Below are 72,089 nucleotides of genomic sequence, written 5' to 3'. Positions count from 1 at the left end.
AAAATAACCAAAAACATGCTTCTTCTTCCCCCATTCTTTCACTTAGATTTTTAGGTAGTTAATTTTCAAATAAGCAATGAATTTAGCACAAGATAATTTAGGGTAAGAGGTTCCTACGGAATACCGTAGATGCTTAGGGTGCTAGCACCTTCCCTTCGCATAACCAACCCCCGAATCCAAAGTCTCGATGAGGGTTTTTACTCATTTTTTTCCTTCCCACGAATAAAAATCGAGAGTTCAAAGATCGACGATTCAAATCAATTAATGGTTTGATATCCGAAAATCACGAGCACATTCATCATTCCCATTATATTTTTCCTTGTTTCACTAACATTTTGTTCCTTGTGAGACTTCACTCATAGCATTCCACTATTTCCTCCGCTTTCTTTAGCTTAGCATTTATTTTTGCAAGTTTTGATTCATTTGATGTTGTAATTTGTTATCATTGGTTTGTGGCTTGGCAAAGGGGCCATAGAATGTATTTAGGCAATTTTTGTAATATGGACTATGGACACTATGACGCACCGACACGCACACACTCACCTTAGATGTATGCATAGGATTGTATGGTTAGATAAGCGCTTAGGTTTGAACACTTAGATAGAAATCCAACTTTTTTCCAAAAAACATGCAAATAACTTCACTTGAAAACCTTTTTTTGAAAATAAAATGGAGTCAAAACTCCTTATTTTCCCTTTATTTTCTTAAGTAAAACTTTCAATAAACCTTAATCCTCCTTGGACTTTACTTTTGCAAAATGACTAAATCCACCTCACACTTTCCAAATCTTATGCCCTTGAGGCCTCTCATCTCTATTCTTCAAAATCTCTTTTCAAACTTAAAATCAACCAACAAAAACAAAAATCATTTTTGAGCAAGAACTACGAACGGTTTTGATCCCTTAAAAGGGTACGTAGGCAATGAGTCAAAACTCATCCAAGCCGAAATAAAATCAAATCCTACTTCTTCTCACCCCCATTCTTAACTAATCACACCTTCCTTTTTTAAGCAATAAAACTAAAGCGTAGAAATCAACTTAGGAAAGCGGCTCTTATGGAATACCATAATCGTTCCGGGTGCCTAACACCTTCCCGTAGCGAAAACGACCCCCGAACCTAGAACTTTTTAAGGGTTTTTCTCCTTTTACCCTTCCCAAGAAAAAATAGAGATATCCACGGTCAAAAGGTTCAAGTCCAATTAATGGCTTGGCACCCAAAAACCATGATAACAGAAATGGCGACTTCACTGGGGAGATCTTTTTAGCGGGTCGCGCCTAGTTTTCCTTAGTTTATATTTACGCTTTATTTTATTGCTTACATATGTGAATACTTGTTTATTTTCATTTTTTGACGTGTGGGGTGAGAATATCAAAAGTCCTATACCCGGGCTGAGTGAACTTATGTTTAGGTAGAGATATAATCGACAATTCGATCCGGGGGTTGCCTCGTGTATTGGATTATGCGATCAATCTCACATAGCTGAGGCATTTTGAAGGTGATATTGTCGGCGTGTGTTGTCATGCTTAGGCACTTCACTTTCAATTGTTCGACGAAGCTATGAACCGTAGTTACCAAACCCATCCTAGCCTTTTTAGGACGTAGTGCGGTGGCTAAATTGAGTGTTGTCTCAAACTTTAGTCGTCACGCGATACTACACTCAAACTAGACCTTCTCACAAATAATCATGGAACGGGTGTCGTCCTGTACTACCATGATATATGTGAGAGAGGTTGCAGTTTGGGAACTGTGTTAGAACCTTGGTTACTACTATCCAAAGCCTTAGTTCACCGGACGCCGTGTCCATCCGTGGCCCTGTTACTTTGAATCTCAACCCACCTTGTTCTTTGTAACTAAACAAAACAACCATGCATACATGCATTCATGCATAAGTTTTTTTTCACGCATACATCGAAGATTTTTTTAGACAGATCGAAACATTGTAAGACACCGCAGGTGTGAACTTGTATTCATAAGTTTACCATTGTAAAACCTTATTTTGCTTGTTTAACAGTGTTTACAATGTTTCGAATTTGTTTAAAAAGTCCTTCGATGACATTAAAAAGAGTCGTTTTTGCATTTGCATCTGCATATCATGCATCATATGCATCATACATCGGTCACAAAGGCTTCCAATTGCTCACTACTTCCTGGTTCCTCTGCCACAGTTTGAAAAGTGGCTCGTGCTCAGAAGGTCTACGAACCTGATAGAATCGATCGAACCAGAGAATACAGAAGAAGGAAAAAGGCTATGGAAGAAGAGAACACGCAGCTCCGTACCGAGTTAACTTCTCTGAGGGAAGAATTGGCTAAGGTCAATGACACCATGACTGCTCTGCTAGCCGCCCAGGAACAATCATCCACCGGTTCACCAACAACGACAGCAGCAACAAGCTAGACCTACCTTTCCTCTGATATCAATGTTATATGCTGAATTACTCCCGACTCTACTTCTCAAAGGGCACTGCACAACCAGACAGGGCAAGCCTCCACCTGATCCGTCGCCTCCCAAGTTCCGTTCGGACCTCAAGTGTGATTTCCATCAAGGTGCTCTGGGTCATGATGTCGAAGGATGCTACGCGTTGAGGTACATTGTAAAAAAAACTCATAGACCAAGGAAAATTGACCTTTGAGAATAACGTCCCTCATGTCGTCGACAATCCTCTTCCGAATCACGCTGCTGTGAACATGATTGAGGTATATGAGGAAGCTCCCGGACTTGACGTCCGTAATGTTACAACTCCTCTGGTACCACTACACATCAAGTTATGCCAAGCCTCTCTGTTTGACCATGATCATGCCAATTGCCAAGAATGATTCTGTAATCCTTTGGGTTGCTGTGTTGTTCAAAATGACATCCAGAGCTTGATGAACAACAATCATTTGACTGTCAGCGACGTCTGTGTGATTGTGCCAGTCTTTCATGATCCGCCCGTCAAGAGCGTGCCTTCAAAAGAGAATGTTGAGCCTCTAGTGATAAGGCTGCCCGGACCAGTACCTTATACTTCTACAAAGGCTATTCCTTACAAGTACAATGCCACATGAATCTTCTACAGTGCTGAGTTTATCAATGCAATTACTGAAGAGGCGACTGGATGTAGTCCTAGGCCTATGTTTGTTATACCAGGAGGCATTGCGAGAAATTGTGAGGCCATCAACATTCATTCAATCATGCATGTTTCCGAATAATGTGTCTTGTTGCTTAAGTGTTTTGTTTTTCAAAATAACCATCCTCTCGCTCTGCCCGAAGCGAAAGTGATATTTCTGGAAGGGCGTGTTTGTTTCGGCATCGCCGTTATCAACAAAAATCGTCGTTTCTTTCACGACTTTTATTTTTTAGTGATTTTTTTTTTTTTTTTTTTTTTTCTCTCTTGGAAATAATGGTAATACCAGAAAAAACCAAAACATCTTTATTTTTCTTATCAATTTCAAAGAACTGCATAAAAGAAAAAAAAAAAAAACCATTTTCTAAAATCATTCAACCATTCTATGCAGTTTGAACCATAATAAACCCGTTGAACACAGTAATCCTACGGTTCTTCCAAATTTTGAATTCCCTGTGTATGAAGCCGAAGATGAAGAGGATGATGATATACCATCACTCGATTGCTTGAGCAAGAATCAGCCTATTGTATGGAACGATGAATGCCAGGAAGCTTTTGATAGCATCAAGAATTACCTGCTGGAACCACCTATCCTTGTCCCTCCCGTGGAAGGAAGGCCTTTGATTTTGTATTTGTCAGTGTTTGATGAATCTGTGGGATGCGTGCTTGGTCAACGAGATGAGACTGGAAAGAAAGAGCATGCTATCTACTATTTAAGCAAGAAGTTCACCGATTGTGAAACTCGGTATACAATGCTTGAGAAGACTTGTTGTGCTCTAGCTTGGGCTGCCAAACGCCTGCGTCATTATTTGGTGAATCATACAACTTGGCTGATATCCAGAATGGATCCGATAAAGTATATCTTTGAGAAAGCGGCCGTTACTGGGAAGATCGCACGCTGGCAGATGCTTTTGTCTGAATATGATATTGTGTTCAAAACTCAAAAGGCAATCAAAGGCAGCATTCTTGCCGATCACCTTGCTTATCAACCGCTTGATGATTACCAACCAATTGAATTCGATTTCCCTGATGAAGAGATCATGTATTTGAAATCAAAAGACTGCGAAGAACCGTTGATTGATGAAGGTCCAGATCCCAATAGCAAGTGGGGGTTTAGTCTTTGATGGTGCTGTCAATGCTTATGGTAAAGGAATTGGGGCAGTCATTGTATCCCCACAGGGGCATCACATTCCTTTTACCGCCCGAATTCTGTTCGAATGTACAAACAATATGGCTGAGTATGAAGCATGTATCTTCGGGATCGAGGAAGCAATTGACATGAGAATCAAACACCTCGACATCTATGGAGATTCTGCGCTCGTCATCAATCAGATAAAGGGTGAATGGGAGACCCAGCATGCTAAGTTGATTCCTTATCGTGATTATGCGAGACGTTTGCTGACATATTTTACAAAGGTTGAGCTGCACCATATTCCTCGTGATGAGAACCAAATGGCTGATGCTCTTGCTACTCTATCCTCCATGTTTCGAGTAAACCATTGGAATGATGTGCCAATAATCAAAGTGCAACGCCTTGAAAGACCTTCACATGTGTTTGCTATTGGGGATGTGATCGATCAGGCTGGCGAAAATGTGGTTGACTATAAACCCTGGTACTACGACATCAAACAGTTCTTGCTGAGCCGTGAGTATCCGCCGGGTGCTTCCAAACAAGACAAGAAGACCCTGAGAAGATTGGCCAGTAGATTCCTTTTAGATGGAGATATTCTATACAAGAGGAACTATGACATGGTATTGTTAAGATGTGTTGATGAACATGAAGCAGAGCAGTTAATGCGTGATGTACATGACGGTACCTTCGGGACCCATGCTACAGGGCATACTATGTCAAGAAAGTTGCTACGGGCAGGTTACTACTGGATGGCCATGGAGCATGATTGTTACCAGCACGCCAGAAAGTGCCACAAATGTCAAATCTATGCTGATAAGATTCATGTGCCTCCGCACGCCCTCAATGTTATGTCATCCCCATGGCCGTTCTCAATGTGGGGCATCGACATGATCGGAAGAATTGAACCGAAGGCTTCAAATGGTCATCGTTTCATCTTAGTGGCAATTGACTACTTCACCAAGTGGGTTGAAGCAGCATCCTATACCAATGTGACCAAGCAAGTGGTAGCTAAGTTCATCAAGAACAACATCATCTGTCGATATGGTGTTCCCAGCAAGATTATTACCGACAATGGTACCAACCTGAACAACAATGTGGTGCAAGCTCTTTGTGAAGAATTCAAAATTGAGCACCATAACTCTTCTCCCTATAGACCTCAGATGAATGGTGCAGTTGAGGCCGCCAACAAGAATATCAAAAGAATTGTCCAGAAGATGGTAACTACTTACAAGGACTGGCATGAGATGTTACCCTATGCTCTGCATGGCTACCGTACTACCGTGCGCAGTTCAACCGGGGCAACCCCTTTCTCTCTTGTATATGGTATGGAAGCAGTTCTTCCTTTGGAAGTGGAGATCCCATCTCTCCGTGTGATTATGGAAGCAAAGTTATCTGAGGCTGAATGGTGCCAAAGCCGGTATGATCAGTTGAATTTGATTGAAGAAAAACGTATGGATGCCATGGCTCGTGGACAGTCATATCAAGCAAGAATGAAGACTGCCTTTGACAAGAAAGTCCATCCTCGAGAATTCAAGGTAGGGGAACTTGTATTGAAAAGGAGGATAAGCCAGCAACCCGACCCAAGGGGCAAGTGGACGCCTAACTATGAAGGTCCTTATGTTGTCAAGAAGGCCTTCTCCGGTGGCGCTTTAATCCTTACACACATGGATGGTGTAGAACTTCCAAATCCAGTGAATGCCGATATAGTCAAGAAATACTTCGCCTAGAAATGTGAAAAGAACAGCGTGGTAGGTCGAAAACCCGAAAGGGCGGCCTAGGCAAAAATGCGCTTCCCGGTGGATCGAAAACCCGAAAGGGCGGTCCAGGCAAAAATAAGGGACAAAAAAAAAACAAATATGAAAAGCTCGCTGAGATTGTACGCAACTCAGGCAAGAATGAGCGTCTCGATGAATCGAAAACCCGGAAGGGCGGTTCATGCAAAAATGAGATTGAAACAAAAGGCAAGTAACTATACCTGGCTAACCACCGTCCCCCTTGGGGCATCTGCAGCTGTTAATGACCATCTTCATCTGAAGCTTCCGCATTTGTGAAATCAAAGTTTTTGGGAAATGTAATGATTACTGTGTTCAATGTACCACCAACCAATAAAATTACCATTTTCCAAGCTTTGTGAATCCGTGGAGTCACGCCTTCGGCTGACCACCACTCTTATACATCAATTTGAGCCTTTGCTTTTGTTTGAAAATTCTATTTTTTTTTCTTCTACTTTCAAAGCTATATACAAAACATTTTCTTTCTATTTTGATAATGACAATGCTTGAAACAAACATTTTGAAAATTGAAAACTTTTTGTCTATTTTGAAAAGCAAACCTGAGCAACAGGGTACATTCAAATGAAACATGCATGAGTGAGAGTATGTTGATGTCTATTTCAATATATGTTACAAGCAGGTTCTCCTCCAAGATAATCTGTGGTCAATGGCAAGAATGAAAAAACAGAATGAAAATGCATGAAAATGAATGAGCTCGCTAAGTTGAAAACCCGAAAGGGCGACTTGGGCAAAAATGAGCACCCCGCTGGATTGACAACCCGAAAGGGCAGTTCAGGCAAAAATGGGGCATTAAAAAGAATTTATTGCCCCGGTGGATCGAAAACCCGAAAGGGCGATCCAGGCAAAAATGGGATGCAAAAAATAATGAATGAAAATTGAGAAAATAACATGCAAAAAGCATTGACCACAGATGCGATGTTTACAACTTACCCAGTACTGAAATGCCCAGCACAACGGCGTTTTCCCCAGTGGAGTCTTCCAAGATTCTACCCCCAACAAGTTGATTAGCTACCTGCCATCAGCCATGGTTCCGATACGTCTCCCAACGACGTTATCTCCAAAGAGGATTTCCAGGAATGTGTAATATAGCACGAGCCACTGCGTGCCCAACACTCCAGTGTCTTGTCTGTCTCTGTGGAACCGTGCCTACAAACTGCCAACAGTCATGCATTACAAGCATTCATACATGCATAATCATGCATATTACGTGCCCATGCATTTAATGAAACTGTTATATCATCCATGCATATCGCATTTCCAATGTCAACATCAGTCTCAATTCAATACTCATGTCAGGTTCTCTGTCAAAACCTTGTGAGCCAATAATATCGGTCAATTTCTACCTTTCAATTCAAATCGACGTCAAGTCAATCTCAATCTATATTTTGTCAAAAAAAAAACTAAATCCCAGTGAATCTGTTTCTGCTTGGTCAAGTGGCTAGCTCAATCCAAGAGCAGCTTGAACCTACCTATTTGCTTATGTTATCGGTCGAGTGCCCAGCTCAATCCAAGAGCAGCTTGTACCTGTCAATATGTTTCCGTTTGGTCAAGTGGCTAGCTCAATCCAAGAGCAGCTTGTACCTGTCTATCTGTTTCTGTCCGGTGGAGTAACCAGTTCGCATCCAAGAACAAGCTCACACCTGTTTATTTGCCTTTGCTTTCGGTCGAGTGACCAGTTCGAATCCAAGAACAACTCGTACCTATCTACTTTTCCATGACCTCGGTCGAGTTACCAGTTCGAATCCAAGAACAGCTCGTACCTGTCTATGTGTCTATGATTTTGGCCAAGTGGCTAGTTCAAGTCCAAGAACAACTTGTACCCGTCTATCTGTTTCTGTTCGCTCAAGTGGCTAGCTCGATCCAAGAGCAGCTTGCGCCTGTCTATTTTGTCTTTGTCTCCGGTGGAGTAACCAGTTCGCATCCAAGAACAAGCTCGCACCTGTCTATTTGCCTTTGCTTTCAGTCGAGTGACTAGTTCGAATCAAGAACAACTCGTACCTGTCTACCTTTTCTATGTCCCCAGTTATAGTCTCGGTGCGTCTCTCAAACGACGTTATCCCCAGAGAAGATCCCCCATGAAGGAAGACTATTTCCCCAGTGAACATGTGTTATAGCACGAGCCACCACGTGCCCAATACTCTAATGTCTTGTCTTCCCCGTAAAGTCGTGTCTACAAACTGTCAACCATCATGCATTTCAATCATTCATGCATGCATGATCATGCATATTACATGTCTATACATCTGATAAAAATTGTTATACCATCCATACATGTTGCATTTCCAATATCAATGTCAGTGTCAAATTTCAGTTCAAATGTCAATGTCACATTCAATTTCCAATACAAATGTCAAATTCAAATGTCAATGTCAATTTCAATTCAAATGTCAATGTCAATCTCAATTCAATATCAATGTCAATTTCAATTCAAATGTCAATGTCAATCTCAATTCAATGTCAATGTCAATTTCAAATTCAATGTCAATGTCAACTTCAATTCAAGTATCAATGTCAATTTCAATTCAAGTAGCAATGCCAATTTCAAGTCAATAATCAACACCCATGTTACCTTGTGAGCCAGTGCAGTTTGGCCAGTTTCCACCTTTCAAACTAAGATGACGTCAAGTCAGTTTCAAATTCTTATTTCAATCTCCAGTGATTTCCATCCATGTTTGGATAAGTGGCTAGTTCAATCCAAGAACAGCTTGTCCCTGTCTATTTACCTCCGTTATCAGTCGAGTAACCAGTTCGAATCCATAAGAACAACTCGTACTTGTCAATTTTCTCTTTTTCCAGTCGAGTCACCGGTTCGAATCCGTAAGAACAACTCGTACTTGCCAATTTTCTCTTTTCCCCAGTCGGGTCACCAGTTCGAATCCATAAGAACAACTCGCACTTTCCAATATCCCCAAGTGAGTTACCAGTTCGAATCCATAAGAACAACTCATGTTTGTCCAGTAACCTCTATCCCCTGTGAAGTGACCAGTTCGAATCCATAAGAACAACTCGCAGTTGTCTGTTTGTTTCATCCCCGGTCAAGTGGCTAGTTTGAATCCAAGAACAGCTTGTACCTGTGCAACTTGTTTCTAGTTTCCCGTTACTCTGCTATTCACTATCTTTGTCAATGTCTACCAATCCCGCAATGGGTACGACATATTTTGTTAATTCCAATCCCCATGAGGTCTTGCATTCATAATCCAAATGATGCATGGCATGCATATTATTTGAAAATGGGTAGGCGTATTTTTACGTCCAAACACAGTGCAAATGCTAATATTTAAGTATCTTCGTCCTGTCAAGCCAAAGACTCCGTCTCTTGACTCTCCAGACAAAGAAACTTAAATAGGGGCAGCTGTTATACCCTGTTTTTGGACCTAAAAATACTGGGCCCAATTTCATTTCAAACTTTGTCAATTATCAAATTTCAACTGCACAGTTCAAATTGTCTCTGCCTCGCAGTATTTTCAATCACAATTTTACCTATGTTTTTCTTGCATAAAACCTTTCGAAATGTCTTTACTTGTCTTATAAGTCATTCAAAAGTGTCTCTGAATCATTACATTGCTTTTTCTACAGTTTATTTCAAAATTTGCAAAAAGTCGTACAGAAGGGTATTTTGGTCATTTCCTGCAGTGGGACCCATTTTCATCCTTGTGACTGTCTCTGAGTCTTTCTCAGAATTTTTTAACATTTCATCAGTAAACCTTGTTGAAATTCATTTCAAACTTGCGTCTGAGTCAGTGTCAAGTCTGTTTGAGTCAGTTTAGGTCATTTTTAGCCCTAGGGGCATTTTGGTCATTTCACACGAAATTTTGGCATAGAGAGGTTACTTTGAAGTACCTCATTTAGGCCATTGGTTCGTTTTAGTCCGTTTTGTCGATTTTACTTTTGTTTCGCTTTACGTTTGGTCAAATTACGTTTTTTATTCAATTTTATTTTTAATTGCATTTTGGTCCCTCAATTGAGGTCCCAAAATTGCATTTTTTGTCCAAATAATTTTTAATTTCATTTCAGTCCTTACTTTCATTTTTTAGTCCAATCCATATATTTTTCAAATTTGCAAACAGGTCCTTCAAGTCAAATTACAGGGCAGCGCCCTTTTTCAGTCCAATGCCACATGTCAGCTTTCTAATGGTCCAATCACTCACACATCAGCTATAAATACTGTTCACAGTGCCACATAATCGAAAGCCAGTGCCAACTCACCAAAAACAGATAAATTATTTTCTCTCTCTTTTCTGTTAGATCAAAAACAGAATCAACAGAAAAAGCTTCAAGCTCATCAATGGCAGAAGCAGTTACAACCGCGATCCACCATTGAAACTGATCATAATCCACAAAATCCAGCAAAACTTGGCACTGAATTCAACAAGAACACAACCAAAACCGCAACGATCTCAAGTGGTACCAAAACAGAATCCAAAACAAATCAACAATCAAGCTCAGAACGCAGCAAGATTCAAAGAAATTCGCGCGATAGCGAAGGAGAAGAAAGGGAGAAGAGTGATGGATTTTCATCCTTGAAGTAAACAAAGCAACAACGAAGCCATTCAGGAACCTCACCGGAGCTAAAAGCTCAACGACGAAGAACCACGCCAGCGTCAGAACCACGTCGGAGCAAAAAGAAGCTCGACGGCGAAGCCCTCGACACCGCGAAGCTCCGTCGAAGCCTAAAGCTCAACGACGAGATTCGCAGTCCAGATCAAGACACAAGGTTCACAACGAACTCCAGATCACGGCGGAATCATCATCGGAGCTGAAAAGCTCAACGACGGAGAAACCAAGCCAGATCGAAGCTGTTTGCGCGCAAACCGTCATCATACCTCCGATCCAACTCAGGTACCACTCTCCTGAACTGAGTTATGCAATTTCAATGTTTAGATCTGCGATTGGCCTTGCTGTTCATGCACATCTGCGCTGTCCATTTCATTTCATCATATCAAAATCACATGTTTGCATGCTAGCACTCGTCACCGGTGATGTATGGCCGTGAATGTTCCTTTGCTGAAACCAATCGTTACTGATATGTGTGGATGCGTTTTGTGTGTTTGTTTTGTTTTATGAAAGAAATTCCTGGTATTTTGTGGTTAAATCACGATCTTGAAGGTGTGTGCTTTGTGTTATGGAGTTTTGTTTTTACGGATGAAGAAGAAGGAAGTTGGCCGCGGCTGTAAAGAAGAAAATTAGGGTTAGAATGATTTCCCTGTGTTGTGCTAAGCTTATATACCCCCTATCAATCCTCTGTGCGCGCGTTAGTGTGATCCCACCATGCGCCTTCATTGCTGGCCGTTAGATCTTTGATCTAACGGCTCCTGTGAGTCCATCTTTAGCAGGTTTTATGCGCGTTTGGGCTTGGGTATGGGCTTAGTTCTTGTTGTGTTTCTTTGTTTTTCTGCTATTAACACCATTCTTGCATACTGCCTGCACCTCTGATTGCTCTGATTTTTACCATAAATTCTAAAAAATTACTACATGTTTTTATCACTTTCTTGATGATTTTTAATGATATTTTGCTTGCAAATAACTGGTAAAAATATGTGCATAGGTCTCTTGTTCAATTTACTTCTCTAGTTAGCTTTTTCATGTTTTTCAGGTTGATTCTTGTCCTAAAAATTTTAGTGCATAACATGGCTAATTAGAACGCATTTTCATGATAGATGTGATGATAATTCAACGGTTGTGCCGCTGTTTTCATTTGGTTTGTGTTTGTGCTTGCATTATAGGCCATTTATTACACATTGTGCTTGATAAATTCTCATGTTTTTACCCCTTTTTTATTGCATATTCATTTGGTGCATTTTTCATCATTCCCATTATATTTTTCCTTGTTTCACTAACATTTTGTTCCTTGTGAGACTTCACTCATAGCATTCCACTATTTCCTCCGCTTTCTTTAGCTTAGCATTTATTTTTGCAAGTTTTGATTCATTTGATGTTGTAATTTGTTATCATTGGTTTGTGGCTTGGCAAAGGGGCCATAGAATGTATTTAGGCAATTTTTGTAATATGGACTATGGACACTATGACGCACCGACACGCACACACTCACCTTAGATGTATGCATAGGATTGTATGGTTAGATAAGCGCTTAGGTTTGAACACTTAGATAGAAATCCAACTTTTTTCCAAAAAACATGCAAATAACTTCACTTGAAAACCTTTTTTTGAAAATAAAATGGAGTCAAAACTCCTTATTTTCCCTTTATTTTCTTAAGTAAAACTTTCAATAAACCTTAATCCTCCTTGGACTTTACTTTTGCAAAATGACTAAATCCACCTCACACTTTCCAAATCTTATGCCCTTGAGGCCTCTCATCTCTATTCTTCAAAATCTCTTTTCAAACTTAAAATCAACCAACAAAAACAAAAATCATTTTTGAGCAAGAACTACGAACGGTTTTGATCCCTTAAAAGGGTACGTAGGCAATGAGTCAAAACTCATCCAAGCCGAAATAAAATCAAATCCTACTTCTTCTCACCCCCATTCTTAACTAATCACACCTTCCTTTTTTAAGCAATAAAACTAAAGCGTAGAAATCAACTTAGGAAAGCGGCTCTTATGGAATACCATAATCGTTCCGGGTGCCTAACACCTTCCCGTAGCGAAAACGACCCCCGAACCTAGAACTTTTTAAGGGTTTTTCTCCTTTTACCCTTCCCAAGAAAAAATAGAGATATCCACGGTCAAAAGGTTCAAGTCCAATTAATGGCTTGGCACCCAAAAACCATGATAACAATGTCAATATGTTGTGTTTTGTGTTTTAAACACATTACAGGATCAGAAAATGAAGTTTCTGTCTCTGCATTGGCTTCAGGATGCATCGGTAGTTAACTACCAAGGAAAAAGGGAATCGGCGTCAGTTAACTGCGAAGGGGTATAAAGGTCTTTTATATGTGTTTCAACCTTCTTATATGTGTATACAACAATTTTCAAAGCATATTGTTAATCAATTCTGACTGGAAGTCCATTTTGATGCACACACTTTTCAACCAATTGCTATCCTCACTCAATATTTTAGTATTCACACTTCCAACTGAAGCTTTATCACTTGAATGCACCTTATTATCATTTAAAACGCTTGCATACAAATCCATATCAGCATCTTTGACCAAATTTGATGGTTAATTAAATGTTAAATTTGTAACATTAAAGTTTTTTGGTCAATTAAATTATTCTAATTGGAGTGCATATGAAATTTCAATTATTTCGTAAAAAAGGATTTAATTTATTTTCATTAAATAGATGTAAACTTTTGACTTTTTCATTTTTTTACCAATTTTAAACTTTTGACTTCATTTTATTGATTTTTAGTAAAAAAATAAATAATATCAATTTGGCATAACTTTTGTGCAATGTATATAAGATAACGTCCAACTAACTAAGGCTAACTCACACTTGTGATTTCGAAAGCTTGAAAAAATAACAACTACAATATAAAACATCATGAAATTTCAATCCCTTATTCTTATCCTCATTTTTTTGCTGGCCTCTACGGCTAGGAATCAAGCTCTACTAGATGGTTATTACCCCATCCTACCCCTCAATGGTTATGATGTGATAGAAATCGCCAAATTTGCTGTGACCGAGTACGACAAGCAAACAGGGGCAAAGCTGAAGTTCAAGAACATCATAAAGGGTGAATCAAAATTTGCTGAAGGGTTCACCGGCTATCACCTTATCATTTCTGCTGACAACGGTTCTATTTCTAATAATTATGAAACCTTTGTCTGTACGACGGTCTACGTCCCTACATGGAAGCTCATTTCTTTTCGACCTGTTCAAGTTTAAATTATTAAATGTCGCTTATTATGTAATATTAATCATATAATAACAATTCTCTCTAAAAAAAATCATAATAATAATAATAATAATAATAATAATAATAATAATAATAATAATAATAATGTTTTTATTTTTACAAAATCAATAACACTACTGTTTTTGAATTTTTCAAGTCTTACTTAATCTCCTGTCAAAAATAAATTCTAAATTTATTAAGTGTTTTTGGCATGATGATGATGATGATGATAATAATAATAATAATAATAATAATAATAATAATAATAATAATAATAATAATAATCCTCTATACATTCATTTAAGAATGTTTAAAATGAACAATACCCATGACACATTAAAATCAAATTTAAAAGAAAAGTTACATGTGACAATTTTAGGTTGAATCATAAAAGTTATAGTCCATTACACCATTTAAGACAAACTTTTTTTTAATGACACCATTTATGACATACTAAAGTAACAAAGTATAACCAACAATCAAATAAAAATCTTCAACAACAAAATTTTGAAAAATAATCTAAATAAATAATTATATAAAACGACTTAATTTCAAAATTAAAAAACTAGAATTATAATTTATTAAATCTGCAAAAATAGATTTTTTATTTATTTATAAAATTTATTTTGCATTGATTGAAAAATTACAATCTCAAATGACTACATTGCTTCTTGCACATGAATCTTTTTTTTCAAAATAAAAAACTAAAAAATACGAGATAAATATAAAAAAATTGAGGGAGAGCATTTTTCAATAATATTAAATATCTTTGAAATAAACAAGAGACTATTATTTTTCAATAAAACTATATGTTTGTCATTGATAAATAGAAAAATATACGGGACACATTTTTATCAAGAGAACGAAATATAAGACTTGGGTTGGGGGCCAACGCCGTGACCCCGTAAACCACAAAAGCAAAACCCAACTATTCAGTACAAAAATGGCACTACAACATTTTTGAGTTTAGACCACACTTGACTTGTCCACGGATAAAAAGTTGTGGCTAGAAATAGGAATAGGCCATGGATTTTGAAGGTGTGGCTTACAAATTACATACACAATACACTAAATAACTAAAAAAAAACAACCGTGCCCTATAGCCTTTTAGACAACGACGTAGCCACATAGAATAATTGTGCCCTATTTAATTGTAAAAACCCTGCCTTAAAACCTTCACAAATGAAGTAGCGGGAATTGAAAATGAAAAAAATTTGTTTTAGGCGCAACTTTTTTCATTTGGGCGCTATGACCAAAAAATTGATCCAACAAAAAAAAAAGATTTAACAAAAAAAAAAGCCAATAAAACGTAAGAGTCATCTAAAAAGACAAAAGAGGTAACAAAAAAAAAAATCACTTTGTAACACCAAGCTTCACTCCGCCGCTCTTTTCTCCTTCAATCTCTGCCACCAGCCGACGGACCTCCGACGACCAAGCTTCACTCCACCTCTCTTTGTCTCCGACGACCCACTATTCTCAAAGCCTCTCTTCACTTCCATCAGACCTTCAGCCTCTTCTCTCTTCACTTCACCTCTCCGCCGAACCTTCAACCTCTACCCTCCATTGAAACTTCTCTCTTCATCAATTTGAGTCATTTTCTCTCAGGGTAAGTTATATTTCTATCAAATTTAGATTTATCTCAAATTAGAAAACCCTAAAATTTCAAAATCCCCCAAAATGTGAAATTGATGTTCAATCTATTCTTATAGTTAGGTTTTGTAGTGAATCTCTTTACTTTGCATAATTGTTTTAAAATTTTGATAATTTTGTTTAGTTTGTTCTTATCTGTGTATAAGAGAGTATATGAGATTGATGTAATTTTTTTTCTCTTAGTTTAAGAGAGTATACGAAAAAACGGATCCAGGTTTCTTGGTTTACAAATTGGCACAAGTTTGAATCCTACTGTAGATTTTTTTATTTAATTTTTTTGTATGAAAAGAAAAACTCCATAATTAGAAACTAGTCATTGAGATTTACCTCTTTGTGCACAAAAATTGTTCCACTACATGACATTTTCTCTGCATAGATTTTAGTAGTAGTTGTCTTTCATTATTCTATTAAATTATTAGTGTTATGTTAAGTACAGAATGCATAAAAATTGCGTGAGGATAATGGTTCTGAACTATAATAGAATGTCTCTGGATAAAGATTTATAGACATGTAGGTATACCTTTTTTATATGAATGTAATTATTTAAGAATTGTTGAACTACATGTGCTTATGGACATTTATAGCTTTATCATGCCTACATGTGTTTAGAGTTTTAACATGAACATTTAGTATGATCTGGATTGTGGTTCACTAAGTGGATTTAAATTAAATGTTTGCACTAGAAATTGCACTTGAACTTATCCTGTTATGATCCAAACATAAATTCTCAAATAAAATCTCCTTTTTGTATTTAGCTTAAAAAGTGATGATGGATAGTCAGTTTTAAACACAACACCACTAATCCATTATACTCTAGCTTTTGATTCCTTTTTTACGTTCATCTTTATGTTGTCTTGATGCCATATGTTCTTTCTTACTGCTAGTGCATATTTATTGTTAATTTGCGCCTTTACTGCTAGTGCATATTAGTAAAAAAAATTAAAACATTTAAAAACATTTGCGCCTTTATTACGTCTTTATTTTTTATTTTATTTTTATTAACGTAATTTTTTTTATTGTTACCGTTTGGACCCGAAGATTATCTTCAAGAGGAATGATGCTAGTAGATTGCACGTAATACTTGTTTTATGTTTTGGAAATGCAAGACTTGCTCGTATTTTATTTTTTGGAATAAAAAACTCAGCTGTTTTTTCTTTTGGAAGACAAGAAACTTAGACTGTTATGTTTATTGTGGAACAATGAATTGGTTTTTTGTGGAAGTTACCGGATTTTGTTATGACTTTGTCTTTCCTTAATTAAATATATATTTTAAGACACTTATGTTAATTTATTTCCTTTTTTAATGATTTTTTAATTATGTTTATTTATTTTAAGAAATATAAAGAATATGAAATAAAGGCACAAAAATAAATAAGCGATTTTGCGGCCTAAAAGTATGGGCAACGCTCGTTATCGAAATTAAGTTTAGTTAATAAATGAGTAGTGTAACTAAAGAGGCAATACCTAGAACTGGAAAAAACGGTAACCACGGTCATGAAATCGTTGCCTAATGTTCAGGTAAACCCTAGCCTAAATCAGATGCCAAAATCCGTGGTTTAAACTAAGCCAGAAAGCCGTGCCCTATTGTAGTACCTGAAGCCACGGTTGCTACAATTTCGTGGGCAAAGGAAAAAATCCATGGCCATAGGAAATAGGCCACGGGCGCATAGACGACACTTGAAAAAGAGTGGCCAAACCGTGGTGCAAGGCTTTGGCCACGGATTATCTGGCTTTGGCTACGGGTTTTGAAGTATGGTCTAAGTTTAAAAATGTTGTAGTGTGGTAATAAAAAAGGACAATCCTATACAACCATTACCACGTACAATGCAGCGAACCCATATAAGGGCGCGACAATCGAGCGAACGTAGTGGCACGAAACCTCATCCTCTGTACATACATTTGAGAATGTTTAAAATAAACATTACACATGGCACATCAAAATCAAATTTAAAAGAAAAGTTACATGTGGCAATGTAAGGTTGAATCATAAAAGCCATAGTCCAATTACACCTTTAAGACAAACTTTTTTTAATGAGACCATTTATGACATACTAAAGTAACAAAATATGACCAACAATCAAATAAAAATCTTTCCCTAAAAAAAAATCAAATAAAAATCTTCAACAACAAAATTTTGAAAAATAATCTAAATAAATAATTATATAGAACGACATAATTTCCAAATTAAAAAACTAGAATTATAATTTATTAAATTTCCAAAAGTAGATTTATTTTTATTTATAAGATTTATTTTGCATTGATTGAAAAATTACAATCTCAAATAATTATATTGTTTCTTGCATATGAATCTTTCTTGTCATAATAAAAAACTAAAAAATACGAGATAAATATCATCACCGATAAATATAAAAAAAATTGAGGGAAAGCATTTTTCAATAATAATAAATATCTTTGAAATAAACTAGAGACTATTATTTTTCAATAAAAATATATTTTTGTCATGGATAAATAGAAAAATATATGGACAAGTTTTTATCAAGAGAAGGAAATACAAGACTTGGGTTGGGGGCCAACGACGTGACCCCGAAAACCACAAAAGCAAAACCCAACAATTCAGTACAAAAATGATAATAATAGAGAACAGTCCTAAACAACCATTACCACGTACAATCCAGCGAACCCACGTAAGGGCGCTGCAATCCAACAATCGTTTGCCAACACAGAAACAACCCAAGTTCCAACAACTATCTTCAAAGTATTAGAAGACCATAAACACCATTTTGAGTGAAAACAACTAATTACGAACCAAATCCATAAAGTCGCGGTGGTTTTGAAACTTCAGTCAGACTCCATATCAAGGGATGAACAAACGACATAAATCTACCACTGTCCACCAATGATGCAAGAAGCAACCACGACAGATACAATATTTTAGGTATGATGAACGACTTCTACCATCTTCATGGATCATCTATGCACCTAGCCCTTTCGAGCAACATCAGGATACAACCAGTCATGTTGAATCGAGATATGCATCCAACATAACAGCACCAGAATGAAAGAACCCATACCTTCAATCCAGAAAACCAGATTCAAGATTTTCAGACAAAATCACAGAGCCGAAACAAAGTCACCACCCATCTTCATTTCCACGAAACAAAACGAAAACAAACTGCAATAAACAAAAATGAAAAAAAATAGCAAAAATCAGACCGAGGCTAACTCATAATCGCGTTAACACCATAACTCTACAAGACAACGACTACGTTTAACGAAACCAGTGACCACAATAGAATCAACACACACCAAGACTCTGAAAGGACAGCCGCTGCAGCGCGTCATTGACGACGATCTGAAACCCGTAAATATATTTTTCATTTATACATAAAAACACGGGACATATATTTACCACTGATAAACATAAAAACATGTGACACATATTTGTCATCATTGTAGCAAAAAAATACTAACATATTATTTTTAACAAACATATTTAAAAATTCACGGTGCGTAGGTGCTTTTCATCAATAAATAAATAAAATAAAACAATTTGAAATTAATAGTATATGTGTGTGTCACACAATTCGTTTTAGCTGTAATTTTTTATTTATTTTTGAAGGAGGTGTAATTTTTTTTTTTTTGTCAGGTAGTCTAATGGCTAAACAAGGTGAATAATTGGGGTGTCCGGGGTTCGAACCCCGGCCCCTGCATATAATAATATTATATTATTATAAATATTTATTTTGAGCAAAACATTACTATGAACATACAACGTTGATAAAACGTTACCCACATAAATGTAATGATCCAGGTATTATATTATCATAAAGATGTGTCATTAAAAAATATGTTTTGGGTTTGCTAAAAAAAAAATTGCATTTTTTTTTTTTACAAACATGACTAATTTTTTTTAGGCTTAATTGGACATTTGGTCCTCTAAATAATTATGTGTTTACATTTTGGTCCCATAAATTGTAAAACCAACATTTTGGTTCCTTTGGTTTTGCTCCGTCGGTCAAATTGATCCCTCCGTTAGTTTTTCAATATCTAAATTTTTTGATATAATTTTAACCGTTTGATTGCATGTCCATTATATTTAATAGTGAACCGTCAACACCTAATTTTTTCGCTTTTCATCATCTTCTATCTTCTTCCTCAAATCTTCATCAAATTTTTTTCCAGAATTTTATTTTCCTTCCTCACGACAACACAACAACAACACACCAACACCACATTCTCTTCTCTCTTCTCTCTTCTCCCTTCCTGCATCATCATTCTCTTTTCTCCCTTCCTTCAATAACACAACAATATCCCCAAATCAATACCCTTTTTTCACAAATACCCAAATAGCCACAACACCCCCAAATCAACACCATCACATAATCAGATCTAACTCCTTATCCTCTCTCTCTCTCTCAACGCTGGTGTAGCCGGAGAGTTTTCGACGGGAACTGTTGCGCTATCTCACCGACGATGGTGATAAAGCGGTTTTCGAAGGCGAGATCTATGGCGGTTGCGTTTCCGTGTTTGGAAGAGATTAAGCTTAAGAGAATGGTTGTTAATGATGATTGTTTGGATTTAATTGCGTTTCTGGGTTAATATGAGTTTTTTTGAAACACATGAGTTGAAATCATATGTGAGGGAAGAAGATGGTTCTGTTACAGTGAAGGTGGATTAACTACTTTAATATTTTTGTTGGAGTGGATTGTTTTGATACTTGCGTTTTTTCTTGAAGTGTTATTCTTACCATGAAGGTGGTGATGGTGCTATGAGGAGTGGTAAGGTTCACAATGAAGAAGATTTGAAGGATTTGCCATTGTCTTTACAAGTTTAGTTAATTCTTCAGTTTATAAGTCACAATAGCACTGATTTAAGTTCTAATTATTTGATTCATTCATTTGTAAGGTGCTGATTTTTTCTTCCCTAAATTCCATGTCCAAAATTTTATGTTCGATAAAATAAAAAGAGTTTTTTATGAATGTTTGAAGTTGTTGATGAAGATGAAGAAGAGGAGCGTGTAAGAAGATGAAGAAAAGATAAAAAAAAAATTAGGTGTTGATGGTGCACCATTAGATAAAATAGACTTGCATGATCAAATGGTCCTCTTTTAAAAAAAACAATCAAACGGTTTAAATTAAAATAATTAATATAATCTATGATGGACCCTCTTAAGGTTGATCCACCATAGACATTTGGGGTTAAAATTAACGGTTAGGGATCAAATTGACTAACGGAGTAAAACGAGAGGGACCAAAATGTTGATTTTACGAGTTATGGGACCAAAATGTAAACAAAGAATTACTTAGGGGACCAAAAGTTCAATTAAGCCTTTTTTTTAAGCAAAAGTTAGAGTTGAGTGATATCACAGATGGATTTTAGAGTGAAGGCTCAATTAAATCCCTCACTGGTGGACCACAAAGAAATACGGTTGGATTTATCAATGCATCATATTTGTTGGAAACAAAATTAAGAACATCTACATGTTTCCACATACAAGGCAAATTTATTGATAATAAAATAACGGAGTGCAAAAAATATCTAGAGGGTACTAAACCAAAACCTTATCAAGAAAACATGGTGAAGGAAAACAAAGTGTGGTTTTATACAACACAACTAGCAACAAGACCAAACTCAAAATCATCATTTCAATCAATAATTAAATAGACTCGGTCTATTTCTAGAGTATCCTTCTTTGATGCACATTGGTAACAAAACCTACCAAACTAAATCAATTATTTGAAAATCAAAATTAGCTAATTTTTCCGCACACGTGTTACCTTAGCGTATAAGTGAGACTCCAAATTGAAACCACTAATGATATTAACATGATTCATCCACCTATTTCTTGGATGCAAAGAAACCAAAGATGAGTCATTGAAAGCTTTTAACAGTTCAAAGAGAATTACATTCTAACAAAAAAAAAATGAGATCAACCTAGTTCATAAGCCTTCCTAATAACAAGAATGAAACAAACCAATCCAACCCTAAAAGAAGAAGAGACCCCTAGGTTCATCGGCAAAGTTACATATAGAGCTCAGGTTGTTCAATTGAACCCCTTAATTCTTAAATTTACATACAAATTATTATGTTTTCATCATGATAAATCCCCTCAAAATTAAACATTGCACCATACTTGCACTAAAAATCTTAAGAACTCATAGCTAGAATCATGGGAACTAGCCTTGTACTTATGTATAACAAAGTCATGATTCATCTTTGGTTTATTGTATGTATATGCATAAATTCATGCTATTCTCAACAACCTTACGACAGTTCTAATTGTTATTCAAATGAAACATCACCAGGTACAAGGTACACTTGCAATTCAACACATGACACATGCAAAACATTCTTGGTATATAGAGCAAATCAAAATTTCCAAACAATTTCACAAATCTCAAACCTCTTCAACAAAAACACCGATGAGATTCTTCACATAAACAACCTCACATCTTCTTCTCAAATACTCAAACAAGGTAAAGAAGTTCTTATTCCTATTGAATGTACATGTTCTAACCAATTTTACCAAGCCAAACTCAGCTACAAAGTTCTTGAAAGCACAACAAGTGATGACCATTGCTTCCAGCAGCATCAAACTTTGCACTAAATTTGTCCACCTAAATGAATTAATTGGCAAAATCAGTTATTTTGGGGATCGAAACTAAAATTGGCATATTCAAAAGATGTTGAAATAAAATGTCTAATTTGTAAAGTCAAGACATCAATTTTAAAACCAAGACTACATGTGTAGAAACCTCATAAATCCGCAAAGGAGTTGAAGTCACTCCAAGTTGGAACTCAAAAGGAAGAGGCTACCAATGAATTAGAAAAAGAGTAATAATCTTTAAATTTTTCTATGTATATAAAGAAGATTGATATGAGGATATTTGTCATTGATGTTAGAATTATATGTGCAGTAGAGATTAGGTAAGCATGCACATTGTCTCACCTTTTATACTTTGTTCTGCAACAAATAGCACCAACCATGTCTAACAATATTAAAAGTAGAAATCTGTAAGTTAGAGAGAGAGAGAGAGAGAGAGAGAGAGAGAGAGAGAGAGAGAGAGAGAGAGAGAGAGAGAGAGAGAGAGAGAGAGAGAGAGAGAGAGAGAGAGAGAGAGAGAGAGAGAGAGAGAGAGAGAGAGAGAGAGAGAGAGAGAGAGAGAGAGAGAGAGAGAGAGAATATACCAAATTGGATGGAAGCAAAATTAAGAGAATTCAGTTGAAGCTACACGCTCTTGCCCTTCCGGCGAATGACAACATTAATGGAAACAAAGAAATTGCAACAAAACCTTGCAAGCAACAAATTTGTGATTCTCTTAAAAGCTTGTCGGCGAGGTTACAAAGCATGGTCGTCGGCATCGTGCGTACCTCTCATATTTGCCATGGAAACAACTTCTTCGCAAGGTTCGATTAACTCTTTGCCATGGAAACACTATGAAGGTGTTTGAGGACTTGAACCTTGTTAAACTCCAATAGAAATAGGGAAAATGGTATCCAATAGGCACATGCTTAATTTTTTTTTTTTTCTTTTTTGCATGAGGTTACAGGTTCAAGTTAATTGGAGACCATTTTTTCTATATCTATTGAAATTTTACTATTTTTATTTTAAAAAAAGGTCATTGGAGGACTTGAGCCCTTGTTAAGAGGAATTAACAAAGCAAAATTAACCACTGTATGCCAACCATCAATTTGTGTATATTGTTTAAAATAGTTATATATACATATTCTATAGTTTTATGGCACCACTAACAAAACCACCCAAGATCCGCCACTGGGTGCGACACTCATATCATGAAGCTAATATGTGTGTAGGTGCATTAGCTAATCTTGCAATTACTTAAACCTTGTTAATTTTGATGATCTCTTTTTCATGCAATTACTTAAACCTTGCATCAAAGGGGATTCAGTTTGCATCAAACTCAGACAAGTTTATGATCAAGGTGTGGAAGCTTGCAAGAATAATTTACATGGTCGATTAGTTATGAATAAGGGAAACAAATCTTTAACCTCTTGTGATCTCTCATCGAAGTTGCAGACAGTTTAGAAGGATTTTGGCCAATGGAGGTTGATGATCTCTCTTCATCCAGATTTCTTATGCCTCTCAAAGTGGGAACATGATTTCAACCCTTACACACAAAGGCAATCCAATGTTCAGAATCATGGACCTCCCCCAAGAATATTGGCTGCCAAGAACATTGTTTGAAATATCAAGCGGGGTAGGTACTACGCTGGCATTCTTGTCGACATTGACCTATCCTAGAGAATATTTGATGAAGTGTTGGTGATGCGCGAAGGTTTTGCATTTTATGTTGATATCGTCTACGAAAGATTGTATTATTGTTGGTCTAATTGTTTCACCATAGGACACTCGTAGATAAACAACCTCGGAAGCAGATGTCTAAGGATATTCATATGCCACAATAAAAAAAATTGTGAGACCGAGGCAAAAGGTGAAAAGGGTCATATCCCTTCAGGCGATTCGCAATTCCTAAAATGTGTTCTTGCGTCTAAATCTCTTGACATTGCTCCTTGGGACATTCACAATAGATGAAACATGACCCTCTATTATGCACTTAATTTATATAAAATAAAAAATAGAAAACGAGGTAAATAAGATAATGCAATAAAGGAAATATTGCTATTCGTCTAGGGTAACTTCATACTTTTCATCATAGATTATTTTACAATGCATATAGAACATGGCATAACAGAATTCTCCTGAATTCTAGAGTGACATTTCATGCTTATTACAATTAAAATCGACTCATCCTAAATAGAAGAATCTATAGTATAGACTATGATGAATACTAAGTTTTCTTATCATACTCATGGGCCAGCTCCATAACAGTTCAGCTGCACTAAGCGGTTGTTTAATGGCTGCAATGGTCTTGCATTATAGTCATAGTCCTGCAAAGTTAAGGTATATTGTGGTTGGTTGGCATATATATTATACATACTATATTTATAAACAAGATCGATTGATAAAATTAATATTATGAAAAAAGAATTCATGCAAAATATGGACTAAATTTAGGGTAAAATATGTCTTTTGGTAACGGTAAATATACAAATTTTTTATTTTAGTTCCTCTAAAATTTTCCTTCAATTTTTAGTGTATATAAAATTTTGCATGAATCGTGATTTGTGTATATTTATATATGAAAGTAACTTACATCATGAACAGCAGCTTGAAGCAATTCGATTTGCTCTTGTGAAACAGATTTCACCTAGTCATAATTTGAAAAGATAATAAAATTAAATGGAAAGATAGCTAGTAAAAGAAAAATTTATAATCAAATAAATGTGGCCAATAAAACTAGTTAAGTGGAGCTAAGAAATTAAATTTAAATTAATTACTAACCTCTTTAATGACCGTCCAAGTAACATTTTCACTGCATGGGGGTGTAGTTAGAGAACCCATGTATCTATAATACTTTGTTGTGTTGAAATTAATCTGATTAGGATCAATTACTCCCACTGCTCTTTCTTCCCCGGCAGTGTTATTAGAAATTGCCTCCAAGTCATCTTCCAACTATATGAAAAAGATGAAAATAAATAGTATAAGTCACATATATTAATTTAATTAATTAAGTCACTTATGATAAAAACTTGTACTACATCACACTGCACTGTTATTTAATTAAGTTACCAATGACAAGAAAGGATCTGGCATTCCAATTGTGTATAATACTCCAATCACTGCCGTTTCATTCAATGGAGTTTGATGTACCAAATGTAACTCTAGATCGAACCTGCAACACATTTAATTATTATATGTTTAATTTACTACTCCCTCTGTTTCATTTCAAGGATCTGACATGTATTTTAAAACGGATGAAGTACCTAACTATCCAATTATATGAGTGATCGAATAAAAAACTATATGAGTGATATATTTAATTGATGTAAGAGTAAATTTTGTTTGACAAAAATGTAAGCCAAAAAAAACTTTATGGTGTTTTAAAATTTGGATTGGACCTAACACAACTCTTACTAAATAGGTTTGTATGTGAGAATTGATTTCCAAACTAATCGTTTCTTGGATCAGAAACTAAGTATCCAAAAGAAGGTTATATCTCATCTAAGATAAGATTTTCAGAGCACGCCCTCAAGCTTTGGAGAGAACTAGATAGCCTTTAATATCATCTTAGAATTTTGGTTGATCTAATCAAACTCTTACGAAACTAAGTTTTAAGATGAGTGCCGTCATTACTTACAAACAGATGTGGAAATCATATCTCATCCAATATAAAACTTTCAAGCTAATGTTGGAGATTCTATATTTGTTATTTATTTTTTAGGGAAATGTGTATTTTTAAAGATATACTACTATCATATGATTCATGATTTGAATTGATGTTATGATTTTTTTTTTTGACAAGTGATGTTATGGATTTAATTCACCGTGGATTATAAGATGAAAATTGCACTTCTCCCATCCAAAATTGTTCATTCCCTTATTTATGTCTAACATGAGTTAACTCACGCTCGACTTTTTTAACGTGAGTTAGCTCACGCTGAACATTTTTCAGCATGAGTTAACTCAACTAGATACGTAAATGTGCAAAAACAAAAGTAGAAGAACAATTTTCTTATAAGAAAGTCATGAAGCCCAAATTTTCTAACAACAAATAACAACAAACATTTGTTTTGTTAAAAAATAAAATGTAACATTTTTTTTTTATATAATTATCATGAATTAAGGGTATACAGTAAGTATGTACCTTACACCATTGATGGTGTGTTCAGATGGAGTATGCCAATGGAACTGTAGAAGTTCATACTGTGTTCCATCAATTTGTAGATAGCTTGAGTTCGACATCAATTCAACCTATTCATAGAAAAAATGATTCAGAAAATTATTTGTATAAAAAGTTGTTTTCTTATAAGTTGTTTAACAATTCATTTATAGTAAGATATTTGTTATTAACTTACCTTGACATCATGACCCCTGTTTTTAAGAGTTGCATTAGAGGGATTGTAGTTGGTCTGAAGTGGTCCTAAATTTGATATTTGAACCACCTCATCTCTCAAATCAATTGGAGATTGCATTGTTCCATTTTTGCACAAAAACCATTCGTTGGGTTTAATGTGTCCCCAATTCGGTGGTCCTAGCGGACTTGCTTCATCGTAATTAAACTCAGTCTCGTCCTCTGCAAATGTCATCAAATATATTAATTATTCAGTAAATTTAAAAACGGAATTTTTGTTTATACATCATGATATTCTACGGAATAAAAAGTTGTAGGAATATATATTTGATGTGCGTGTTTGATGTTTAAACGAACATTTTTTATTCATATTTAGGGCAAAATAAGAACAAAACAGCTAAGAAAAAAAAAAGGATTGATCATTACCAACTTCTTCAGACATTGCTGGGCATGATGATAGCAAAACGATTGCAGTTAATAAACTGAAAATCAAAACCAGTGAAGTAAGCTTTGCCATTTTGATTTCAAACTAGCCAGAGGGTTAATTAATTTGATATAGGATAATGGGCTGTTGTAATGAAAAGGATTAAGACAAACACTATATTTATAGACAGCTAGAATCAAGGGTGTGAAACTAAATAAAACACTAGGAGTTATTAATTAGAATGGCTTAAGAGTTGAAATATGACAAGTTATTTACTCTCTCATTGAAGAAACCTCTATTATAAGATTTTCTTTTTTTTTGACTTTTATTTTAGCATTGTAAAGTAAGTTTAATTTGTATATACCGACTCTGTAAAAGATTTACATTGTCAATAAATAATAATTAGTCAAACATATGATTTTTTTTACAAAAACAAAATGAATTCATTCATTCAAATTGATAAAGTACATCATATACAAACATCACTAAAAATATAAAGGATGAATTTGCGAACAAACTCACAGCACCCAAGTTAATAGCATATAATAGCAAAATGCATACAAATAATATGATAAATCTAAGTCATCGAAATACTCATGTTTCCGGATCTGCAATGTTGATTCCTAAATCATTGATTGAATTTGACTGATATCGATCTTTCAATACGAACTAAACGAACGTCGCGACAAGACGATGAACAATACAACGCCTCACTTAGACGACAGCATCACAAAAAATAAAAGAAAAAACTTGATATACTTGAAAACGACTTATTTAGATTGAAAGAAAAAGGGAAAAAAGATGTAGAGTGGTGATTCTAGGTCAAAAAATAACCTAACCCCACACATCCTCGATGAATGAAGGAGAAAGAAAGTTTAGAGAGAAATTGGAGTTTCTCTCACTAGAAATCTAGGGTCGGCTGTTAGTTTTTCAAACAAATGATTTTAAAAGTATCTATTACGATAAAAAAAAGTTACTTATAAGTTGTAGTTCCTTCATTTATGTGTATGAATTTTTTGTTACTATTGTTATTTCGTCTATATAAATTAGAAAAACAACGTTAGAAAAATTAATGATTAAGACAATACAATTTTTGTTTGTTGTTGCAAAAGTGTTTTAGAATTAAATCTTTATATAATTATAGAAAATTATTAGAAACCAATAGCTTTAAGAACTTTCCGTTTTTTGCAATTGGACGATTATGTGATCCCATTTTGTGTGCTTACTTAGCATTTCTTCTTCCGTTACTTTACTTGCAAGAAAATATGATTTTGGATAATAGATTTCACTCACGTTTCCAAGTTGAAAAAAACCTTTGACAATTTAATTTAGCTAATTGAATTTGAAGGGCAAACGTTTGAGTTGCTTGAGTCAGCCATCGAATAAGAAGCAAATTGAAACACTCAATAAAAGTAAGAGAATTGCTGGCTGTGGCACACGAGTAATTTACGTTTTTGCCTCATTGACAGTTAACTGTCGAGGAATTCAAAAACCGGTTGCAGTTAACTGCCGAGGAATATGTTTCATCAGATGAAACAGTCACCTGCTCCCCCTACATACTATTTTCATCATCAACTTCAATACCACCTCCATTCAATCCCCAAATTCAATATTTTTTCATCAAATCTTGATCCAAAATCATTCAAGCATCAAGCATAAGAGGTATCAACACACTTTTGACGTAAAAAAACAGGTATTGTGCATTTTAATCCGTTCATTTTTTGATTTTGTTATGGGTATCTACGTCAGTTACGTAGAACTATGTCATGGGAAACTTCGGCAGTTAACTGCCGAGGAAAACTTCGGTAGTGTAGTGCCGAGGAATACCTCGGTAGTAAGGTGCCGAAGAACTCTTGTGAAAAATTTTCACAACGAAAAAATGGCAGTTACTGCCAGTTTTTCAAAAAAAAAAATCTTTTTTTTTTGTTTTTTTTTTGTTTTAATTCATTATGGCATTGATGTTTATGCATTAGTTAGTTGTTAATTCATATTTTTATGTTGTTTAATTATAGTAATGGTAGAAAACGCGAAAGATGTTCCGGGAGAGACAAAACCAAATTTTGTCGAATTTTTCGGAGATGTCAAATCGTCTAAGGTTGAAGCGAAACCAAACATTGATGGAGCTTCCGTCCATGTTGAAGCTTCAAAGTATGTTTACGGCTCCGGTTAGAGCTGTCAAAACGGGCGGCCGAGCCAAGGGCTTTTAAGGGTCGGGCTAAAAAGCCCGGTTTGAATATGGGCTGCAAAAAATGAGCCCGGCCCTATACGGGCTCCCGGGCTAACGGGCCAGCCCGGGCCCGTATCAGTCTCTCACACACACAGACCACATAAAAAAAAAAAAACAGTTGTATTTTTTGCGGGCTTCCGAGCAGCCCGGAGCCCGGACGGGCTAGCCCTAACGGGCCAAGGGCTTTTACGGGCCGGGCTAAAAAGCCCTCTTCAATTTCGGGCTTCAATTATTCGGCCCAAGCCCTACATTTTATTCGGGCTTTCGGGCCGGCCCTTACGGCCCGGCCCATTTTGACAGCTCTAGCTCCGGTGTCCTCCCACTTCAAGCCCACGAGGTCGACACAGCTAAGTTTTTTTCGGACGACGTTAAGTTGAAAGATAGAGAAGAATTGCTTGAGTGGGCGCGTCGTCAAGCAAATAAGGCGGGATTTACAATTGTTACACAAAGATCAAGCTTGATCAATCCAATATTCCGCCTAGTGTGTGAAAGGAGTGGAGCTCACAAAGTGCCGAAAAAAAACCGAAGCATGCGAGAACGGACTCAAGAAAATGTGGGTGCTTGTTCATGATTAGTGGATATCAAAGTAAGCAAACAAAGGAATAGGGATTGAACATTCTTAATGGAGTTCACAACCATGCGATGGAGCCGGCTTTAGAAGGACACATTCTTGCCGGTAGACTAAAGGAGGACGACAAGAAGATTGTAAGTGACTTGACCAAGAGCAAGATGCTTCCAAGAAATATTTTGATACATTTGAAGAACAAAAGACCACATTGCATGAAAAATGTGAAGCAAGTGTACAATGAACGTCAACAAATATGGAAGGCAAATAGAGGTGACAAGAAGCCGTTGAAATATCTAATCTCGAAGTTGGAGGAGCACAACTATACTTATTACTCAAGAACACAAAGTGAAAGTACTACAATCGAAGATATCTTTTAGGCTCATCCAACATCTGTTAAGTTGTTTAACAATTTTCCAACGGTTTTGGTTATGGACTCCACCTACAAAACCAACATGTACAGGATGCCAATGTTTGAGGTAGTTGGGGTCACTTTGACCGATTTGACATATTCGGTTGGGTTTGGATTTGTGACACATGAGAAAGAGGAAAACTTTGTTTGGGTTTTAAAAATGTTGCGTAAACTTCTTACGTCAAAGATGAATATGCATAAGGTGATTGTGACCGACAGGGATATGTCTTTGATGAAAGCGGTTGCAAATGTTTTCCCCGAAAGTTCTGCAATGAATTGTCACTTTCATGTGCAAGCAAATGTTAAATAAAGGTGCGTCTTAGATATTAAATACCCTTTGGTCAGAGCGTTAGCGTGTTGGAACATAGATTCAAAGATGTCAGTTTGTACTTCGGGTTAGGTGGTCATGTGTCTAGATATACTTTGTACAACATTGCTTTGGAAGAGACACGTTGTATGGAAACATTGTGCATGGACAATGAAATTTGTGGTTGTGTTCAAAGGACATCTTACGGGCTACCATGTGCATGCGAAATTGCTACTAAGCTCCTTGAAGAGAAGCCAATTTTATTGGATGAGATATACCACCATTGTCATAGGTTACGTATGGGCGAAGAAAGTAACGAAGTTGGTTTTTGTGTCGAGGTTGAGTTGAAGGCTATTGTAGAATGTATCAAGAAACTCCCTTTCCAAATGAAGCTTGAAGTCAAAGAGGGTTTGCGACAGTTGGCATTTCCTGAAACCACCATGATGTCTCCACCACCACGAAAAGTACCAACCAAGGGAGCCAAGAAAAAAGTCGACATTGTGAGGTCTAAAGGAAAAATTACATCGACTAGTCAGATCCCTTCTTCGTGAGAGGTTGTTGATTCCCAAAATTCGGATAGTCAACCGTCACCATCACCAACAACATCGTCATATAAAAGGAAAAAAAGTGCTCGTCTTTGTAAAACATTGCTTAACCTACTTCCACCACCTACTCGGTATCCAAAGCCTAAGGGTATCGCGGTTATGAGGCCTATTGATTATATGCCACGCTTCATGCTTCCATTTATTGAAAAAGTGGTGGATGTTATTGGCGATGGACATTGTGGATTCTGAGCTATAGCCGAGTTCATGGGCTTGACCGAAAAAAAATTATCTCATGATTTGTACACATCTTATTCAAGAGTTGATAGATCATAGAGATGATTATGTTGAAGTATTTGCGGGCGAGGATCGTTATAACTACATTTTAAATGGCTTACATCCTCCCGCAAATACAAAAAGTTGTGCACATCTTGTTGATAAGTGGTTGACTTTTCCGGACATGAGACACATTGTTGCTAATTATTACAAAAGGTGCATAGTCGTGTTGACAAATCTTGAAGTTGGAAACTCGGAATCTTTTTTCCCACTAAGAGGGCCACCACCGCCGGGTAATCAAAAAACTCCCATCTTGTGCCTTGGGGCAATTCCGAATCATTTCGTGCTTATTTATTTGAAGAATGGTTATCCACTACCTCCATCATCTACGAAGTGGCACAATCACAAGAAAGAAGATGCGGTGACTTGGGAAGATGAGTATTTGGATCAACAAGAGTTGTTCCGAAAGCTCATGGCTATTGAAAGTGGAAACAAACCGCCGAAACCACAAAAGGAGTCAAAGAAAGCGGCGCCTATTTTGTTGGACACTCCCGAAAAACTAAAGCAACAATTTGAAGTTATTGCGGAAGATGAGGAAGATTCTATGTGACTTGATCTTCTCCAATCACTTGGTCTTTAATGAGTGATTTTTTTTTGTCGGTGTTAATCCTTTTTTTGGTAGAAATTACACCGACATATATTTTGGAGTCGAAAATGTAATGCCAATTTTTTGTGGCCAATATATAATTAACATTATGTAATTTATATTGATATATATGATAGTATGACTTTTATGTGGTGAAACTAGTGCAATACTTATTTATTCGTTATTAATGTTTACGCACTTGATTTATTCGTTATTACATTTCATTTAATTTTGTTCTAATCTATGATTCTTTTCTTAAAGCTTTTGTCAAGTGAAACATGTCTGAGGTTGCAAAAATTGAAGGTCGTGTTAGGTACTCCGCTTTTAAAAAGACAATTAAGGTTATGATAACGCCGACAGACTCTCTTGATGATTTGAAGGCACAATTTAACACTTATTTTGAGCATCTTGGTGAAAATCAATATACACGTCACTTGTTTGGTCAAATGTCATGCATAGACCAAGGAGAAGATAGAGACGAATACGCATGGAAAACGGCAAGCTATATGCTTTGGCTTATTCGCGACGATAGCGACGTCAGATTTATGTTTCGGAATATCACTACTAAAAAAACAAAAATTAGTGAGGGATATTTAGTGAGGGAAAACATGAAATCCCTCTCTAATTCCGTCACTAAATTTTGCGACCAAGGAATTTGTGAGGAATTTCATTTTTTCCGTCACTAATTTCCCTTGCTAATTTTGCTTTTTCTAGTAGTGTATGGTGGAAGATAATATATTATATATGTATGCTCGTTCCATATGCAATTGCGTTGAATGTAAGTAGGGATTTAATTTAATGATGTGCAATGAGTTGTTTAATTATGAACACTTAATTACGGCCACTTTGTAACGTTTTGATGAATTTTAAACGTTTGTGTAATTTGAACCAAATGTCGGTTTGATTTAATTATGGACAATTGTAAAAGATATTGTATTTTTCTTGTTTATGACCGAGTTTCAATGTTGTATGATTTATATTGCCTTTGGAAATGCTCTGGTTTAATTACAGGTAAAAACTGACCGAAAAAAAAGCTTGGAAATGCTTTAGAATTATGCAGAACCCACTGTCTGCATAATCAGTTTTCCTCGGCAGTAAACTACCGAGGATTTCCTCGACAGTTAACTGTAGCCGATTTTTGAATTCCTCGGCAGTTAACTGCTAAAGAGGCAAAAAACGTAAATTACTCGTGTGTCTCAGCCTTATGCAATGTGTAAACATCAATTCTCTAAAAGTAAAAACCAAAGATAGTTAAAATTATATGAAGTCGCAGTCAAAAGGTCTATAAGTTTTTTAGATCCTATCCAAAAAAAAAAAGTTTTTTAGATGTATATTTAATATTTATATAAATATTTTCCATGGTAATACTTAATAGAGTCCTTTAATTTCTAAACCCAAAAATATTTTTATTAGTTTTTAAGATTTCACAACTTTTCCTCTAAAATAAATATTTCATAATTTTTCATACTATTGAATTTGAGACTCATATTTGCATGTATTAAACAACGAGATGACAAGCCATTGGTAATACTTTTGTGTGAATAAGATATTTTTTTTTGTATTACCATAGAGATTTAACGAAGGTCTCCCTCAACCACAATAGATTTATGTTTGTAGCTTTGACGAGAAGGCGTGTATTTATAACTACGAAGCCTTAATACTGTTGTATTTTCATAATTACATTCGAACCCATAATCTTTTTTTTAAGATCGAACCCATAATCTTTATTATGCTAAAAGAGGTATTTACTCTCTCACTACCAAAAAAAGGTATTTACAATCTGAAGGATTGTTTTTTACTATTTCATCCAAATGTTCCAAGTCATAGGTGACCAAATATAACCATGCCACGTGGTTTAATAAGAGGACATTAGGGGATTAAATTCAACTGTTTTGCAGTGATTTAGTGATATCTTTTTTTTATTGTCAAGTAGTATGTATAGTAGTTAGAATTTAATTTTTTAAAGATGAATAAGTGGTGTGTCCTCGGCCTCTGCATATAACAATGCATGTCTTTGTCAACTGAGCTATGTTCACGGAGACGATATAGTAATATCTTTAATCATATATATCAAGGCTATTCGTTTTTATAGTCTCTCTCTCTCGCTCTCTCTCTCCCTCCCTCCCTCCCTCCTTAAATTCTAGTCGTTACCACTTTTTTTCTTGATCAAGTGCAAATCCAATCAATGATTTTGGCGTCAACGACGTTGCCGATTCGGAGACATGAGTATTCTGGAGACTTGAATATAGTCATATTTTTAAGCATATATAGTCTAATTAATGTATTAAAAATTAAAATATTTAACATTTTTAAAAAATAATTTCTTAATTTAGAATTCTTAAAAAATACTTTTAGGACATTCGTCAGGCACAAGCACTCTTAGTATTCCTTTCAAAAAAAAAGTACTCTTAGGTTTTTTTTTTCTTTTTTATTTGAAGGGAAAGTACTCTTCGTATTTGTTTAGTCAAAAAGAAAAGTACTCCCTGTATTTGTGAATATGTTGACATCCTTGACTACAGTTTTTACAGATCGAATCCTTGACTATAGTTATAACCAAATCCATGCATGAACATGCAATGCCATGAATTCAAGTCTAGACTCTATCTATAGTGCTACTAGAGTGCAATGCCCTCACCAACAGGTTTTCACCAACGCCGCAAGTGTCAAAAATTTATGCGTACGGCCTACCAAGTAATTAACTTGATTACGGTAGAGGAGGAAGTACTATTTACGGTGTGTGTTGGGTGGGTTTGAATTTTGAAAAATCAAACTTGACGATGTAAATTTTGAATAATTCAAGTGTAAATAAATGTTGATTGTTATTGTATGGGTAAAAGTCCAATCTATATATCAACGGATTAGCTTTTCTTGAGTAATTATTCCCTCCGATCACATTTATATATAAATATTATTTTTTTAAATTTATTAAATAAATAATGTATTTAGATTATAATACATTTTTAGTAAATCAGTTATTTAATGTATCTGAAAAAGAAATAGTTATTTATAAATGTGATCAAAGGAAGTAATCCATAAGTAAACTATCGTATAGACTTGTTGTTCTATAGATACAATGGAAGATAGTTGACCAAGTGAGAGTTATGGGGTCCTAACATTCTAATAATTTTAATAGAGTAAGTAGGCAATTACCCTTCTGAAATTAACAAAATTTCAATTACCCCCTGAAATTGCACAACGTTAATCAATTTACCCCCTCCGTCAAATTCTTCTGTTAGTTAACATGACGTTTTGTAAATACCCCCTGAAGTTTTGTACTTATGTGCAAAATACCCCCTGAACTTGAAAATTTATATTTTTTTTCCTTATACTTAAAAGTGACTACTTTATCACTAAATTGTGGAACATATTAGCTAAGTTTGGATCATTTTTAGTTACTTGCTGAGTACTCCATCATTTTTTATGTTGGCAAATCAGTGAATTGTTTGATTTAGCGTGAACCGTGTTTCAATGTATAATGAAACTAAACAAATAAGTTTTAAATGAGTGGCTACCAAAAACTGTTCACAAGTTAAGCAAGCGTCATGACAATGCTTTGTTTTCAGTAAGAAATCCTTTAGCTTGAAATTTTTACAACCCTTCATCTTGGGAACATTCAATTGAATCTCATGTTTCAACAGATAGATGTTAATGATCTTCCTGAACTGATTTATAATATGAAGTAACAAGATATGAAATCAGGTCTAAGGAGGGAATAAACTACGGTTTGAGCCATTTGACAAGCATTGGTGCTTAAAAATTAGTAAATTTTGGGAGTTATCATTATCCTACAAATTCAGAAAGAAAGGAAAAAATTACATATAGGAGATGCTTGTAAGTGTTTTTAATTAAGATTAATAAGACATCTCCTTTTTTATATAATACAAATCCTAATGAAACCTTAGTCTAAATTTTTATATTTTAATACAAGTTTGAGCATGAAACAAAACTAAACTCTTCTATTATGTACTCAAGCAAAGGATTCCCTTGCTCACAACTAGAGCATAGTACCCAAGATCTCCATAGTCATACCATTTCGGTGTAACTAACTCCACCGCAATCCGAGCTTTCTCCACCTCAACTTCCAAATGCGTACATCCATTATGTCTTTCACCTTGCAACTCCACCTTAAAGGTTGATCACGGATGGGTATTCTTATATCCGCCTCTCCAAATTGAACTTGAGTATTCTTCCCACCACCTCTCCATATTGATGTAGTGTGTTTAACGTCTCTCCAGATTATAAGTTTAGTATAAGAGATTTATAAGCTTATTCACCTTTTTCCATCGTGATCAAGAACTTCAAGACTCACATGACAACCTAAACTATCCATGTCCACAGATTGATTCGATTTTAATTGAGCGAGCTAGTTAAAAAAATTGACGTAACTAACCCAACTATTTGAGATTTTATTAAATTGAAATATGTTTTTATTACAATGGATCCGATCCAATTAATAGAAAAATAATAATGCACTGTACTAGTATATATATACACTACAGCCATGTAACAAATAGAAAACTAAATAAGGTAGCAATGAATAACAATGATTTTATTAATTATTCTAGAAAAATTCTCAATCATGTTCTGGTCCTCACAAATGCATTGGATATTCTTTTAGTTTGTTGAGTTGCACTAAACGGTTGTTTAATGGTTGCAATGGTCTTGCATTAGAATCTGAGTCCTGCAAAGTTTAGCTCAATGTTTAAAACATAATATATTATGGTTGATTCCTTGCATAAATTAAGATTTTATTGATATTCTTTGCTCAAAAAAAAAAAAAAGATTTTATTGATATTCTAAAGTGCTAATTAGGTTTAGATAAATATTAATATTACAAATAATATAGGAAGTGTATGAAAGTAACTTACATTATGAACGGCAACTTGAAGCAATTCAATCTGCTCCTTTGAAACAAATTTCACCTGATCATTTGAATAGCTTATAAAATTAAATTAGAAGAAAGTAAAAGAAAATTTTCTAACCTAATAAATATGACCAACTAAACTAGTTATTTAATAATTAAGAGAACCTAGCAAATTAAATTAATCACTAACCTCTCTAACAATTGTCCAAGTAATATTTTCATCGCAAGTAATATTTTCTAACCTAATGCATTTTGTTGAATTGAATCACCCTAGGATCAATTACACCAACTGCTCTTTCTTCTCCTGTACTAGTAGAAATTGCCTCTAAGTCTTTTCTCAACTATATATATATATATATATATATATATATATATATATATATATATATATATATAAAGTATCAATCACATATATTAATTTAATTAATTAGGTCACTTATCACAAAAACATGTAGATCACGCATTGATATTTAATTAATTAATTAATTTACCAATGACAAGAAAAGATCTGGTAATCCTGTTTTGTACAATATTCCAATCACTGCCGTTTCTCCTGATGGAGTTTCATGTACCAAATGTAACTCTAGATCCAACCTGCAACTCAATTAATTATTAGATATTTAATTTAATTAACTCTACAGAATCTTATGAATGATCAAATAAATAACTATATGAGTGATATATTTAATTTAAGATTAATTCTCCCTAATGGTTAATTAGAGTTATCTGGGCTTTGCCCCCTACCTCTCACCAAAAAAAAAAAAAAAAAATTAGAGTTATCTGCTTACTTACACCGATATTATTAAGATGGACACCTTCATTCAGGTTACACCTAATATCTTACCGTTGTGTGTGTGAGTTTGAGTGATTTTATCGTTTATTCAATAGATAGAACATCATTCGTAAAAAAAATAAAAAAATATCATGATTTGGATAGTGGTTCGAGTAGAACTTTTGTGATATTTTCCATGTTGTAAAGTATGTACCTTTTGCCATCTATGGTGTGTTCAGAGGGAGAATGCCAATGTAACTGTTTAAGTACATACTGAGTTCCATTAATTTGTAGATAGCTTGAGTTTGCAATCAATTCCAGCTATTCATAAACAAATTAATTCAAATAAATTTGCATCACATAAAATAGAAGAAGAAGAAAAAAAATTAATAACTTCTTTATAATAAGATATTTTTTTATAAACTAACCCTGATATCATGACCCCTATTTTTAAGAGTTGCATTAGAGGGAGTGTAGTTGATCTGAAGTCCTCCTAAATTGGACACAATTTGAACCCTATGATTCAACAAATCAATTGGCGATTGCATTGTTCCATTTTTGCACCTAAACCATTCGGGTTTAATGTCTCCCCTATTATGTGGTCCTTGATCACTATCTTCATCATAATTAAACTCACTTTCATCATCTGCAATTGCCATTAAATTAAATTAAAAAGTAATTTAAATATCTTTGCATTATTGGAGGTGTACTTTTACATTGTGTTGGAGTATGTATATGTTGAGTAGTTTGCATTATTGAGTCTTTGCTTATGTCGATGCATCATTGTCATATCGAGTCATATGAGAAATGTAAAAGGAGGTGTACTTTTACATAGTTGTGCATAAGAGGATGTGTACTCTTACATAAGATGTGCGGTTGGCATCTTGTTGTTGTTTGGTACCACATGCATGCATGTATGTGTCAGAATTAGGCGCATAGCATATTGACATGAGTCGTAATTGTTGCATGTGAATGATAATTGTTGAAGATTGTGATGAAATTGTGAATGATAATTGTTGATGATAAGTGTGCTTGGTGAGTACTTGATCGTGCTATTTGGGATTGTTATGTGAATGTGTATATTGAATTAACTGTTTATGTGAAGTATTCAGAATTTATTTTAATTCATATATGCTCAATTTATTTTATTGATTATGATTGATGTAAAGCTTACCCCAGTGGTTTTGACCGCCTACCTGTTGGTATGGATGGGTAGACGAAGTGCAGAGTTAGTTGTTTTGGTGAGTTGCTTGGTGGTTGCTTGGATAGCGGGAGCTATCTCCGTTATCGTGTCCTTAGAGTCTAGGATAGGCTCTGATCTAGGTGTCTGTTTATGATTATTCTAGATTATCTGTTGTGGACCTATTATGTTTTGGAGATTTACCCAATTGTCGGGATTTGGAGAATTTTTTATGATGATGTATTTTGATATCATGACATGTATACTTTTGAGGTGTATGGTTTATATCTGCTGCGACTGTTGAAAAGTATACTTTTGAGGTGTATGGTTTATATCTGCTGCGACTGTTGAAAATTTGTATACATGCATGTTGTTTTGGATTTTGTTGATGATGTGACGTCTATTTCTTGAATATTTATATTATTCGGCGTGTTTTATCGCTTTAATAGAAATAGGGTGTTACATTTAACATCTTTTCAGACGACCACCAACCTACAAGACATCATTTCCAAGGTGAAAAACATCACCTTATTCATCTCCACAACAAGACACCACCAAAACACCTGCATCCTTATAATCCGCTGAGACAACCTGCATAAAGTTATCATTGTCCCTAGGACAATCCCTCTTGAGGTGACCATCTTGTGACACTTGAAGCGCCTAGACTTCGCCCTGTTAGAACTTTATGAGTTTCACTTGTTGCCTCTATCCCCACCATTTCATCTTGAAATACTTAGACCTTCACTATTTTCATCATCTATCAAGTCCTTGGACTTAGTTAACTCCTTGGTTCTCAAATCCGCTTGGACGTCCTTCAAGGTGGCAGTGCCTTCTTTACCATAGAGCATGGTACCCTTGAAGGATTCAAATGATCACGGTAGAGCACACAATAAGAGTATAGCTTTGCCTTCATCCTCAAGATGCACCTCAATGTTCTCCAAATCATCAAGAATTTGTTTGAACTCCATTAGTTGCTCCAAGACAACCTTTGACTCCACCATCTTAAACGAGTAGAGATGTAGTTTTAGGAATTGTGTATGAGCCAAAGAATTTGTCACATACAACGACTCCAACTTTGACCACAATGATGCCACAATATGTTCCTCTGTTACATCCCTTAAAACTTTATCACTAGGGCACAAGACAATAACATTTCTTGCCTTGTCCACCATCTCGGTCTTCTCCGCTTCTGACATGATGACCAACAACTCACCCTCACCCTTCAAAGCTTTTTCATACTTTTGTTGTATCAAAGCAACTTGCATCTTAAACATAAGAAGAAGAAAAAAAAACTTGCGTCTTTACCTTCCAAAACCAAAAACCATTATCTCCAATAAATATCTCGATGTCCCCCTTTGAACTTATGGTACTCACTTAACCAATTGAGCCATATTCCCCGCGGTGGGAATCAATTGTTGTGAATTCGGACTCAAATCTCACATCAATAAACTTAGAAGTGTGGAGAAAAGGAAGTAGTAACCAATATGAAAGTAACCTCAAGCAGCAAAAATAATAACAAACTTAGAAGAAATCTAGGAATCAAGTGAAAAACACAAAACCACAAGCAAAAGGTAAAGAGAGAAGAGAAATAAACACATCAATAAATGTTTACCTAATTCGGTCCAACAATGACCTACTATGGGGGAGAGATTGATCTCTCCAATCCACTATCAATAAGTTATTTACAAAGAGATACAAATGAGTTACAAGAAATTAGCTTCAACAAGCTCTTCAAGAACAATACATAATTTCTACTCTTTTCACAATCTCTTCCCTAGAACAAGAGACTCAAAGATTTCACTCATCCAAGGTGTTTACAAATGTTTCCCAACTCAAGAGAACCTCTCAAGTGAACCCTCACTAAAGACTCTCATTCTTGAAGTTACCTCCTTTGATTTCCCAAGTTTTTCGCTCTTGAAGCCTCACAAAAAACATGAAGAATGAATCCTTATATAATCATCCCAAGAAATTGTGCCCTAATTTCCCAAAATTGTTTCCCGATTTTCAGTTCGTACATAGTACAACTGAACGTTATCCAAAAATCTTGACTCGATTACTAGAAACCGTGCCTTGATTTCAACAAATCGTGCCCCGATTTTTGTCCAGCTAAAACTCCAAAACTTGCACAAAATTGTGCTCCGATTTCTCCAAATCATGCCATGATTTTTGCCGAATCTCATTCATCAATTTTAAGTCATTTCTCAACACTTATTTGCTAAGGAATTGCTCCTAAAAAATTTCACTCTTTTATTTCGAAGCTCAACATGTTAAATGTCTACCATGTTTAAGCAACTTCTTGTTCTACCCAATATCTTGATTGAACCATAGGTTTGTTATTTTGATTTGTGAGTAGTAGTATAGAGTAGCATGGTTATTCCCTCTTTCTGTTGTGTTGACTTAGCAAGTTGGTTAGAAGTTAGTTAGATAGCTTAGTTTGAGTTTTTTAAATTCAAGAGAGAAATATAACTCCCCGTGTTCAATTGCTTCATAAGTTTAGGAAAATATTTTCCCTTGAAAAAAAAATTTAGGAAAATATTTTATACACACCCTTAAAAGTTTGTACACTTTAAAACATAGAGACAGAAATAGAGTGATTTATAGATGTGATAGTTTGATGATATGATAGAAGGAGAGAGATTGAGAGAAAATGAACTGTTGATTGTGTGTAAGTTTAATATATGAGATTTTATAAGCTTCTCCACCCTTTTCCATCATGATCAAGAACTTCAAGACTCACATGACAACCTAAACTAACCATGTCCACAGATTAATTAATTCGATTTTAATTGAGTTAGTTAAAAAAAATTGACATAACTAACCCAACTATTTGAGTTTTTTATTAAATTGAAATATGGTTTTATTACAATGGAGTACACTACAACCATGTAACGAATAGAACAATAAATATGGTAGCAATGAATAACCATGGTCCATGAGTTTATTAATTATTCTAGAAAATTCTCAATCATGTTCTAGTCCTCACAAATGCATTGAAACTTCAATGTTGATAGCCTTTTAGTTTGTTGAGTTGCACTAAACGGTTGTTTAATGGTTGCAATGATCTTGCATTAGAATCTGAGTCCTGCAAAGTTGAGGTCAATGTTTAAAACATAAGATATTAGTAGTAATTAGGTTGAGATAAATTAATATTACAAATAAGACACTTATAATAAAATATAAGAAGTATATGAAAGTAACTTACATCATGAACGGCAACTCGAAGCAATTCGATTTGCTCCTTTGAAACAAATTTCACCTGATCATTTGAATAGATTATAAAATTAAATTAGAAGAAAGTAAAAGAAAATTTTCTAACCTAATAAGTGTGACCAATTAAACTAATTATTTAATAAATTAAGAGGAGCATGCAGATTAAATTAAATTACTAACCTCTCTAACAATTGTCCAAGTAATATTTTCATCACAAGGAGGAGTAGTCAACGAACCAATGTATCTATAATAATGCATTTTGTTGAATTGAATCATCCTAGGATCAATTACACCCACTGATCTTTCTTCTCCTGTACTAGTAGAAATTGCCTCTAAGTCTTTTCTCAACTATATATATAAAACAGAAAAGTATCAATCACATATACTAATTTAATTAATTAGGTCACTTATCACAAAAACATGTAGATCACATTGGCATTGATATTTAATTAATTAATTTACCAATGACAAGAAAAGATCTGGTAATCCTGTTTTGTACAATATTCCAATCACTGCCGTTTCTCCTGATGGAGTTTCATGTACCAAATGTAACTCTAGATCCAACCTGCAACTCAATTAATTATTAGATATTTAATTTAATTAACTCTACAGAATCTTATGAATGATCAAATAAATAACTATATGAGTGATATATTTAATTTAATTAATGTAAGATTAAATCTCCCTAATGGTTAATTAGAGTTATCTGGGCTTTGCCCCCTACCTCTCACCCAAAAAAATAATAATTAGAGTTATCTGCTCATAAAGCTTACATCGATATTATTAAGATGGACACCTTCATTCAGGTTACATCTAATATCTTACAGTTGTGTGTGTGAGTTTGAGTGATTTTACCGTTTATTCAATAGATAGAACATCATTCGTAAAAAAAAAAAAAAAGATAATATCATGATTTGGATAGTGGTTCGAGTAGAACTTTTGTGATATTTTCCATGTTGTAAAGTATGTACCTTTTGCCATCTATGGTGTGTTCAGAGGGAGAATGCCAATGTAACTGTTTAAGTACATACTGAGTTCCATTAATTTGTAGATAGCTTGAGTTTGCAATCAATTCCAGCTATTCATAAACAAATTAATTCAAATAAATTTGCATCACATAAAATAGAAGAAGAAAACAAAAATCAATAACTTCTTCATAATAAGATATTTTTTTATAAACTAACCTTGATATCATGACCCCTATTTTTAAGAGTTGCATTAGAGGGAGTGTAGTTGATCTGAAGTCCTCCTAAATTGGACACAATTTGAACCCTATGATTCAACAAATCAATTGGCGATTGCATTGTTCCATTTTTGCACCTAAACCATTCGGGTTTAATGTCTCCCCAATTATGTGGTCCTTGATCACTATCTTCATCATAATTAAACTCACTTTCATCCTCTGCAATTGCCATTAGATTAAATTAAAAAGTAATTTAAATATCTTTGCATTATTGGAGGTGTACTTTTACATTGTGTTGGAGTATGTATATGTTGAGTAGTTTGCATTATTGAGTCTTTGCTTATGTCGATGCATCATTGTCATATCGAGTCATATGAGAAATGTAAAAGGAGGTGTAGTTTTACATAGTTGTGCATAAGAGGATGTGTACTCTTACATAAGATGTGCGGTTGGCATCTTGTTGTTGTTGTTTGGTACCACATGCATGCATGTATGTGTCGGAATTAGGCGCATAGCATATTGACATGAGTCGTAATTGTTGCATGTGAATGATAATTGTTGAAGATTGTGATGAAATTGTGAATGATAATTGTTGATGATAAGTGTGCTTGGTGAGTACTTGATCGTGCTATTTGAGATTGTTATGTGAATGTGTATATTGAATTAACTGTTTATGTGAAGTATTCATAATTTATTTTAATTCATATATGCTCAATTTATTTTATTGATTATGATTGATGTAAAGCTTACCCCCAGTGGTTTTGACCGCCTACCTGTCGGTATGGATGGGTAGACGAAGTGCAGGGTTAGTTGTTTTGGTGAGTTGCTTGGTGGTTGCTTGGATAGCGGGTGTAACGCTCCTATTTCTATTAAGCAATTAAACATGCGAATAATACATTTATTCAAGAAATAGAGATTACGTCTTAATCAAAATTCAAAAAACGATAGACATGTATGTAAACCTCAACAGTTACAGCGGAATATAAATCAGAGTGATCAAATATATACATGCCATGAGCAAATAAATCATATCCCAAAGATAAATCTCAAAACCCAAACATACGGGTAGTCATCAACAAAATAATAATCCAAAGGAAAAATATAAACAACCTAATCTAGACCGACACGACAAGCCTAGATCAGAGCCGACACGACACCGATATCGGAGGAAGCTCCCGATACCCAAGCAAAGACTCACCGAGACTACTCCTGCACAACGTCTACTCACCCATACAGGCAAGTAGGCGGTTAAAACCACTGGGGGTAAGCATTACATTATCATAATCCAGATAATAATCAAATTCAATAATATCATGTACTTGAATAATAATAGTCATGCATAAATACTTATATCACAACTTGCTAGTTCATATCCACATATATCAATCACATGAATAATTATCCAATCATAAATATTCATTCACAACATTAGTCATAGACAATCATTAGCAACATTCATTCATCTCAATTCATCACCAATCACATAATTCACATAGGACTCATGCTATGATATGCACTTATGGACACATAAATGCATGCGGTACCAAATCTCAACAAGGTCGTCACCTCCGATGGACAAGTCAACATCGCATGTAAGGCTCACCTCTGCCTTACAATAATCTCGAAGTAAAAGAGTCATCCCTTTTACAGCAACAACGACTATGATGCATGGACATGTGTAAAGACTCGATAATGCGACAACAATCACAATTTCAAACTCAATATATAGGACAACACCCAATTATATTGATTATCTCCACAACATTGCATTATCAAGAAAACATGCCCATACACAATTAAATCATAGTATTCACCATCACACTTCAACATAATTATCAATAATCAACAATGTCATGCAACATCAACTATATCATATAGTTTCACCATTTCAAGCATTCTCATATTCCAAGTAATAGGGAAAAACAACATCTCATGATAAACATCATATCCAAAATATAATCACTCCTTCATACAACTTCACTTAGTCATACAAGAATAATCTCAATAGCTCACAAAACAATTTGCTAAAGAAACATTTCCGACAAAAAATCCAAACCATGTGGTAAACGGCCAACATTGATAATTTTCAAAGCTAGGCAACTTATTCAAGTTTGAAATCCTACAATTCAATCTTAATTAATCATATAAGTATGAGCATAGGCCACTTACGAACTATCGATCATTAGTTCAAAGGTTAGCCTAAGTTCGTATGAGAAAATCCCAAGTTTATACATTCCACATTCCCACCCGAAAATCAAGTTTGACATGATTAAGACATTGTACCAACCTTACAAGCATTGCCTAAGCCCATAAGAATTGTAGACTAAGCTTGCAACTCCTTTTGTTCACAAAGACCAAGTTCCAACAATTTCCGAAAAACCGAAACGACACAAACTCAAGTTTCAAACCATTTAGAAAATTAAAGTTCCGACAAAGCCAGATGTGTTCCAGTAGAAAAGTAGGTGAAAACAGCAAAAGAACACTTCAAAACGATCGCCTAGGACCCTCACACAACCACCCCCAAGCACCCGGACACGGAGCAACAAGCATGTTACCCTGTCCGGGGCGCCTGGCGCTCGCAGTGGGGCGCCCAGCGCTGGCTTCTTGACTTGTGGGCGCCTAGCGCCCTTGCTCAGGCGCAGCGCTCCGTAAACGCGCGTTTTCGCGTGTTTCGGCCGCGGGTTTTCGCCAATTCCGATCAAAAATCGAATGTTTAAAATCCTCAATCATCAAAAGTGATCCGAGGCATAACCCGAGGCTCTAACACATAGAACTCGCTCGTTTCGGGGCATTTGTACAAGTTATGAAATTGTTTAAAATAATTTTTCTCAAAACAATAAGTTCTCAAACAACCACAATTCATCTCTTCAAATTCAACACAATTCTCAACAACATCTCAACATAAATCATACCCAAGTCATGAAATGAGATCAACATCATCAATCATCCACAATCATAACATATAATCATACACTCCATCATAATTCAACAACAACATGTCAAATTCATCCATTTTGCACAATTTTCATAACTTCTCATTTTCACATATTTAAACATGTAATTTAACCAACAATCATACAATTATTATCAATTCATGCATACAAACATATCATCAAAGTTGGAGCACGAATTTAGCAACAATTATCCATTCATTCATTTCAACCCATTTCATACAAATCATGAAAAATTGCAAAGAATGAACATGATTATGATAAAGACTAACCCCCTTACCTTAGATGAAGATTAGACCAAACCTAGGCTTCAATTTAGCTCCTAAGCTTTCCCAATTGGATTCTTCAAGTTCTTCTCTCCAAACCCTTATCTTCTCTTCCCACTTTCTCAAAATGTTTGTGAAATGAAATGAATTGGTTCTTCTAACACTACCCTAGTGTTATCTCTACTAATGGGCTTAACTTAGTTTCTAGTGGGCTTAACCCGTTTCTATTCAAACCAAAAATATTACTACGCTCCAAACGATATTTTAATTAATAACGGTAAAATGTCACTAACGGTAAAATCTCGACTTTCTCTAGTAACTTAATGAAATAACCATTCTCACTAATTACTAAAAGCAATTCCCACTAAAAATTATAATTTTACCCATCCTCACAAAATTACCAAAATACCCTTCTAATACGAAAACCCATGAAAATGCACCCGATGACAATTAAATACACACAAGCACAAATAATCACACACAAACACATAATAAAAGTAATTAAAATAAACCTAGCTAAAAATCGGGCTGTTACAGCGGGAGCTATCTCCGTTATCGTGTCCTTAGAGTCTAGGATAGGCTCTGATCTAGGTGTCTGTTTATGATTATTCTAGATTATCTGTTGTGGACCTATTATGTTTTGGAGATTTACCCAATTGTCGGGATTTGGAGAATTTTTTATGATGATGTATTTTGATATCATGACATGTATACTTTTGAGGTGTATGGTTTATATCTGCTACGACTGTTGAAAATTTGTATACATGCATGTTGTTTTGGATTTTGTTGATGATGTGACGTCTATTTCTTGAATATTTATATTATTCACGTGTTTTATCGCTTTAATAGAAATAGGGCGTTACATTTAACATCTTTCCAGACGACCACCAACCTACAAGACATCATTTCCAAGGTGAGAAACATCACCTTATTCATCTCCATAACAAGACACCACCAAAACATCTGCATCCTTATAATCCGCTGAGACAACTTGCATAAAGTTATCATTGTCCCTAGGACAATCCCTCTTGAGGTGACCATCTTGTGACACTTGAAGCACCTAGACCTCGCCTTGTTAGAACTTTATGAGTTTCACTGGTTGCCTCTACCCCCACCATTTCATCTTGAAATACTTAGACCTTCACTATTTTCATCATCTATCAAGTCCTTGGACTTAGTTAACTCCTTGGTTCTCAAAGCCGCTTGGACGTCCTTCAAGGTGGCAGTGCCTTCTTTACCATAGAGCATGGTACCCTTGAAGGATTCAAATGATCACGGTAGAGCACACAACAAGAGTATAGCTTTGCCTTCATCCTCAAGATGCACATCAATGTTCTCCAAATCATCAAGAATTTGTTTGAACTCCATTAGTTGCTCCAAGACAACCTTTGACTCCACCATCTTAAACGAGTAGAGTTGTAGTTTTAGGAATTGTGTATGAGCCAAAGAATTTGTCACATACAACGACTCCAACTTTGACCACAATGATGCCACAATATGTTCCTCTGTTACATCCCTTAAAACTTTATCACTAGGGCACAAGACAATAACATTTCTTGCCTTGTCCACCATCTCGGTCTTCTCCGCTTCTGACATGGTGACCAACAACACACCCTCACCCTTCAAAGATTTTTCATACTTTTGTTGTATCAAAGCAACTTGCATCTTAAACATAAGAAGAAGAAAAAAAACTTGCGTCTCTACCTTCCAAAACCCAAAATCATTATCTCCAATAAATTTCTCGATGTCCCCCTTTGAACTTATGGTAATCACTTAACCAATTGAGCCATATTCCCCACGGTGGGCACCAATTGTTGTGAATTCGGACTCAAATCTCACATCAATAAACTTAGAAGTGTGGAGAAAAGGAAGTGGTAACCAATATGAAAGTAACCTCAAGCAGCAAAAATAATAACAAACTTAGAAGAAATCTAGGAATCAAGTGAAAAACACAAGCAAAAGGTAAAGAGAGAAGAGAAATAAACACATCAATAAATGTTTACCTAATTCGGTCCAACAATGACCTACTATGGGGGAGAGATTGATCTCTCCAATCCACTATCAATAAGTTATTTACAAAGAGATACAAATGGGTTACAAGAAATTAGCTTCAACAAGCTCTTCAAGAACAAAACATAATTTCTACTCTTTTCACAATCTCTTCCCTAGAACAAGAGACTCAAAGATTTCACCCATCCAAGGTGTTTACAAATGTTTCCCAACTCAAGAGAACCTCTCAAGCGAACCCTCACTAAAGACTCTCATTCTTGAAGTTACCTCCTTTGATTTTCCAAGTTTTTCGCTCTTGAAGCCTCACAAAAAACATGAAGAATGAATCCTTATATAATGTTCATCCCAAGAAATTGTGCCCTAATTTCCCAAAATTGTTTCCCGATTTTCAGTTCGTACATAGTACAACTGAACGTTATCCAAAAATCTTGACTCGATTACTAGAAACCGTGCCTTGATTTCAACAAATCGTGCCCCGATTTTTGTCCAGCTAAAACTCCAAAACTTGCACAAAATTGTGCTCTGATTTCTCCAAATCATATCATGATTTTTGCCGAATCTCATTCATCAATTTTAAGTCATTTCTCAACACTTATTCGCTAAGGAATTGCTCCTAAAAATTTTCACTCTTTTATTTCGAAGCTCAACATGTTAAATGTCTACCATGTTTCAGCTTGTGGGAGAGTGTTAAATAATCCAGGCTCAAAGGAAACATAGAGGCATATTGCGAAGCAACTTCTTGTTCTACCCAATATCTTGATTGAACCATAGGTTTGTTATTTTGATTTGTGAGTAGTAGTATAGAGTAGCATGATTATTTCCCTCTTTCTGTTGTGTTGACTTAGCAAGTTGGTTAGAAGTTAGTTAGATAGCTTAGTTTGAGTTTTTTAAATTCAAGAGAGAAATATAACTCCCCGTGTTCAATTGCTTCATAAGTTTAGGAAAATATTTTCCCTTGAAAAAAAAATTTAGGAAAATATTTTATGCACACCCTTAAAAGTTTGTACACTTTAAAACATAGAGACAGAAATAGAGTGATTTATAGATGTGATAGTTTGATGATATGATAGAAGGAGAGAGATTGAGAGAAAATGAACTGTTGATTGTGTGTAAGTTTAATATATGAGATTTTATAAGCTTCTCCACCCTTTTCCATCATGATCAAGAACTTCAAGACTCTCATGACAACCTAAACTAACCATGTCCACAGATTAATTAATTCGATTTTAATCGAGTTAGTTAAAAAAAATTGACATAACTAACCCAACTATTTGAGTTTTTTATTAAATTGAAATATAGTTTTATTACAATGGAGTACACTACAACCATGTAACGAATAGAACAATAAATATGGTAGCAATGAATAACCATGGTCCATGAGTTTATTAATTATTCTAGAAAATTCTCAATCATGTTCTAGTCCTCACAAATGCATTGAAACTTCAATGTTGATAGCCTTTTAGTTTGTTGAGTTGCACTAAACGGTTGTTTAATGGTTGCAATGGTCTTGCATTAGAATCTGAGTCCTGCAAAGTTGAGTTCAATGTTTAAAACATAAGATATTAGTGGTAATTAGGTTGAGATAAATTAATATTACAAATAAGACACTTATAATAAAATATAAGTATATGACAGTAACTTACATCATGAACTGCAACTCGAAGCAATTCGATTTGCTCCTTTGAAACAAATTTCACCTGATCATTTGAATAGATTATAAAATTAAATTAGAAGAAAGTAAAAGAAAATTTTCTAACCTAATAAGTGTGACCAATTAAACTAATTATTTAATCAATTAAGAGGAGCATGCAGATTAAATTAATTACTAACCTCTCTAACAATTGTCCAAGTAATATTTTCATCACAAGGAGGAGTAGTCAACGAACCAATGTATCTATAATAATGCATTTTGTTGAATTGAATCATCCTAGGATCAACTACACCCACTGATCTTTCTTCTCCTGTACTAGTAGAAATTGCCTCTAAGTCTTTTCTCAACTATATATATAAAACAGAAAAGTATCAATCACATATACTAATTTAATTAATTAGGTCACTTATCACAAAAACATGTAGATCACATTGGCATTGATATTTAATTAATTAATTTACCAATGACAAGAAAAGATCTGGTAATCCTGTTTTGTACAATATTCCAATCACTGCCGTTTCTCCTGATGGAGTTTCATGTACCAAATGTAACTCTAGATCCAACCTGCAACTCAATTAATTATTAGATATTTAATTTAATTAACTCTACAGAATCTTATGAATGATCAAATAAATAACTATATGAGTGATATATTTAATTTAATTAATTTAAGATTAATTCTCCCTAATGGTTAATTAGAGTTATCTGGGCTTTGCCCCCTACCTCTCACCAAAAAATAAATAAAAAAATAGAGTTATCTGCTTACTTACACCGATATTATTAAGATGGACACCTTCATCCAGGTTACACCTAATATCTTACAGTTGTGTGTGTGAGTTTGAGTGATTTTACCGTTTATTCAATAGATAGAATATCATTCATAAAAATAAAAATAAAATATCATGATTTGGATAGTGGTTCGAGTAGAACTTTTGTGATATTTTCCATGTTGTAAAGTATGTACCTTTTGCCATCTATGGTGTGTTCAGAGGGAGAATGCCAATGTAACTGTTTAAGTACATACTGAGTTCCATTAATTTGTAGATAGCTTGAGTTTGCAATCAATTCCAGCTATTCATAAACAAATTAATTCAAAGAAATTTGCATCACATAAAATAGAAGAAGAAGAAGAAAAAAATCAATAACTTCTTTATAATAAGATATTTATTTATAAACTAACCTTGATATCATGACCCCTATTTTTAAGAGTTGCATTAGAGGGAGTGTAGTTGATCTGAAGTCCTCCTAAATTGGACACAATTTGAACCCTATGATTCAACAAATCAATTGGCGATTGCATTGTTCCATTTTTGCACCTAAACCATTCGGGTTTAATGTCTCCCCAATTATGAGGTCCTTGATCACTATCTTCATCATAATTAAACTCACTTTCATCCTCTGCAACCATTAAATTAAATTAAAAAGTAATTTAAATATCTTCTAAATGCAGTTGATAGGGTAAAGAAAACAGTAATAACATTGATCTGCTGAGTGCATGTTAGAGTTTGATTTACTCGTCCCTACTCACTTGGTAAGGGATACATATGCAGGAGTTGGGATTTGAACCTCAGACATTCCACTTGACAAAAAAAATTTGATTTACTCTTTAACCGCATTTAGTGTATGTGAGGCCGGCTACTTGATTCTTTTAGTGGGGAAAAAGAATTAAATATAAAAAATTTTCCCCTAATAATCATATGATATTTTATCATGTTAATATATGTAAGGTGCAATGTTATTTAAACATCCAAAAATTAATAACTATTTGGCAACCGTATAAAAATAAATAATAAAAATCAAAGAATATCTAATTCGTATAACAGTGATTTCACCTTTTATTTTTGTGTTAACACTTTGTTTACCGGCCAATTCTATGGTGTACAAATGAGACAAATCTTGAATCATGCACAAGTTAGTTTTTATCATTGGATTAATAAATCTCACCATTAAATTAAATGAAATATGTATTTTATTGATCAAATTATAAAGAAAATCCTTGAGCATGGGGCAATCACATTTTATTTGTGTATGTTAGACAAAGTCAGGTTTAATACGGTGAAATAGGTCTGATTAATGTGAAATTTTATTGAGAAATAAGTAAAGTCTAATAAAATATTATTTTGTGAGTGATTCAACTTTAGCCGAAGTTCATTAACTAGTTTAGGAAAACTACATTCATTAGTACTTAGTAAGATGCATTATTTTATTAAAATTAAGAGATGATGGAAAAATTCCAAAGAAGTAGGTCGTAACATGTATAATTGTGAATGTTTTAATATAAATTAATGGTAACTTATGGAAATTAAGAGCAAAGCAACTAAGAAAAAAAGGAGAGATCATTACCAACTTCTCGAGACATAGCTGGGCATGATGATAGCAAAACAAGTGTTGTTAATAAACCAAAAATCAAAGCAATCGAAGCAAGCTTTGCCATTTTAATTTACACTAAGCTAAGAGGGTTTAATTTGCTATATGTTTGATCAATGCTGTGTGTGTTGAGTTGTTTTTAACAAAGACAAAGACAAGCACTATATTTATAGACAGCTAGCTACAATACAAGGGTTTGAAAATTAATTAAAAAAGTCATAAGAGTTGAAATATGAAGAGAAAAAAAAAAGTAATTTACATTGACGTCATTGAAGAAGCTTTTCCTTTAAGATTCTCATTTTTAGACTTTTATTTTGACAATAGTAAATTATAGAAACCAATAGCAGTAATAAATTATTGATCCCATTTTGTGTCCATACTTGATTGGTATTTGTTCTTCCGTTGCTTCCAAGAAAATATTCTTATGAGTCACTCACGTACGTTTCCATGTTGAAAAAAAGCCTTTAGATATATATTTATTTTATTTTGAATAAACAACCATTTTGGTATATATGAAATGCTATTAAAAAATATATCGAAATAACAAACACATTTATAAGTGTCTCTTTTATCTATCATTTCAATCCTCGACTTTGTTTTATGACATTCAATGAAATCCTCACACGTTTTTTTGTCAATTTAATCCTCAAAATTGTTAACAAAAAAGAAATGTTTTTGCAATATAATTTTGATACATATAGATATTATTGTGACGGTGTCTCGCATTCGGATATCAAATGTATGTTAGTTTATTTTCTTTTATTCAAGTACTTGTTTGAATTTCAACGGCGAACGTTGAGTGATTTTTTGAGTCAGACATTGAATAAAGAAAGCAAATTGAAACACTCAATAAGAAAGAAGGAAAAAAAAACATTATTCAGCAACAGATAATCACCTGCAGTTGAACAACGATTTCAATGAAAATGTTCAGAATCGAAAGGTAAAGATGTCGTTAGATGTATTTATCAATTTAATGAATATAATTGTCATCTAGTCCTCGTGAGCATATGTCAGTTGATAAAAACATGCATTGTTATATGTAGTGTTCGAGGTTCAAACTTCGAACACTCCACTTATTCATCTTAAAGATGATGAACTTTAACCTTTAAGCTGCTTGACAAAAAAAAAAAGTCCAAAAACTTTATAAATTTTTCATTGTTGAGACTTATTTTCACGTGTCAAGTAAATAAGTAAATAATGAGATGTCATAACAAGATGAGATGACAATGCTTATTTATTTTTTTATCTTATTAACGGGTGTTTGTAATGCCCTTGTTAAAGATTTAAAAAAGAAACAATTAATAAATTTTATGTTTTTTTCTTTGAGAGGAAATTTTATTTTGAAATACACAACTATCAAGATAAAAAAAAAAATGACTTTAACTTCTTATCAAGTACCCTAAAAGCATTATTTGTTAGCATATATTTTTTAGAGAGGCACCGCATTGCATACATAGATTAAATCTTATTAGACATTAAAGTTTATTTTAAAAGATTGATTTGTTCAAAAGTATGTGAGGTGTAAAACTCCAAAATAAAAAAATATGCATAGTCATGTCATCAAGTGACTTGTTATCTTTTTTTTTTTTTTTTTTTTTTTTTTAGGAAAAGTGATTTGTTATCTTATTATTCAACTTTTGTTAGGGGTCACTTGATTCATCTGAAGTTTGTCCTGTCATCTCTTCCGATTTACTTTCTTTCCTTTCCTTCTGCAAGGCTCGCACATGTATAATTTCCTTCTATCAAATCTTTATATAATTTTCTTTTTTTTTTTTTTTTTTGGGGGGGGGGGGGGGGGGGGGGGGGGGGTGGGAAGGATCTTAGGAAAATTTGTTGGGATTCGGTTTGTTTATCAAATGAGGGTGGAGGTTTAGGGGTGAGGAAGTTATTTGAATTTAATATTTCATTGTTATGGAAGTGGAGGTGGAGGATGTTAGTAGATAGGGAGGGCCTTTGGTATCGAGTGTTGAAAGCTCGGTACGGGGAAGAGGGAGGCCAATTGAAAGATGGAGAGAGGGATTGTTCTGTGTGGTGGCGGATGATGTAGGGTGTGCGCGGTGGTGTAGGGATGGGTGTGGGGAGTTGGTTTGAGGACAACGTTTGTAGGGTGGTAGACTATGGTAGGAGTACTTACTTTTGGTCGGAAAATTGGGTGGGCGGAATTCCCTTACAGTTCAAATTCCCTTGCCTTTTTTATTTGGCTTTAGATAGGTAGGTAACGGTGGAAGATATGTCAAGGAGAGGGTGGGCGAGGTGGGGGTGCAGCTTGGGAGTAGAGGAGGCGCTTTTTAGCCTGGGAGGAGGAGAGTGTTACGGAGTGTGCTACTTTGCTACATGCTATTGTTTTGCAAGATCAGATATCTGACAGGTGGAGGTGGCTGCTAGGTCCCATTAATGGGTACTCTGTTAAGGGGACTTGTCGCTATCTCACGATGGTGGATGCACTTTCTGACCAGGTGTTATTAGTGGATGTGTGGCAAAAGCAGCTTCCAATAAAGGTGTCATTGTTTGCTTGGAGACTCTTTCGCAATAGGCTTCCGACCAAAGACAATTTACTTCGGCGTCATATTCTACCTAGTGACGATAATCTTTGTGTGGATGGGTGCGGATCTGTGGAGACGACAGATCATCTTATCTTCCTTTGTGATACCTCTGAAAGGGTGTGGTCTGCGGTCTTGCAGTGGCTGCATTTATCTTTTGTTGCCCCAATAAGGAGTAAGTTTCATTTTCTTCAGTTTGGGCATACGGCGGGTCTACCACATTCTTCTTTCATTTTCTTTCAAATAATCTGGAGGCTTGTGTCTGGATTATTTGAAAGGAAAGGAACCATCACATTTTCTTTCAAACGGTTGCAGCTCCACAAATTTTAGTAGAAAAGGTTAAACTGTTATCTTTTAATTGGTTAAGAGAAAATGTTACTACTTTTGTCTTTAGCTATCATGACTGGTGGAGACACCCTTTATCTTGTATGGGTGTTAGACTGTAATTTTCTTGTTTCTTCTGGATCTTTATTACAGTGTCTGCTGTTTTATGCACCTTGACTAGACTTTGTGTTATTTTTGGATGATTCTCTTTTGCACATCTTGTGCGTGGTGAATCATCAATGATATTGTTAATCTCATTTTGCTTGTTAAAAACAACAAAAAATAATCTAAAAAGCGTACGAAAAGATTGAAAAAGATCAAAAACCGGCAGACGTATATTTTTCATATGGAAATTAGGGTTTGAAATAGTGAATCAATAAAAGTAAGGGATAAAAAACGCATTTGAGTGGAGTTTTGAATACAGAAGTTCCATATTTGATAAATAAATAAATAAAAAGTGACAATTAGCATGGTGAACTTGATAAAATGAAGTATGAACCATCATGGTGAAGTTAAAAAATAATAGTTGATCTAATAATAAACAAATTCAATTTTTGTTCAAAAAAAATAAACAAATTCAATTGTTATGTAAAAAACACAAATGTAGTTTTTAAGATTTAAAATGGTTAACTGTTTACCTGTGTTTTCGGCAAACTACGGGTTAGTTCTGATTATTACAAGCGAGACCGAATTAGAGTCTCAGGACATGTTGTGCAAAGGTTTTGATAAAAAAAAAATAAAAAAAAGGTTTGAAAAAGGGCCACAAGATGCACTCAGGTTACTTAGAGAGCAGGACATGTTTTGAAGTAGAGGGCACTGTCTCTCGATAGTTTGAGATTGCAAGTAAAAGCAAGATAAAATTAAAGAAGAAGGTAAAAGTTTAAACGCATAAACTTAAAAGGAATGTAAAATGCATTGCATTAAAAATAAAGGTGGTCTACAAATCAATAGTTTACATACATTATGTATAACTCGTTTCCCTAGACGTCGGTAGTTTGAGTGTTGTAGAATTCTATAAATGATTTGCGACCCATTTTTCGACTTGGAAACACTTATTTATACGAATAACTAACTGGTGAACCATTAATCCCATGATCAGCACTTCCTCCATCTTGGACAACCGCTTGTCCCCACATTTCCACTAAGGGAACCGCTCTTGAGCTTAAAATCATGTTTTCCCGCCTTGATTGCTTTGTCACGTTGACCCGGTTCAAACCCTCGAAAACCTGAATGAACCCAACTGATTTAGAGCATTTCAACGTTGAAAATGATGATTTTATTCAAAAACTTTATACAAATCTTGTCCAATACTAGAGTCTTGTCGTCCTCCTCTACATTCCCATCTTTCAGACTTGGGTTCGATACCACATGGGTTGTGCAATCAAGCCCATCTAATTTATAGAGAAAAATAATAGTTACAAAAAGAAACAGATCCACCTAAGTTTAAGATGAAGGTTGGGTTTGATAATAAGAAAATCAAGAAACGGTCAAACTCTAAAATACTCAGATTTGCTTTAGCAATTCACTGTGTGAATTTTTTGGATTCTAGATTTTTTGAGTATTAATTTGTTGTTGAGGTTGAATATGAAGATGAAAATGAACAAGATTGATGAAGATTATGAACATTAATATTTTGTTTTTGACCTTAAGATTAAGGTTAAACGTATTTTGTTTTTGAGATAAAAGCTGAGCATATATTTAAATAAGATAAAAAAACACTTTTAAATAATTCAAGTTTGACAATATTGTAAAAAGAATTGATAAAGTGAGATGAGAAAAAATTTGGTGTAGATGGTCTACCATATTATTGTAAGACATAGATCTATCACCATCTAAAATTTCTATACTCCATGGTGGAACATATGGCCATAGTGGTCCATGGAAGAAGCCGTCCTGTAAGGAATATTATTAAGTTTTTTTTTTTTTTTTTTTGTTGGTCGGAGTTTGAACCCCAGACCTTACATATTTTATGTATTATTCTAACCAACTGAGCTATGCTATTATTAGGTGGCTTTGATAAACGAAAACAAAGGCGTGAGACTCGAATGTTGATTTTTTAAATGTAGGAATTAATGACATGTGGGTAGAGAATTGCTTATATAATGGATCCCTTTCTATAATAACAAACAACTGCACCTTTCCTCAAAAGAAAGAAAACAAAGTTGCAATGCAAACCGGAGTCTATTCACCCTGCATCAAAAAGGAAAATTTGAAATTCAACATGAAAGAGAGGTTACAAATGTCACATTTAAATTGTCCAATTAGCCAGAAAATATAATAAAAAAGTCAAAAGACGAGCCTTATTAATTCACCACCAAAAAAAAAATATTAATATCAATTTCCGTCATTTAGGATGATCTGAATAGAATAATTGGTTCAGTAATAGAGTAAATGGAACAAACATAATAGAGTAAATGATTTAAGTAGATTATAGCTTATCCAAAATGTGGCAACATGTATTATAGTAAAGTCATTACACTACATAATTAGTGAAGTGTCATTGAGCTTGAACTAAAAAATTTCCAAAAATGGATAATAAATATCTTATCGTAGTTGCTTACAATAGTTTTCGGCATCCCGTGCAAACAAGGAATATGGAAGCCAAGGATGTAGCTGAAAAATGCAAAAGTGTGCTTATTTGGATAGTCGATCAATAATGACCCAATTGTTGACTTTCCTTGAGACAGAGGCAGGTGCGCAGTACAATTCACACTTAGATCTTCCCAAACATGATGTGTAGAAGGGTGCCATTTAATTTGGGAAATGAGAGTTCTTTCCCACCATAGGAAAGTTGATCATGTCCATTAGATTAAATGAGGAATACATTCTTATCATACTCTCTCAACTACTAGATTATTTTTTACACTATCTTCCACCCTCTCTCTTTCATGTTCTCACACTAAATTTGTTTGATCCTTGAAAATAGTACGCTAACAAATTTTCCGGCAGCAACCATGGTGGTGTGTGGTGGTGCAGTGGTGGTCAAAGTGGTTGTTGAATTTGTGATTTAGTGGTGGTGGTATGGGTGTGTGGGGATATGAAAGAGAGGGTGTGAAAGATAGTATAAAAAAATAATCTAGTGGTTGAGAGGGTATGATAGGAATATGTTCCTTATTTAATCTAATGGACATGATCAACTTTCCCATGGTGGGAAAGAACTCTCCTTTCCCAAATTAAATGGCACCAGAAGGTAAGGTTTAATAGACAGAGGCAAGTGCGCAGTACGATAATGTGTCCCAAATAAGCAACTTTGTTCACTCCAAACTCACATTGAGTAATCTTGGAAAAGAGTTGATCTTTGAGTTAATATTATCATAACTTGTTGAAGACGTGTCAAATGAGACTCCTAAGAAGAAATGTATATAAGTTTATCATCGACCAAGACTAATACAAATGTTTGAAGATAAACAGCGGCGAAGCTCGTACAATTTTTACTAAGGATCAGATATAAAAAAGAAATAAAATATATTTTAAAAACTAATATATTAGATTTTGCTACAATAGACCCATCCATTTTCATAAATGAGCATTTTAGCAAACTGCACCCTTTTAGTTGGACCAAAAACTCAATTTTTGTTTTTTTGAAAGTATGAAAACTGAAGGATAAAACTGTAATTAACTTGCAATCATTAATGTTTTTTTATTTCCTTTTTTTTTTTCTTCGTTTCCACTCAGCCTCTCTCTCTCTCACTCAGTTTCCTTTTCCATTCTTCTTCCATTTTCTCTGACTCCCTTTGATCTTTCCCATGATGTTGTTTTTGCTCTCAAGATCATTGGAAGGATTTCGATTTATTGTCATGGTAGTTCGATTAGTTTGATCTTAAAAAGGGAAAAATAGAGAATTGGTATATAGTGTTGTTTGATTTGTTCTGAGTTTTATTGTTTGATTATGTTGTTTTTGTATTGTTGATTGAAAGAATAAATTACCATGGCTGTGTATTACAAATTTAAGAGTGCAAAAGATTGTGATTCAACTCCCACGGACTTTCAATTGAAACAAAATGGAAGAAGAATGGGGAAAAGAGAATCGAAAGAAGAGAGAGACGAAGGAAAAAAAAAAAAGGAAGTAAAAAAACATTAATTAGTGTAAGTTAATTACAGTTTTATCATTCAGTTTTCATATTTTCAAAAAAACAAAAATTGGGTTTTTGGTCCAAATAAAAAGGTGCATCTTGCTAAAATGCTCCTTCGTGAAAATGGGTAGGTCTATTGTAGTAAAATTCATTAAACTTAATCAATAAGTAAAATAAATTTACAATAATTTTTACTTATATTTAATGAAACAACAACGAAGAATCGCCCCTGAAGAGAATGGGTTTTTACCAATTTTTAAATTTTTCTTCTTCTTTTGGGGGTAGCCAATGCTACCCCACAGCTTTGAAGAGAATCGCCCCTGAAGATAAGGAATAAGAACCTCATTCATAGTGGCTTGAAATGATGAAGGGAGATTAGAAAGTCCAAATGGCATCACCAAGAATTTAAAATTTCAATCAACCGTATGAAAGGATGCTTTGAATGCATCTTTAGGAGCTACCAAAATATGGTGGTAGATCGTAAATCTAGTTTGGAAAAATAGTGGTTATGTGAAGTTCATCAATGGTTGCTATGGGAAACTGATCCTTGATGTTAACGGTATGAAAATTGCTCTTTTTCTTTAGATTTTTTCTCATTTCCACCAAGAATTTCCCCAAGCGCGAGTTAACCGTTGCTTGATATCAACGGAAGTTAACTGCAGCTGACTTTCAACGGCAGTTAACATACACCGGTTTTAGGTATCCTAATAGAACAGCAATTCTTGACAAGATTGCTGTTTTTTTAAGCACCCAAACGTGCATTTTGTTTGCTGATCTTGTTGTTCTTTTGTTATCAGGAACATGGGATCAATGAACATAAATCAAACAATTTATACATAACATAAATAGCTAGATTCAGAAAGGAAGTTCCACATATATCACCTTTGGACCTTCAATGTTAGCTGGTGAAGAGAAAATGGTTCCCATCACATTGAAAAAATATAGTCTCACACCATATCTCTCTCTTTCTGTGCCCAACATCACATTAAATTTAAATATTAAATTGTAGTTGTAATTACAAAAACGTGGATGCAGGGACGCTAGTTTAACTGAAATGAAAAGCCCTCGAAACACGTTGTATTTAGCTATGAAGCTCTGACTCATATATGAAGACCGGACGCGACATTGAAACATTGATATCAATAATAATTTAGAAAATAGAATAATTAAATGTAACCACATGTATATGTGTCGTGTCACTGTCGGATTTGGACATGTTAGACATGCACATCTTCGATATAAAGTGTCAGTGCTACATAGCTGCTTACTACTCTCAACCCGGTTGCTACCTCAACTTTGTGGGGCTTTGCCAAGTTTAAAAGTAAACACCCCTTTGTTTCTCCAGCAAATTGTTGGACAACGTATTTCACTCTGGCCAACCTCCACGACTCAATTCATCTAAACTTTAAGTCTAGCGAAGGGTAAATTTCCTCATTCCAATTATTCCTTCAATTCCATTTCCAAATCTCTAGAAAACATGATAATCAGCTAAGCTAATTAACCCACAAAATCATGGATCATGTGCTCTCCAAATTGATGTCTAAGCTCTACATCCTGCTGCAACTGTTGTTGCTGCTGTTGTACACTTTCAACGCCGTGTCTTAGACCCAAAGTCAGCGACACGGATCCACGTTGATACGGCATAAAACCCATAACTGTTGAATCGATATTTGGTGTAATCTGATCACTTTCCAATTTAGAACTCTTCTCTTGAAGATTATTAATCCATTGCTCTTCATTTGTAATAACCTTTTCAACATTGTTAATGCCTGAAGATGACCCCATTTCCAAACACTGAAATTGCTTTTCATGCGTTCCGACTCTGCATGCCTCATTTTTATCATTGTTCTGATTCTGAGCTTCTGCTGTGCCTTTTGATTCAAGCATGTGTATTTCTTCAACCATTGGTTTCCACACACGGACTCGAGCATTTATGAACCAATTCGATACCTATTTTTATCAGTTATTACATCGTTATTCCAGCAGTAAAAATTCACAAACAAGTCGGAACTAATTTGAGATTTCCTCAACAAAATGACACATAATATAGTCTTCAAAAACATTCCTAGGAGTAGGGATTAAGATCACTTGCACGGGCAAGGATCGCACATTCCAGTTATGCAATTTAGACCATCAAATCAAGATCAGACGAACTCATTTTTGTCGTAAATTTGAATTCAAATTGTCAAACTAAAAATGTGAGTCATCTGATGGACGGTCTATATTGCTTAGCTGCAAATGGATTTTTGTTAGTACAATTTTGACAAGAGAGTGAAGAGACAATAAAAACAAAGTAGTACGGAGTATTAGCATTATTAATAAAAAAACTTTGATTCAAGAATGAAAATGAAAACAAACAAAATCAAGGAACAATTATTGATTTAAAAACATCAAAGTTTTGGGTTAGAATAATTTTAAATATTTGACCATCCAAGAGTGCAATTATTTCTCTCAAAAAACAAAAAAAAAAGAGTGCAATTATTGATTTGAAAATCAAGGAACAATTAGAAGCCATCCAAGAGTGCATGTCAAATAGAAATTCCATCAAGAGAAATAATATAAAAATGAGTATAGACATTAGACATGATGAATTCAAAAGAAGTAGACCCCCACCTGGTTTCTTGATAGACCTGTTTGAGTAGCTAACATGTGTTTATCAGTGTCCGTAGGGTACCTGAAAATGAAATTGAACAGCAAAACAAAATTCAAACATTAATGTTTTTATCATGTTCATAAAACATAAGATATACTGGATTAGGCAAATGTCAATGCATAATTTGTTAGGGCTGGGAAAATTGTACAGTAGTAGGCATCAAACTCTCCTTCATAATACTTTTCCATACAACATGGTTAAATATGGTATTAGGGTTTTGTATAATGTGCCTCAGCAAAATAATCTTGCACTATGCACAAGTGTTTTTTTTTTACTGTTGAGAAATGTTAACCGGTACTCCCAGAACACTGGTTAAGGATGCTAAAAAATGAAATTATATAATAGTTATTGAATTGAAAACTGTGTAATTAATACTAAAAAAGTTAAAATTGTTTCCTTTTATGGTAATAATTTTCTTTTTTGGCATCCTTAACTAGTGCCCCGTGACACCGGTTGGCATGACTCTTTACTATTTGATCAACAAGTCTCATCATAAAAATTAACTTGAGCATGATACAAGATTTATTTCACTTATGCATCATAGAATTGATCTCGTTTTAATCCTTATAAAATTAATTCGTTGCTCTTTGCCCTTCATCCTTATACTCACTTTTCAATTTCTACAATTTAAAAAACTACACCTAGGATTAAAAGTTTTTGTAATTTGTAGGAACTAAAAAGTGGGTATAGAGTTTACAAAAAAAACAAAAAAACTCAAGACAATTATAAAGATTGAAAATGTATTAGCTTAAACGCACTTTTGATCCCCTATTTAAAAAAAAAAACCAAGTTCTAATCCTCCAATTTTTCGATCCCCCGATTTCACTAACATCGATTCTTCGATCCCCCAATTTCACTTACAAAAGAACTTTATTTTGCTTTTGTTAACCTATTCATTTATGACTCTATCACGACATCAATGAATAAGACACAAAAATGAGATAGGGTAGGAAAAGTCAAGAAGAAGAAAAATAAGTGAAATTGATGACACAAAACAGTTTTCAAAATGAGGATTAAAACTTTGTTTTTTTGAAAATATGGAGAATAAAAATATGCATATAAAGTTTAATCCGTACGTACTTATATAATTTTAAAGTTTATAAAGTAAAAGAGTGACAGAAAAACATACGGATGAAGAAAATGCTCAAATAACCAAGCTTTAAGAATTGCCACTGATCTTTCAGGTAACCCTCTCTGGGGCCTCCAAACATGCTGTTGTTGAGGTTCAACAAAGTCTACATTACTATTCCCTCCAGATTTGTTCTTTTGTAAGCTATGATGATGATTCATACACCTTAGCCTTGTCATATTATTATTATTACTGTCAAATTTATTACTGCTACTTGTGGTTGTTGGTAGTATTGAAAAGTCCTCTCCTAATACTTGACATGTAAGTTTGAGTTGATCTGTGATAGCATTTTTAAGGCATCTGAAGTGTCTTGATAGTGACTTTAGAGCCAATGAAATGTATGGTGTAGCTGAACTTAGACCAGCTACTGACTCAAATGATGAAACCACCATTTGCATTTGTTGATGGTATTGCTTGTACCTTCTTGTAACCTATATCCAAAATTCAACATTATTATCAATACCATTTTTTAACTATTTATAGTATATTCTAAGTATACAATTTGAAACAAATAAAGGGCAATTCGGTGCACTAAAGCTCCTACATATGCAGGGTCAGGGTCTGGGAAGGGGTTCCACCATTTGATGTATTGTACATAGCCTTACTCACTCGATTTTTACACAAGAGGTTGTTTCTAGGACTTGAACCCGTGACCTTCCAGTCACATGACAACAACTTTGCCAGTTGCGTCAAGGTTACGCCTATACAATTTGAAACAAATAAACACACTTTTTTTAACAGATGTAGAATGCTAATCGCGTAAACACACGAACATCAGACATGACATCGATACTGGTAATAATTTGAGAAATAAACTGATTGAATATATAATCGCATGAGTCAATGCGGTGTTACTCACTCGATTTTCAAATGATTTTCAATGACCATATGATACACTTCATAAAGTGATTCTACGATAACTGATATAACCGAGGTCAAATACCTCCTTGGGTCCTTTAAGTTTCAGGTTTGTTTTAGATAGGTTCTTTAAGTTTCGAGTTTGTTTCGGATAGGTCATTTCTGTCAACCTCGGTTAAGCCAAAGTTGTTATGTCGGTTAAGTCAAAGCTGATATGTCCGTTAAATGGGTGAGGTGGTTCTCTCTACATTCCGCAATCAGAACAAACTCGAAATTTAAAGGACCTATCTGAAACCTTAGAAACTTAAAGGATCTATCTGAAACAAACATGAAACTTAAAAGATCTATCTGAAACAAACATGAAACTTAAAGGATCCGGAAATGTATTTGGCCTATAACCAACCTGAAACTAATCCTTTACGACCTTAAACAACTTTAAACTAATTTTAACAAATCATCAACTATATCTAACACAACGATCTGAACAAGTTTTTAGTGTGAAGTGTCGGTGCTACGTATTTAGAATACAAACAATAATACAACCAAGAAATTGGTCAAGACATAAAGTAGTATTCCTATTGCATCAGATAATCTATTGTTTAGTACAAAAAGTAATTTGAGCTTTTTGAACAGAAGATGTAAATTATTAAGGAACTTCATTATTTTTTTTCTTTTTTTGTCTTTCATTTTTTTCTATCCCCTATGATTTGTATTCTTTATATTGATCATACATTTATATCATTCTTCTCGAGGTAAATAAGAAAGTTCTCTATACTACCAACAAGGAAAGTTCTGTAAAGTTGAAACCATGCACTGTAAGGAACACTATTGCCACATCAAAAACCATCACTACAATATTTCATAATTATTGAGTTGTATCAACTTACAAAACATGATGAGAATTTTATACTATTATAACAACCACAATTATTATATTAAAGTAAAAATATTAATTATGTTCTGAAGTAGCAAGATGACATAAAGTAAAAGCTGCAATAATACCAATTTGAGTAAGTTGATGCAACCAGGTAGGGTATTCCCTAAAAACTTTTTTAGAGTTTTGAACAAAGTACTTTTAGAAAATGAACAGACACACAGTTGAAGGGTTCCAAAAAAGCATTCTTGTTTGGATTTTGGACCATTAACATGATTTATAAATAACTGGACAGGATCCAAATCACTGTTTGCTTAACTTTTCAGCAAGAAAGATTGAGTTTATTTATTTCATTTCATCATTCTTTTCATTGCCTTAAACTACAGCCATTCAAGCTCAGCCACATATTATGGAGCACAATTGCATAAAGGTTTTAGATATTTTTTCAACGACATTGCAACTGCGATAACGGACACATCAACTGCATTTAGCCGTATTTTCAAGTTTTGAATCGTAACTGCAACCGCGACCACATCCACAATTAACAACCATAGCCACAAGTAAAATTACAAAATCTTAGTTAACCAATACTCTTCTCCATAAACTAGGTAAAAACCAAAACTAATATGGTACGAGGAAAAAGGGTATGATCTTAATCTGTTTGAATGTATTAAGAATAGAGTTTGAACTTGGAAGCATTTCCTTTGGAATATTGATCAGAAAGTAATACAAGAATCTTCCATGGGATACTTCAAAATCTAATACCTATGAAACATAGACATTGACACTACACACAGCGACGCGTAGACACTGGTAATAATTTGAGAAAATAGATTTGATTGAATGTAATCTATGTGTGAGTGTTGTGTCGATATCACTCTGAAATGTCGGAACTACACATATAAACCGGTGCACAGTCCATAGGTGGATTAATTTGCATCACCCATGTGAATAACATATATCATTAAACTCTAGTATGAAAAAGCAAAAGAAAATGTACAAACCAGCTGTGATACATGGGAATACTCTCCAAGCCATAAACAAAACACTTAGAAAAATGGGGGGAAAATTGCACCATATGGTTGGTGCAATTTTAACTCTATGTCCAACCCCACACAGTCAACATCCAAGACCAAACCTAAATACAATCAATGAATGAACACACCATATGATTTGAGAAAATTTGTTCCTCAAACTCCAAATAACCAAAACCACAATGTCAAATCAAAGTTAAGCTGTTTTACCTCTACATCCAACCCCACAGACAGAAAATAGAATAAAGAAAAAACAAATTAGAAAAGATATCAATCTACCATTTCAATCAATCCTTTTAAAAGCATCCATGTGTGTCTATGTATGTATGTATCAACCATGATTCCAAATTAAATATGAAAAATAAACTCACATTAGTCTTTGACATTTTTGTCCATTTAATAAATTTATCCTCATTCATCATACTAGAGAGAGACTAATTTGTTCTGAGTATAAAAATATCATAGACTAGTTTAAATTTCAATTTTGTAGGAGACTAATTTGGGGTGGGAGAAAATTGAGAAATCTAATTGGGTCTTCACTTATAAATTACTGTTTGCCAAAATTACACATTAAAAAATGAAAAACATTTTTATTTAACCTATAAATAAATAACTTGTTAATGATTTACCTTTTGGATCCCAAAAAACTAGGTAAATGTATTAGAGTAACAATGACAATAAACTACATGTAAATCCCACATTTTGGAAATGGATTTTGATGAGATTCACGAGTTTAATCCAATAAAAATAGTGAATGTTACATAAAATATTTCTAGCATTTCTCATTAGAAATGTTAAAGTATCTTTTATTGAAAAAGTTTGCCAATAATTTATGCAGAATCAATAAAAAAAGATAAATATTTTTGTATTCTCTGTAAAATTTGCAACTTTTCAAATTTAGTCCATATATATATTGTTTCCAATTTATTGTCCTGATTTTGATTTTGTAGAGAGACTAGTTCTTTTATGCATGAATGAAATTGGAGACTAAAATGGAGACTTTTTATAGTGACTAGTTCTTCGATTTTGATTTTGATTTTTACACTTTTTGAAAATGGAGACTAAAATGGAATAAATTTATGCATGAATGAAACTCTAAAAGTTGTGATTTTATAGGGAATAAATTTTAGAGTATTTCTCATTTAATATATTGTTTTATCGAAAATGTTAATAAGTGCTCTTATTAGCCTTAATGGCACATGATAAAAAGTTTAAAAAATAGTTTTTTTTCGTGAGATTAGTGTATTCAACAAATCGAGACATCAAAAAACAACTTTCTACATAAAAATTATCAATAATTCCATTTTTAAATTCTTAACAAATGTCCTAGTTAGCAAGACCCTTCTTTTGTTTATAAAAAACATTTTCAATCAGGTAAATTTTCGAATAACAAGAACAAGACCCAAGATTTCAAAAGAAAATGAGAAGTACCAGAAGTTCTATGATAAACTTTGAACACAAACTAAATATGCAAGAATAACATAATAGGACAGAATGACATGCTATAGCCACCCCACCCCAAAACCTAAAAATATGTTAAAATTCTGAATATATATCATAAACCTAGATTTGTAATAGCAAGTCAAAAATTAAGAACTTGTTTCCAATCAAAAATTATGTTGTCAGGAGAATAAAAGCAGCATTACCAAGAATAGAAATCCAATATCAGACAAAAAAAAATCTTTTTCAAATCAGACCAATCTAAGAAAACATTAAGCTACAAAATTAACCATGTCTTGAAAAAATATACCACATGATAATACAATTTTGTCTTTGCTAATTTTCTGAACATCAAACCTAGTTTTTTTCTTTATTAAACTTGTGTATATATTTTCAATTAAACTTTTAATAACCTTTGAATCAACAGTAAAAGACAGCTACAAATACTATTAACAAAGCATTTAACCTTTTTTAAATTAAAACAGTAAATAACAGTAAGTTCCTGACAGACATTAATTAAGTAACAATAACATACAAAAAGAACATAAAAAAGTAAATAAAATCATACATAAAATAAAACAAGCTATAAGGGTTACATGAACAGTGAAGAAAACAAACCTCATCGTGCATGTACAGTAATTGAGCCTTATTCTTTTGGCACTCTGGTCGAGAAGAAGAAGCAGAAGAAGAAAGACAAAAGTTATTCCCAATTCCTCCATCACCACTATTCTCTTTCTCTTTTGAACCATACAACATTGAAGATGAACCACCTGAATTACTACTACCTTTTTCATCAACACCACCAGAACTAGAACAACCAACAACATCTCTAGAAACCCATTTAGGAACATTATTGTTATTATTTTCAAAGGATTTGACAAAGCAACAACATTCCTCTAATAATTCTTGACAAGGTTTTAAATACCTTGAATTCTTTAAAATTGTTGCATACCCAGTAAATGGTCCAAGTGGACCAACATTCCTAAAACCACTACTACTACAAGTACTGTCTCTAGAAATTAATGTTGTTGGTTTCACAACATTTAAAGAACCTTGTTCAAAATTGGAAGATGAAGCTGAGGGTTTGGATTGTGAATTTGATGAAAGTGACAAGGATAAACCTTGAGGGTTACAATCACTAAAGAAAGAACCCATGTTGCTGTTGTCAACAACAGTTACACCTCTATTTGTCCACAAATTTGCTTCATTTTCATGACATACAGGTACAGTAGGGCTATTACTATTCCCACCTCCCCAAATGCCATGATGATTCATTAAAGAAGCCATTTCTGAAGTGCTATGTGAACTAATGGAAGTTGAAGACTTGAAAATATCATTATTGTGAATCTCAGAAGTAGGCAAGAAAGAGTTAGGATTGATTTCATGATTTTCATAATAATATTCCAAAGGGTTTCTGTGTAAAGGATTTGATGGTGTTGAAAAACTATTTATCATTTGATTAGATGAATAAAGACCTTCTTGATCATGATCATCAAGCATGTTGTTGTTGGCATTTCTGAGATGAAGAAGATCCAAGTTATTGAAACCTGCAGGTTGTGAAGTTTGGTGTAATGATAACAATTGTTCAATGTTGTTGTTAGGAAACTCTTGATTCTGGATCCTCAATTTATCTCTCCTAATTTGTTGTGCAACATGCAATTGATCTGGCCTCATTCCAAATTTCCAACAATTATACTTGAGGCCTTTCAAAACTGAAAAAAATATATATATATATTTAATCATAATCAACAATCAAATAATAATAATAATATTAATACGGATTTAATGAAAAAAAAAGTTCCATACATGCATCTAACATGAGTCAACATATCATTAGATGCATCAGTAAAACTTCTGTAATTCAAATAGAACACCAAATTAACCAAGATAAATTGTGTTTTTTCCTTCTTTCTCTAAACTAGTTTCATATTTTCTACCTTGATTCTCTTGTAATCGAAACCGAAGAAAACTCGAGCGATAAGAATTTGGATCCTCTACAACCGCCTTTATGGTATCGTCTAGCACCAAAAATAATGTAATTTTCTTCCAATTAACCTGTGTTATATATATATGTCGGTAACAATGAAGATGTAGCACACCTAAAGAAGAAAACAAAAACAAAGTTGTTAAGCTTCAGCATATAATAGTTTGAGTAAAACCCTAGCTAGCCCTTGATCTCTCTTACAAAAACTCAAATGGATCTAGTTGTTGGGTTTTCAAAAAATTTAACCAAACCACTCACATCTAGTATATCCACAAGTTACAACTATATATATATATATATATATATATATATATATATATAATGAGAATCAAAAAAGAAGTGAAGCTAACTTCTTAGATTACCTTGGTGGAAGATAGATTCTTGTTTGTGTGGAGGATAGGTAGGAAATGGAAGTGGGAGGAAGCAAAGCAAGGTGTGAAAGAAAAACAATGATTGCTAAACCGATATTCATCCGTTAGCTTTCACGTCTAAATTAACGTCAACTCAACTTTTTTTTGTTATTTACTGCACTTATTTTTTTGACAAAATTTACACTTTGTTCAGAAGCTGAGGAAATATGTGACGTTTTTGTGACTCGTGATTCGTGAGTGGGGTGAAACTCCAACATTTGTGGTCCCTTTGATGGGAACTCTGAATTGGTTCCTTACTTTTCCCTTTTTTACTAATTTCTCATGTATGTATATGTTTTCCATTCTGTTCTTTAATTGTCACGTTCCCAGGCTCATCATATATTTATGTAATTTTAAACATTTAATGATATTAAGGTACAAATGTTTGTAACAAATCTGTACTTTGCAATGTTTGCATCACACAAAATCATTTTTAACTTTAGATTAATAAAGTCTACTTTTTTACTAAATGAAAAATGAAGAGACTTATTAATCTAATAATGAAAATAAACTTGCATGTGGTGTAAGATTAATTCACTTGTATAAGTCGCATAAAACGGTGATTTACACCCAAACAAACTGATTACAGAGGGTGAAATTGGTGATAGGACCCGACAAATTACACACATTAATCCGAACGAAATCGAGTATAGTCTTGCCAAGTCTAAACCAAAAACGGGTTGGGCGAGTCACACAGGGTTTGAAAATTGGATTGAGATGGATAACAATGGATTAGTTCGATTCATGTTTATAGGTCTACCAAAACCCCAAAACGACCGGCCCAATTATATATAATTATCATATTGTTAAAAAAAAAATAGGGTTAAATATGTTTTTTTCCCTATAAATATGGAAACTTTTCATTTTAGTCCTTCTAAAATTTTCCTACAACTTTTAGTCCCTATAAAATTTTCCATCTTCACTTTTGGTCCCTATTTTAAAGTAAACTCATATATAGAATTATATTTTTGAATAAAATTTTTCAGAAAAATTCATATATTATAAGAATCTCTCACAAAAAAAAAATTAGAATTTTTTAACAAAACATGAATTTAATATGAATTTTTATATTTTTTATGGTTAAAAATTCATATTTAATTTATGTTTAGTTAAAAAATTCTATTTTTTTTTTTTGGGAAATATTTTTACAATATTCTACACATTTCTGCACAATTTCATTAAAAAATTATAAAATTAACTTAAAAATAGGGACCAAAAGTAGTGATTGAAAATTATATAGGAATTAAAAGTTGAAGGAAAATTTTAGAAGGACTAAAACGAAAAGTTAGTATATTTATAGAGGCCAAAAAAAATATAATCAAAAAGACTTGAAATTTAACTAAAACAGTTTTGTTTAGCATTTTCATATAAAAGCTTCTCATTTTCACACACACCACTTCTCATACTCATCCTCCATCGCAATAAAAAAAAAAAAAAAAAAAATTAAAAAAATTAAAAAAAAAAAAACCTATAAATCACTCTAATGTTGATCACTCCTTCTCCACGTTGTTTCGCTTCTAGATTCTGTCGTTCGAACTCTCTATTCATTGCGACAAAAATCCACCTTTGTTTTAGCACCCCAAATTTCTTATTAATATATTTTAGTAATATTCTAATAAATTATTATAAGTGTTTTGCTGTTGATTAACAATTTTCTACATGTTTGGTTGTGTGTTTGCATCAATAATATATTTAAAATATTATTTCTCATAATAGAATCTGACACAAATAAGAAATACTATTTCTCTCACTTTTCTCTCTTGCTCTTCATCATATATATTTTATAACACGTTATCAGCACGTTCTAACCATCTGAGTAGTAAGAATGTCAAATTTTTCAAAACTTCACTTTGAAACCCTTCAAATTTCTGGAAACAATTACTTGACTTGGGTTGTAGATGTTAAAAAGTATCTAGCTACAGAAGAAAATGGAGATGCCATCAAAGAAGGAAATACGACATCTGATCAACAAAAGGCAAAAGCGTTGATATTTCTTCGTCATCATATTAATAATGCACTTAAGAATGAATACCATACTGTGAAAGATCCACTTGTGCTCTGGGATAAGTTGAAAGAAAGATATGAGCATCGGAAAGCCATCATCTTCCCAAAAGCTTGATACAACTGGATGCACTTGCGTTTACAAGATTTTAAATCAGTAATTGCTTATAATTCTGAAGTATACAAAATCACTTCTCAATTAGAGTTATGTGGAGAAAAAGTAACATATGAAGATCTGTTAGAAAAAAACATTCTCAACTTTTCATGCATCTAATATGCTCCTGCAACAGTAGTATCGTGAAAAAGGGTTTAAAAATACTTTGAATTAATATCTTGTCTTCTTGTTACTGAACAAAACGACAAGCTTTTAATGAAAAATCATGAAGTTCGTCATGCTGGTGTTGCTCCATTCCCTAAAGTGAATGCATCACAACACAACCATTTTAAAAAAGCTCGTGGTCGTGGCAATGTCCATGGCCGTGGTCGTGGTGGACAAAGTAGCAAAACAAATGAAAATACATGCTACCGATGTGAAGGAAAAGGTCAT

General features: G+C 34.1%; 5 protein-coding genes across 7 annotated transcripts; 1 reads left to right on the top strand and 4 right to left on the bottom strand.

Annotated features, from left to right (window-relative positions):
• Positions 1 to 13,469: 13,469 nt before the first annotated feature.
• Positions 13,470 to 13,814, top strand: LOC25480659 (cysteine proteinase inhibitor 3). Its single transcript, XM_013586869.1, has one exon. The coding sequence runs from the start codon at positions 13,470 to 13,472 to the stop codon at positions 13,812 to 13,814; it is 345 nt and encodes a 114-aa protein (XP_013442323.1).
• Positions 13,815 to 24,062: 10,248 nt separating this feature from the next.
• On the bottom strand, positions 24,063 to 27,050 carry LOC25480663 (alpha carbonic anhydrase 7). The gene is made up of 7 exons (XM_013586873.3): positions 26,796 to 27,050; positions 26,374 to 26,591; positions 26,163 to 26,269; positions 25,088 to 25,190; positions 24,800 to 24,970; positions 24,612 to 24,665; positions 24,063 to 24,345 (listed from the first exon to the last, which is right to left on the bottom strand). Exons 1-7 carry the CDS (start codon positions 26,884 to 26,886, stop codon positions 24,265 to 24,267), a joined length of 825 nt encoding a protein of 274 aa, XP_013442327.1. The 5' UTR covers positions 26,887 to 27,050; the 3' UTR covers positions 24,063 to 24,264.
• Positions 27,051 to 36,371: 9,321 nt separating this feature from the next.
• Positions 36,372 to 39,849, bottom strand: LOC112418160 (alpha carbonic anhydrase 2). Its single transcript, XM_039832745.1, has 8 exons — positions 39,511 to 39,849; positions 39,318 to 39,438; positions 37,833 to 38,050; positions 37,619 to 37,725; positions 37,124 to 37,226; positions 36,823 to 36,973; positions 36,637 to 36,690; positions 36,372 to 36,449 (listed from the first exon to the last, which is right to left on the bottom strand). Exons 1-6 carry the CDS (start codon positions 39,847 to 39,849, stop codon positions 36,875 to 36,877), a joined length of 987 nt encoding a protein of 328 aa, XP_039688679.1. The 3' UTR covers positions 36,372 to 36,449; positions 36,637 to 36,690; positions 36,823 to 36,874.
• Positions 39,850 to 41,437: 1,588 nt separating this feature from the next.
• On the bottom strand, positions 41,438 to 52,354 carry LOC25480666 (alpha carbonic anhydrase 7). 2 transcript variants are annotated; one of them, XM_039833012.1, is made up of 7 exons: positions 52,199 to 52,354; positions 42,979 to 43,196; positions 42,766 to 42,872; positions 42,257 to 42,359; positions 41,975 to 42,142; positions 41,787 to 41,840; positions 41,438 to 41,666 (listed from the first exon to the last, which is right to left on the bottom strand). In XM_039833012.1, the coding sequence occupies exons 1-7, from the start codon at positions 52,287 to 52,289 to the stop codon at positions 41,583 to 41,585; spliced, it is 825 nt and encodes a 274-aa protein (XP_039688946.1). In that variant the 5' UTR covers positions 52,290 to 52,354; the 3' UTR covers positions 41,438 to 41,582. The 2 variants fall into 2 exon arrangements, with proteins under 2 accessions (XP_039688946.1, XP_039688945.1); XM_039833011.1 differs by lacking the exons at positions 41,438 to 41,666; positions 41,787 to 41,840; positions 41,975 to 42,142; ... (1 more) ...; positions 42,766 to 42,872; positions 42,979 to 43,196 and adding exons at positions 49,460 to 49,730; positions 49,848 to 49,901; positions 50,035 to 50,202; ... (1 more) ...; positions 50,820 to 50,926; positions 51,036 to 51,253.
• Positions 52,355 to 60,203: 7,849 nt separating this feature from the next.
• Positions 60,204 to 69,655, bottom strand: LOC120579962 (BEL1-like homeodomain protein 8). 2 transcript variants are annotated; one of them, XM_039832741.1, is made up of 6 exons: positions 69,494 to 69,655; positions 69,085 to 69,246; positions 67,766 to 68,859; positions 62,942 to 63,372; positions 61,773 to 61,833; positions 60,204 to 61,109 (listed from the first exon to the last, which is right to left on the bottom strand). In XM_039832741.1, exons 3-6 carry the CDS (start codon positions 68,819 to 68,821, stop codon positions 60,657 to 60,659), a joined length of 2,001 nt encoding a protein of 666 aa, XP_039688675.1. In that variant the 5' UTR covers positions 68,822 to 68,859; positions 69,085 to 69,246; positions 69,494 to 69,655; the 3' UTR covers positions 60,204 to 60,656. The 2 variants fall into 2 exon arrangements, with proteins under 2 accessions (XP_039688675.1, XP_039688676.1); XM_039832742.1 differs by lacking the exon at positions 69,494 to 69,655 and having other exon boundaries at positions 69,085 to 69,390.
• Positions 69,656 to 72,089: the final 2,434 nt, after the last annotated feature.

This window comes from Medicago truncatula, chromosome 4 (genome assembly GCF_003473485.1).
Source record: "Medicago truncatula cultivar Jemalong A17 chromosome 4, MtrunA17r5.0-ANR, whole genome shotgun sequence".
In the NCBI taxonomy this organism is placed as follows: domain Eukaryota; kingdom Viridiplantae; phylum Streptophyta; class Magnoliopsida; order Fabales; family Fabaceae; genus Medicago; species Medicago truncatula.
The sequence above is the reverse complement of the archived record's forward strand: the minus strand, read 5'-3'. Positions and strand labels throughout refer to the sequence as shown.

Excerpts from the sequence above, each read along its gene's own strand:
- LOC25480659 (XM_013586869.1), top strand. The coding sequence starts at position 13,470 with ATGAAATTTCAATCCCTTATTCTTATCCTCATTTTTTTGCTGGCCTCT.
- LOC25480663 (XM_013586873.3), bottom strand. The coding sequence starts at position 26,886 with ATGGCAAAGCTTACTTCACTGGTTTTGATTTTCAGTTTATTAACTGCA. Across the intron at positions 24,971-25,087 it reads CAGATCCTTTCTTGTCATTG|TTGGAAGATGACTTGGAGGC; the intron begins GTAACTTAATTA and ends TTTTTCATATAG. Across the intron at positions 24,346-24,611 it reads TTCAAGCTGCTGTTCATGAT|GACTATGACTATAATGCAAG; the intron begins GTAAGTTACTTT and ends TTAACTTTGCAG.
- LOC112418160 (XM_039832745.1), bottom strand. The coding sequence starts at position 39,849 with ATGCAAGTTGCTTTGATACAACAAAAGTATGAAAAAGCTTTGAAGGGT. Across the intron at positions 38,051-39,317 it reads TGAAAATAGTGAAGGTCTAA|ATGATGAAAGTGAGTTTAAT; the intron begins GTATTTCAAGAT and ends TGGCAATTGCAG. Across the intron at positions 36,974-37,123 it reads CAGATCTTTTCTTGTCATTG|TTGAGAAAAGACTTAGAGGC; the intron begins GTAAATTAATTA and ends ATATATATATAG.
- LOC25480666 (XM_039833012.1), bottom strand. The coding sequence starts at position 52,289 with ATGGCAAAGCTTGCTTCGATTGCTTTGATTTTTGGTTTATTAACAACA. Across the intron at positions 42,360-42,765 it reads CACACCATAGATGGCAAAAG|GTTGGATCTAGAGTTACATT; the intron begins GTACATACTTTA and ends ATTGAGTTGCAG. Across the intron at positions 41,841-41,974 it reads CTTGGACAATTGTTAGAGAG|GTGAAATTTGTTTCAAAGGA; the intron begins GTTAGTAATTTA and ends TCAAATGATCAG.
- LOC120579962 (XM_039832741.1), bottom strand. The coding sequence starts at position 68,821 with ATGAGGCCAGATCAATTGCATGTTGCACAACAAATTAGGAGAGATAAA. Across the intron at positions 63,373-67,765 it reads TACTGTACATGCACGATGAG|GTTACAAGAAGGTACAAGCA; the intron begins GTTTGTTTTCTT and ends TTTTGGATATAG. Across the intron at positions 61,110-61,772 it reads CAGGTCTATCAAGAAACCAG|GTATCGAATTGGTTCATAAA; the intron begins GTGGGGGTCTAC and ends TGATAAAAATAG.